This window comes from Cornus florida, unplaced genomic scaffold (assembly GCF_030987335.1).
Source record: "Cornus florida cultivar Cherokee Brave unplaced genomic scaffold, ASM3098733v1 CherokeeBrave_3.0.0_Hap2_Chr10, whole genome shotgun sequence".
Taxonomy (NCBI): Eukaryota; Viridiplantae; Streptophyta; class Magnoliopsida; order Cornales; family Cornaceae; genus Cornus; species Cornus florida.
The window spans coordinates 41720571-41781786 of record NW_026775580.1 but is presented as its reverse complement, the minus strand read 5'-3'; the positions used below and the strand labels follow the sequence as shown (position 1 = coordinate 41781786).

At 37.9% G+C, this 61216-nt stretch overlaps 2 protein-coding genes and 1 non-coding gene across 4 annotated transcripts; 2 read left to right on the top strand and 1 right to left on the bottom strand.

Annotated features, from left to right (window-relative positions):
* Positions 1 to 18632: 18632 nt before the first annotated feature.
* LOC132279242 (uncharacterized) lies at positions 18633 to 45081 on the bottom strand. Of its 2 annotated transcripts, none has more exons than XM_059781174.1 (2): positions 44740 to 45081; positions 18633 to 20327 (listed from the first exon to the last, which is right to left on the bottom strand). In XM_059781174.1, exons 1-2 carry the CDS (start codon positions 44767 to 44769, stop codon positions 19602 to 19604), a joined length of 756 nt encoding a protein of 251 aa, XP_059637157.1. In that variant the 5' UTR covers positions 44770 to 45081; the 3' UTR covers positions 18633 to 19601. The 2 variants fall into 2 exon arrangements, 1 of the variants encoding a protein (XP_059637157.1); XR_009471270.1 differs by lacking the exon at positions 18633 to 20327 and adding an exon at positions 35674 to 35957.
* On the top strand, positions 24533 to 24641 carry LOC132280445 (small nucleolar RNA R71). The gene has a single exon (XR_009471576.1). It is a non-coding gene; the product is annotated as a small nucleolar RNA R71 (small nucleolar RNA).
* Positions 36866 to 39493, top strand: LOC132279634 (protein NRT1/ PTR FAMILY 4.5-like). The gene is made up of 4 exons (XM_059781659.1): positions 36866 to 37081; positions 37877 to 38323; positions 38410 to 38534; positions 38617 to 39493. Exons 1-4 carry the CDS (start codon positions 36866 to 36868, stop codon positions 39491 to 39493), a joined length of 1665 nt encoding a protein of 554 aa, XP_059637642.1.
* Positions 45082 to 61216: the final 16135 nt, after the last annotated feature.

The following is a 61216-nucleotide window of genomic DNA, read 5'->3' as shown; positions in this document are numbered from 1 at the left end:
TGATTTATATAGTAAATGGAAACAAAGGTAGTGGGTTAGAACTCGTAGAGTAACTCCAACTGCTCTCTCTCTCTCTCTCTCTCTCTCTCTCTCTCTCTCTCTATATATATATATATATATATATATTTGTGTAAATCTGTGTTATGATAAATTTATAAAAACAAATTTGGATTATTTATTTTTAATTCCAACTATTATTTTATACTTTTTGTGTAAAAATATATCTTCCAATAAGAATTAATCACTCAACCCAACATAATTTTAACAAACCTATTTAATATTGGGTTGATTCGTTGATGAAATGAGAAAGAAGAATGAAAAATGAAATATGATGATGCCGCCGTATATAAAGGTTATGTAAAATACACAATAATTTTATATGATAGTGTATCTTAACAAAATGCTTAACATAAAAAAAATAATAATAATAAAAAAAAAATTATACATCATACGTGTATATTTTACGCAAAAGAGTGTTCTAACAACTACTGAGATGCTCTTAAATTTGAAAGTAAAATGATATTATTAACAACTTTAATAACTCGACAAAAATATGACGTGATTATTCAAAATTTTAACCTGAATAGGCATCATTACTATTCCGGTTTATTTTCATAAAATACTTTCTTTCCGTTTCCTTATCTTTTCCGTTTTCTATAGCCCATTTTCTTATCTTTTTAGTTTTACATAGCCATATCATATTATTATTATTATTTTTTTTCGCAGTAAGATTCATGGTACTCAAATTTAGTAATTTGATTTATACAAAATTTAGAGCAAAAATTGCAATGTTTTATAATTTTTCTATATTTTTGCAATTTTTTTTTTTAATTTATCTTATTGTCTTTGTTTTTGGGAGTTAGATAGATCTTTAACTTTGATTATTATAATAATTAAAAAATGCCTATTATATTATTAATGATCAAAAAGACAATTTGCAGTATCTCAATGGTCCTTACAGAGATGTAATTTAAAATATAAAATAAATATATAAATACATGGTGGTTAAAACTTTAATCGCCAATAAAAATACTAGATTAAGATAAATTTAGAAAAAATATTACAACTTTTTAAATAGTCAATTACCTTATGTTTTAAAATGAGACTCATTATATTTGATACATGGATAGCCACATAAACTTGAAAGAGTAGTAGGTTAAAGGAAAGAAAATTAGTGAGTTTGAACTTGAACAATCGGTACAAAGTATAGATAAATTATCTTGCCCCTCGATGAACAAGAAAATTTAATCCAAAGGTCACATTTCAAACCCAGTACATTTCTTTCCATTTACTAAAAGTCACACCCTCCCTATTTTAGTTTATATTTAAGATTATCATTGATACCCATTCTAACAAGGCAATTACCAAAGAATAAAAAATAATAATAATAATAAAATAAAATAAAACCTATTTTCCACCCTATTAGTCATCAGAGTTATGGCTAGCGACATAATGATTTGTTCACCATGTAGCGTTTCAAAAAGAATGTTATCTTTGTTTAGTCACACATTTCTAGTACTGAAGATGCAATTAAATTAACAATGTAAAGAGCAATGAGAAAAAAAGAAAAAAAGAAAAAAAAGATGAAGAACTAATTCGAGAATTGTAACGGACAAATTACATCTAATTGGCATCGGATAGTATGGGATCCAAAGCATCGAAGCGTAGATTCTTTGAGAGATTTATTTATTTATTTGGGTAAAATACAATGACACTACTGAGATTTGGGGGTAAAGATAGCCATATATAAGTTAGCATATTTTTGAATGATGACACTTTCTTAAGTTTGAAAAAATTAACAAAGACACCAGACAACAGTGAATTGACTTTATTACCCTTGGACACATTAAATTATTAATTTAAGCAATACAACCATTTTTTATTGACTAAAATACCCCTGAATCAAATAATTTTAAATGAGTTATCGGGAACGACCCATCTGAAAAACCCAAATTTTCTCTCTCATCACTCTCTTTTTCTTTTTCCCCTCTCAAACCCTAACCCAAACAAGCCACTACTTTACTAGTTAATCCATGGCCTCCCCCTCAAACCCACCACCAAATCCCTACACAGATGAACACTGTGGACATGAAATAGGCCACGTCACCAAAATTCAAATTAAGCTGACATCACCTTAGTGTCAACTTCAAAAGAATAAAAAAGAAAACAAAAATAACCAACACTTGGTTGATATAAGAGCTCCAGCAAAAACAACAGCCAGTCAATAAACCCATAAAGCATGGGATCTACAAACTGTCGATCGATGAGTCTTGAACCTCGATCCGACCAAAGCCATAATTGTCGATCGATGGGCTTTGAACCTCGATCTGACTAAAGTCACAACTGTCGATCGATGGGCCTAGAACCTCAATTCGACCAAAGCCATAATTGTCGATCGATGGGCCTAGACCCTCGATCTGACCAAACCAAAATGTTGATTTATGGGCCTAGAACCTCGACCCAACGAAACCACAACGGTCGATCGATGAGCCTTAAACCCTAACCCAACTAAGCCACAATCGATCAATGCGCCTTGAACCTCGATCCGATCAAGCCATAAACTGTCAGTTGATAGGCTTTGAACCTCGATCCGACCAAGTCACATCCTGTCAAAGAAAACAAACAACGAAGAGTAATGGTAGGACTCTTTGAGGCCAGTTGGAATGTAGAAGGGACTTTGGAATGGAGGATAGAAAACTAGCTAAGTCTTGTTAAGGCAGGACCCAATTTGAGGAAAAAAAGCGAAAGACAGGCTGGAGAAGCATATACACCTTTACATTTACCCTCTATTTTGGGTCATTTAAGTAAACATGCACACCTAGCAACAGAACCAAAAAAAAAAGGGATTAGAGCATTATGATCCATAAAGGAACTTAGACCCTGACTCACCTTATCCACAGGCCCAACAGATGCAACCTGAATGACCTTGGGTTATAAAAAGGTGGCAAAGGCAAAGGGATAAGGACACAAAGAATTCGGGCTCTGTCAACACTCCAGACTTCGTCTTTTATACCATCGTTTCAGTCCTCAAATTGGACTGGTTTTCTCTCCCTCAATCCACTCTTCTGTATTCCTCATATTGTTTTAGTGGTATTTCCCAGATATTTTCATTTTTAGCTTGACTCAAAAAACAAGTACATATATTTGGCGACTTCATTAGGAATATCTTAGTAAGAAGATGAATCCAGACGAGGTACACCTTCCACCAACACAGGCAGATGTATCTGCTGTTGGAGCTACCAGCGCCGGATCTCATTCATCGGCGAAGTCAAGGCATAGACCCGACACAGGTGCTATCTTAGAAGCAATGCAGAACATCAACACTCAGTTGCTGACTCGAATGAAGAGGTTTGAGGAGGCTCTCCATGCTCTTGACAAAAGAATCCCAGCTACACCGGCCACGGCTGAGCCAGAGCTTGCTCCGATCAACCAAATAGCACCTGCCGCTGTTGAGCTTTGGTGCTTCCTAAAATCCCTCCCAATAATTGGAAGTAAATTGAAAATATATGTCTGAATCAATAGTCACAGGAGCACCATGCAATCTCACAATCGCACTCACATACAACCGGCTAAGCGCCTCAACATTATCTGACACACTCATAGGTAAGAAATGAGCCAACTTGGTCAATCTGTCAACTACGACCCACACTACATCATTACCCCTCACTGACCTCGGAAGCCTCATCACAAAGTCCATGGTGACATGTTCCCACTTCTACTGTGTCACTTCTAAAGGCTAAAGTAAACCCACTGGCCTTTGGTACTCGGCCTTCACTTGCTGACAAGTAAGGCATCTAGCAACGAATTGTGCCATATCTCTCTTCATTCCTTTCCACCAATACTAACACTTCAAATTATTATACATTTTCATGCTGCCAAGATGCACACAAAACGAGAAGTACGGAACTCCCGTAAAATGTCCTCATGACAAGGCGTAAAAATAACCGTTAAGCCTTTAAACCACAAGGCTTTATCCAGACGTAAGGTCCAACCTTCGACTGTCTCACCACCCAAAATCTAAGAACAGATCACTTTTGAGTTCATCATCGTGCTTTTGTGCCTCAATGACCCGACTAACAAGTGTCGATTGGCCTAAAAGACTAAATAATGTAGCGGGCTTGTCGCTATCACTAAAATGAAACCCTATTGCTGCAATGCAATATCTTTCATCATCTTCCATCCCCGAATAATAAGGCAATCTATTTCACCACGGGACTTTCTACCTAAAGCATCTGCCACGACATTTGCCTTCCCAGGATGATATTGCAAGTCAAAATTGTAATCTTCAATAAACTTAACCCATCGCCTTTGTCTCAAATTCAAATCATTTAGCATAAAAAGGTACTTGAGATTCTTGTGATCCGAAAAAGACTTCGAATCTCTCACCATACAAGTAATGCCTCAAACTCTTCAAATCGAAAACAACTGCCACCAACTCTAAGTCATGAGTGAGGTAGCTATGCTTGTGAGTCTTCAACTGTCTAGACCTGTAAGCAACAACTCTCCCATCTTGCATCAAGACACATCCCAAACCATCGTGGGAAGTGTCACAATAAATGACATAACCCAAGCCACACTCGGGTATGATCAAAATCGGTGCCGTAGTCAATCTTGTCTTCAACTCTTAAAAAGAGGATTCACACGCTTCATTTCATATAAACTTTATACCATTTCAGGTAAGTCTCGTCATAGGTGCGGCTAGGCGAGAAAAATCCTGCACAAACCTTCGATAATATCCTACTAAGCCTAGAAAGCTCTGAATCTCGAACACATTCCTTAGACTCTCCCAATTCAAAACGGCCTCAATCTTGGAAGGATCAATTGAAACTCCTCCTCCGGAAACAACATGCCCCAAGAACTTTACTTCTGCCAACCAAATCTCGCATTTCTCATATTTAGCATACAACCGATACTCCCTCAAAATCTATAGTATTGTCCTTAAGTTCATCTCATGCTCCTCCTTTGACGGTGAATACACAAGTATGTCATCCACAAACACGATGACAAACCTATCAAGATAGGTATGGAAGGCATGATTCATTAAGTCCATAAACGTCGCCGGTGCATTTGTCAAACCAAATGGCATAACTAAGAACTCGTAAAGACTGTATCGTGTACAAAAAGTAATCCTCGAGATATCTTTTTCCTTTACCCTCAACTGGTAGTAACCGGATCTCAAATCGATCTTCGAGAAACAACAATCGCCTTTTAATTGATTGAACAAGGCATCAATCCTAGGCAATAGATACTTGTTCTTGAAGATGGCATGATTTAAATTCCTGTAATCGATGCATAACCTTAAAGAACCATCAATTCTTCTTTGCAAATAAGCTCGGTACTCCCCACGGCGAAGCACTAGGTCGAATATACCCTTTGATCTTCAAGCCATCCAACTATTTCTTTAACTCCTCCTACTTTGTCAGTGCCATACAATACGGTGCCACGGAAATGGGTATCGTACCGGGCATGAGATCAATGACAAACTTCACCTCCCTATGTGGAGGCAACTCTGTCAAGCCCTCCGGAAATACGTTCAGAAAATTGCACACAACTATCGGATACTCAACCCCGTAAAACCCATCGTTATCGGCTAAAAGATTAGCAAAAAAAAAAAATCCTGTCGATCCCGACCTCTAACACCATAATAACAGAATCGCACTGATCTCCCATAAAATAAAAACAGTCCCCGTTCGGAGTACAAACCGATACCCTACCCTTGAAGTAATCAATAAATGTCCTAAAAGATGACAACGAATCCATCCCAAGAATGACGTCAAAACACGTCATCTCGAGAAGAATAAGATCAAACTCAAGTACTCGTCCCGCGATCATAATGGTACAACCACGAAAAACTCTATCAAGAACAACTGAACCCCCAACTAGTGTATCTACATATAGTGGTTTATCCAACTGACTAACCTCTAATACCAATGCCCGTGCAAATGACAACGAAATTAAATAATACGAAGCACCAGAATCAAATAACACTTTAGCCCAGGAATAGGACACAAGAAACCTACCTTAACAATTGATAGATTGGATGATGGCTAGGCTGGGGTAGTAGCCGGAGTAATTGCATACACCCGACCCTCCCCTGGGTCCACTGACCTGAGAACCACCGGCGTGATAGCCTGACTATTGCGTAGGTGAACTAAATGAAGCTCCCTTAGCTGGTCGAGAGCCTTAAGATGCCATAGCTTGCTGTGGTGGTGGTGGTCGAAACCCTGACTGAACTGTGGCAGATTGTGTCGGCCTCTGTTGTGAACCTCCACCTCTACCAGTACCACTACCACGTCATGGACAATCTCTCTTTATATGGCCTTGCTGGCCACACCCAAAGCATCCTCCCTGAACTGACTAAGTCTATGGACACAGTGCCTTGTAGTGCCCGGGCTACTGACACTTGAAACATGTAATACCCCTAATTTTAAAAGGATAGTCTCGGCATGTTAATTTTTATTTTATTGCATTTTTATTTGTTTAATTGTTAATTTAATTTGTTTAATCGTTTATTTGCATTTATTATTTGATATTTGATTAATTTGAATTATTTAATTATTGTGTGTTATTTTCTTTAATTGTTTAGTTGTATTTTCTATTTGGAATTCTGTTTTAATGAGATTAAATTAGTTGTATTTTATGTTGGTTTTTCTATAATTAAATTAATTGTAATTGGTTAGTAACTTATATACAAGAATGGGTTTTCATTACGGTTTAGTTAATGTTTAAATTAGGTTTCAGTTTTCTTTTAGGATTCACGTGGAGGCTGACTAGAATTTAATTAGGGTTTTCAATCTCTAATTCTAAGTGGACTAGGGTTTAGAGACGTCTGTATATATATATACTATCATATGGGTTATGTCTAGGGTTTTACGACTAAAACCACGAACAGAGGATATTGAGAGGCAGAAAGGGATTTTGAGAGATAGATGGAGAGGTTCAAGGAGGATGGGACGAAGTGCTTTTGGGTTGAACCAAGAGCAACAGAGGAGTGAAGCGGCAAACTGGGAAGTGGTTAGAAATTACAGAGATGGAGGTTTAAGGTTTTGAACGAAAACCTAAAGGCAAGTTTTTATTCTATCTCTTTCCCTTAAACCTGTGTTCTGTGCATGCCTAGGTAGACTCCAGGGATTAAAATAATGCTAAAACGCATTTTTTATGCATGTTTAACAGTATGTAATTTCATTGAATTAATCTGGTTTGAGTTTACTTAAAGTTTTGAACTGAAATCCTGCTGCTGTTGTTTTATAATCTTGTGTTCAATTCATGTCATGGTTGTATAACAATGTTTTATGATTAATCTGGGACTAAGATGGAACCCCAAAACACGTAATAAAATTAGTACAAAGACTCCCAGTATTGCCGGAGGCGAGGAAGACAACAGAAAACACAGACGGGTTTCAGAGAGAGAGAGAGCAGGCTCCCAAAAGGAGGGAGCTAGCTCCCTTATCAATGGAGCCGGCTCCAAGGGACATGGAGCTAGCTCCATGCTGCAAAGACCAGGGTCCCTAAGTTAGGGAGCCAGCTCTCATGATAAAGGAGCAGGCTCCCAATTTGTGAGAGCCTGCTCTCGCCCAGTTTTGCGTACAGATGGTTTTAGGGTGTTGTTTGGATTGTGCAGGGTAATTCTAATTCATTTAAACTTCTTGGAATGTTGTTTATGACTGTTATAAACCTATAAACATATAGGGAAATAATAATTCATAAATGGATTAGGGAACGGACAGTGTGAAATTAGGGAAAAGTCCTACATATCGCACTTTGGTTGTTAAGCAACTTACATACTGAAACTTGGAGATTCTTATATATATGATTTTGTACTGTTTAATCATATTAAAACAGAGTTATAATTGCAGTGAACTACTTGAAATTTACTGTGCTTGGGTTGGATTAAATTGGGGTTTAATTTGTTATTAACCGCATTAAGTAATGAACTGTTTGGAGGATTTAGATGCCTAAATTTACTTTAGCCATTTAAATAGTTGGAACATGATTTTTAGGTACTATAATAAATGCCTAAGATCTTTATATATGTATTAACTTATATTAATGCATATTTTAGAGAATGGTTAATGAATATATAGTGTTATTTTATTAACTATGATATTTGGAGGATTGTATACACCGGTATGGGACGGTGGCATACTAGGGATGGATTAGTTCAAACACTAAGTCCTACCTATTCTGGATGAAAGTATGGATTAACCATAAAGGTTAAGTCTTACTCATGTTAGAGTCATGTCAATAAAATAATTGCATGACTTACTGGATGGATTGTTATACATATATCAAGCCAATATACCAGATGGATGATATTTTGTATTAGGAGTATATGGACTTTATATATATTTATGCTATGGTGCCATGGTATGAGCTTAAGTCCCAGGACCATGGTTAGGGTGCGTATATCGCCTAGAATGGATAACTGGACATAGGTGTTGTTCCTTGGTAGGTCTAGGTACACATGACTACATTATGTGCAATTTGCATGGTATCTCTACTCAGGCTGAGACAAACCTATTGGACTAGCGGGCGTCCTATAGTGTGCACTTATACATAAATGGACTACTCTAGATATTGTTGAGCTATTTAGGATGTATCTGCATATCGGGCCTCTGTATGGATCATAATAAAATAGGACTTGCATGTGGGCCTGACTCACTCTCTTATTTTTCAGGTGTTCGTCAGTTCTAGGGTTAGAGCTTGGTCGTGCAGAGTAGATACAGACATTCATTCCTCCTACTACGTAGGACTATTTCTTTATTTAGCTTTAGATTTTGATTACAGTTTTTCCTTTCCAATTTGGGATTTTATTAGGGGTCCACTTGAGGGATTCCCGAGTTGTCAAATTAATGGAGTTACTTTAGAGGTTTTGGATTAATGGATTATAATATTTTTATTTTGAGGATTTTTAATTAGAATTCTTTTCTGCTTTATTATTTATTTCTTATTAATTCGATTTGTATTCTGTGCTTAATTATGTATTAATTGTCTGATATCCTTCGGATTTGTGCTCGGACTTGATCACCCGTGGCTCTAGAATCTAGGGGTATCACAGTTGGTATCAGAGCACTTCAGGTTCAGTGTCTCTAGGATTCTATCGATTAAGACTTCCGCGTAGCATTTTCTCTTGATTAGTGCTTAAGTTTAGGATTCGTTGTATTCTTTTACGGTTCGGTTTATATGGTACTGATGTCTGTCTTTCTATGTTAACAGAATGGTTAACGCTAGAACTAGACAAAACAATCAGTGACGAAGGGAAGAGGCACGTAGGCAGTAAGATTTCCTATGGCGTCAGCGAATGGAGGAAGAGCAGCAAATGCCTGAGTTTCAGAATGATGATAGTCAGTTTTATGAAGAGAATGAGGGCGTTCAGCAGGCTCAGGATCAGGTCAGAGATTCAGAGTATCCTCCTCATCTCAATGACCTCATTGTTCGAGCTATAGATGCAGGAGTAATAGCTATACTTCGGAATCAACCACAGGTTCAATAGGCACCTATACCAGCACCAGTGGTTCAGACTGATAGTTGGGAAAAAGTTAGGAGTTCTTTCACAAAGGGGAGCCCACCTGAGTTCTCAGGCTCCACTGATGTGAAAGCAGCTCACCAGTGGAAATAGGGCATCGAGCGATATCTTCTCTTGCTTCAGTGCACGGAGGTTCAAAAGCAGATGCTTGCTACCTTCAAGCTAGTTAGAGTTGCACTACAGTGGTGAGAGCCAGTTACCACCGCAGAGGAGAGGATGTCATTGACTTATGAGCAGTTCAGTACTCACTTTGATGAGAAGTGTTTTCCTTACATAGTCAGGGCAGCTATGAAGACAGAGTTCCTCAGGCTGGACTAGGGAAACATGACAATGACAGAGTGTGAGCAGCAGTTCACGCGCTTATCTCTTTTTGCTCTGGAGGAGGTGGATACAGAGGAGAAGAAGCGCAATAGTTTCGTTAAGGGACTGATGTGGTTTATTAAGCGAGTTATTACAGGGAGTCCAGCCTACACTACCTATGCACAGGTGGTAGACGCCGCTTTGCAGCAGTATCAGTTGACAGTGGACTTTAGACAGGTTAAAGGTGAGAAGCAGGTGACAGAGACTCTGCTAATCAGTCAGCTGAGAAAAGGGAATGACAATGGACACCGACAGAATGACAAGGGCAAATTCCAGGGGCAGTAGCCTTGGAAGAAGCACAAGGGTGGTTTAGATGCTTACAGGAATGGGGCACCTATTCAGAGGCAGCAGACTAGGGGACCACAAGCAGGACAGGGTCAGCCACATGCTAACTGACAGAGGAGGCCATTGGTACTTTCCAGGGTAGTTGTTACACTTGTGGAGAGTATAGACATACTTCCAGGCAATATCCTAAAGCAAGATAGGGACAGGGACAACATGTGTAGCAGGGGTAGAGGGCGCCAGTACCTTTACCAGCTCCACAGGTTCCACGGATTCAGGAACAGGCATATCCAGCTTTACCAACACCGCCACAGCCTCAGGGACAGGCACCGTAGCAGCTACATTATGGCAGGGTGTACAACCCCATGCCACAGGATATGCAGGCACCTCAGGTTGTTGAGGGTAAGTTTCTTATTCATGGTTTGCATGGACGTGTTTTATTTGATATGGGTGCTACACACTCATTTGTAGCTAGATCTTTTGTTACTTTATCTGGGATGACCACGCGGATATGCGATAGACCTCGGGGGATTTCTACATCGTTAGGTAATACAACCATTCTACATGAGAATGATGGGCCTGTGACACTAGATATTGGTAGACTCAGATTTTTAGCCAATCTACTGGTCCTGGACATGCACACTTATGATGTGATACTTGGGATGGATTGGTTATCTCACTACTATGCCCAAGTTAATTGTTTTGATAGGTTCATGTGTTCACCATACCTGGTCAGGATATGTACGTCGTCGCTATGCCACATTCTAATGGGGGCAGTAGCACTTATTTGTTCCATATAGAGGAGGAAATGGAGAAGGAGGGTACTGTGTCATTGGATCGGATACCAATTGTACAGGACTTTCCGGATGTTTTTCAAGAGATTCCAGGGTTGCCACCTAGTCGTGAGATTGACTTTGTGATTGACTTAGCTCCAAGCACTACGCCTATTGCTAGAGCACTATATAGGATGGCACCAGTGGAGATGTAAGAGCTGAGGGATCAGATTCAGCAATTACTCAGCCAGGGTTTTATTCGTAGGAGTACTTCACCCTGGGGAGCACCAGTTCTGTTTGTGAAGAAGAAGGATGGCTCGCTTCGCCTGTGTATAGACTACAGGGAATTGAACAAGGTTACTGTTCGTAATAAGTACCCTTTACTCAGGATTGATGATCTTTTTGATCAGTTGAAGGGAGCTACGTACTTCTCTAAGATTGATCTGCGTTCAGGATATCATCAACTTCGGGTTAGGGAGCAAGATGTTTTTAAGACAGCGTTTCTCACTAGATATGGGTATTATGAGTTTCGTGTCATGCCGTTCGGACTGACTAATGCACCAACGGTTTTCATGGATTTGATGAATCAAGTTTTCAAGGCTTATTTAGATCAGTTTGTCATTGTCTTCATTGATGATATCTTGTTCTATTCTAGGTCGGAGGACGATCATGCTAGACATCTTCGGATAGTCTTGCCGACGCTTCGTGAGCACCAGTTATATGCCAAGTTCGAGAAGTGTGAATTTTGGTAGCGGAAGGTGAAGTTTCTGGGTCACGTAGTGTCAGAAAGGGGAATAGCGGTGGATCCAGCCAAGGTTTCAGTAGTGGTAAAGTGCGGAAAGCCTACTTCACCTACCGAAATTCGGAGTTTTCTAGGATTGGCAGGATATTATCGAAGGTTCATCCAGGGGTTCTCGAAGATAGCGGGACCACTCACTCATCTGACTAAGAAGGGTGTACGGTTTGTGTGGGATGAACACTGTCAGAAAGCTTTTGATAAGCTAAAGACCAAGTTGACTTCTGCACCAGTTCTGTCTACTCCACAGAGTGGAATAGAATATCTGGTATACACAGATGCTTCTTTGTAGGGTCTTGGATGTGTTTTGATGCAGGAGGAGCGACCGATTTTGTATGGATCTCGTAAGCTTAAGTCTCATGAGCTTAATTATCTAACACATGATTTGGAATTGGCAGCAATGGTTTTTGCCTTACGTATTTGGAGGCATTATCTGTTGGGTGAGTCCTTCAGATTATTTAGTGATCACAAGAGTCTGCAGTATCTGTTCACTCAGCGGGAGTAGAATATGAAACAGCGCAGATGGTTGAAGTTTGTAAAAGACTATCATTTCTCTATACAGTATCATCCAGGGAAAGCGAATGTGGTGGCAGATGCACTCAGTCGCCGACCCGATGCTAGTCTTTCTGTTTTATTCACTACTGAGTGGAATGCTTTGAAGACGGTGGATGAGTTAACGGATGCTTTCATGGCTTGCATGGTAGTTACACCTTTTATTATTCACCAGGTTTTCAAAGCACAACTTATGGATCAGCAGTACATTGATAAAATTACAAAGATAACTTCTAGAGAGGTCCCATTTTACTATGTTGAGACTGATGGAGGTTTGAGGTACAAATGACGGTTAGTGGTACCTTCTGCTGATGATTTGAGGAAGGATGTAATGACTGAGACTCACCACTCTGAGTTTTCTGTTCATCCAGGAGGAGACAAGATGTATCAGGATATGAAGCGGCAGTTTTGGTGGGCAGGTATGAAAAAGGACATTGCTATTTTTGTCTCTCGATGTAGTACTTGTCAGATGGTCAAGATTGATCATCAGAGGCCGCCATGAGCTCTACAACCGCTGCCAATATCGGAGTGGAAATGGGAGAGCATTTCTATGGATTTTGTGGAGGGATTGCCAAATTCTTTCAAGGATCACTATTCTATTTGGGTCATCATTGATCGATTGACTAAATCAGCCCATTTTTTGCCTATTCGCACTGACTTCACATCGGAGCAGTTGGCGCGACTTTACATTGCAGAGATTGTGAAGTTGCATGGGATTCTATTGTCAATTATATCGAACAGGGATTCAAGTTTTGTGTCAGGATTTTGGAAGAGTTTTTAGCAGGCTTTAGGTACTGAACTACATCTTAGTACTACTTATCATCCTCAGATAGATGGTCAGACCGAGAAGGTTAATCAGATCATGGAGGATATGTTGCGTTCGTGTGTCCTTGACTTCAAGGGCCACTGGGAGGATTATTTGCCACTTGTGGAGTTTGCATATAACAATAGTTTCTAAAAGACTATTGGGATGTCACCATTTGAGGCATTGTACGGTCGATCATGTCGATCGCCTGTTTGTTGGATGGAGGTTAGCGAGAGCAGATTTTTAGGTCTTGAGTTCATCAAGGATTCTTCTGAGAAGATTGTTCTTATTAGGGATCGCATGCGCACTGCCCAGAGTAGGCAGAACAGTTATGCGGATCGTCGTACTCGTGCGCTGGAGTTTCAGGTTGGGGATCAGGTTCTACTCAAGGTGTCTCCTATGAAGGGTGTAATGCGTTTTGGGAAGAAAGGGAAATTGTCTCTGCGATTTGTCGGTCCATTCATGATTACGGAACGAGTTGGAACTGTCGTTTATCGGTTGTCACTTTCGGATAATTTGGATCGCGTACACAACATGTTTCATGTTTCCATGTTGCGGAAATTTCTGCAAGATGAGGATCGGTATCAGCATATCGATGTTGGGGAGATTGAGTTGCAGCCGGATCCAACTTATTTGGAGCCACCGTGTCGTATTGTCGATTGTCGGGATCAAATCATTCGTAATAAGGTTATCCCTTTGGTGCGTGTTCAGTGGAGTCATCACAATGAGGCTAAGTCTACTTGGGAACGGGATGATGTCATTCGCTCGTAGTTTCCTGATATATTGGAAGAAGTTAAAAGCGAATTCCGAGGACAGAATTCCTTTTATTAGGGGTGAAGAATGTAATACCCCTAATTTTAAAAGGATAGTCTCGGCATGTTAATTTTTATTTTATTGCATTTTTATTTGTTTAATTGTTAATTTAATTTGTTTAATCGTTTATTTACATTTATTATTTGATATTTGATTTATTTAAATTATTTAATTATTGTGTGTTATTTTCTTTAATTGTTTACTTGTATTTTCTATTTGGAATTCACCTAGTTTAATGAGATTAAATTAGTTGTATTTTATGTTGGTTTTTCTATAATTGGTTAGTAACTTATATACGTGAATGGGTTTTCATTACGGTTTAGTTAATGTTTAAATTAGGTTTCAGTTTTCTTTTAGGATTCAAGTGGAGGCCGACTAGAATTTAATTAGGGTTTTCAATCTCTAATTCTAAGTGGACTAGGGTTTAGAGACGTCTGTATATATATACTATCATATGGGTTCTATCTAGGGTTTTACGACTAAAACCACGAAAAGAGGATATTGAGAGGCAGAGAGGGATTTTGAGAGATAGACGGAGAGGTTCAAGGAGGACGGGATGGAGTGCTTTTGGGTTGAATAAGAGCAACAGAGGAGTGAAACGACAAACTGGGAAGTGGTCGGAAATTACAGAGACGGAGGTTTAAAGTCTTGAACGGAAACCTAAAGGCAAGTCTCTATTCCATCTCTTTCCCTTAAACCTGTGTTCAGTGCATGCCTAGGTAGACTCCAAGGATTAAACTAATGCTAAAACACATCTTTTATGCATTTTTAACAGTATGTAATTTCATTGAATTAATCTGGTTTGAGTTTGCTTAAAGTTTTAAATTGAAATCCTGTCGCCGTTGTTTTAGAATCTTGTGTTCAATTCATGTCATGGTTGTATAACAATGTTTTATGATTAAACTGGGACTAAGATGGAACCCTAAAAAACATAATAAAATTAGTACAGAGACTCCCAGTATTGTCGGAGGCAAGGAAGACAACAGAAAACACAGACGGGCTTTAGAGAGAGAGAGAGCAGGTGTTGTTGGTTTCCTTGATGGAGTCGCCACAACCAACAAAGCTTGAGAGTTGTGTGTGTTTAGGAGGTGGCCAAGTTTTACATTTATAAAAAGCCACTACTACCTTTCTCTATATAAAATATAGATAGGGCGAGTAGGGATCGTCCCAAGGGATTTGATGGTGTATCGAATTGTGAACTATGGTAATTAGGGTTAGTAGGTCGAGTGATCACACAATTGGTTGGTTGGTTGATTAAGCTAAATTGAATTCAACTAAATAAAATAATATGAGGTAAACAAGAGAGAGAGAGGTCTTGGGGTGTAGAGATCACCACCAAGCAATACTTTTCTATACTACTAACAAGTGATCAATTGAGGGTAATGGATGTGTTGCAATATGATATGGGTGTGTGTGCATTAGGTTGATTCAATTGGCAAGGATGACAAATCAAGCAAGTATTGTCTAAACATCATGTGAAGAGCACAATATATCTAAGCAATAGAGCATATATTGTCTAGACAACATGGGGATAGCACAATAGATCAAAACAAGTCATTAATCATTCATTAAGCTCACAATCCACATGCAACACAATATTAGAGGAATATGCCATTTGGACTCACAAGCATGGAACATCAAACATCAAGAGTAGATTGTCCTCCCATCTAACATTATACTAACACTACACTAAATCTACACTACTAGCATGAAAATAAAGCTATCTAGACTAGGGGAGAGGCACAAACCATCAATAATAGGCATAAACCATCAAATGAACCAAAATAGCATTCATTAAGTACATCATCTTGATAATCTCTAGATCTATAGCATCAATACACATAGACATGCATCAAAAACACTAAATCTAGAGATAAGCACATGAATATCCTACTTTAGCATACATAGACATATAGGTAGCATAGAATAGTCAATTGGAAGCATTAAACCATACAAACCATGAAATAATTAAGATTTATATATACATGAATATCAAGATGTATCATACAACACTAATCTCTCAATAATACACAAGATTAGAGTATAGAAAGCATGCTTGGGGCTAACTCTAGCCCCAAGAAGATGTCTAGCCACTCATGGTAGTGATGATCCAACCCTCAAGGGCTAACTCCATGGCTGCTCCTTGTTGGTGAAGATCTCCTCCAATGGTTGCTCTAGCTTCCTCCCTTCTTCCTCTCCAAGAATAGCCTCCAAGATGATTTTCAATGTGTGACAAGAGACTCTAGACTCCTCTCCAAAAAGTGTATCATATTCCTTATATAGGTAGGTCAAATACACCCTATGATGAGCTGTGGTCGTGCAAGGCATATTCTCCAATGATTGGGTGAAGGACGGAATAAATGAGCTGGACTTTAACTTTTTCTCGCTGGAGGAAGTTTGATCGATCGAACCTTAACTTGGATCGATCGAAGATGGGTTCGATTGATCGAACTGCATCTTGGATCGATCGAAGTGGTCTGACTCCTCCGGATAAGGACAAGGCTGAGATATTTTGAAGATATTTATGGGGAAAAGGACAAAAGTGGTTGGTAGGCGTACAGCTGTAGATAAGATAAATCATTTGAATAGGACAAAATAGGGTTCGATCGATCGAAGGTGATGTTGGATCGATCGAACTTGGAATTTCAGCAAAGGCCAAGGTTGGATCTATCAAGAAGTACTGTGATCGATCATAGATGTTCGATCGATCGAACTCTAAGTTGGATCGATCGAACTTTTCAGCTGCACAACTTTGATTCCTTTTTGCTCCTTGCTTTCTCCACTTTGCTCCCTCCTTTGGTTTATCTCAGGATTGCTTCAATTAAGCTCTTATTTGGCTGAGTTAGCTCAATTTTGGGATTAGTGCCTGAAAATATAAATAACACGTAATAAGTCTAAAACGGTAAAGTAAGATAGATAAAGGTACTAAAATGCTTAAGCTTAACGGGTTTAAATGCGCACTTTTCAGTGCTCATCACACCCCCAAACTTAAATATTGCTAGTCCCTAGCAATGAACTAAGAAGTAAAGGAATGAAATGAACAACTAAACAAGTATAAACTGGAAAGCAAGTAAAATGATAACACCATTTTCGCAGGGAACACGATTGCATTTAGCATATGCAACAAGCCTTTTAAACTCCTAGGTTACCCCTAGTGGACGAGTAAAGTCTCGTGAGGGTTTCCAGAAATGGTACCCACAAACATTAAGCTCATTCTTTCAAAAGAGGCACCAATATTGCAAACAAGCATTGGGAGAAAACTACCTCAAGTATGCAATTTTTCAATCGTTTCTAAGCAATCTCCCAAAATTTCAATATCAAGCAAGCAAGCATGGTCCTCCACACATCAAGAAAATGATCATGAAAATCAAAACAAGTCTAGAATCCATGTGAGAGGTCCGGCATCAAGTGTGTTGCTATCTTAGCCAACTAGAGAAGTAATCACATCCTTACCCTCAAACTAGCACACAAATCTAGTACCGATCATCAAGATAAGAGAGTGGACCTTTTATTAAAGCTTTATTGTTCTAGGTGCGCTTATTCTTTTCACTCTATTTTTTTTATTTATTTTTTTATTTTTTTATTTTTTATTGAGGATCAAAGATGGAAGTATTGTGCAATGTGTTGATCTCTTAAGCTTTCTAGAAGATTCATGTAGCGAGCCTTAGGTCAATGACTCCCAAACCAGATGGCTTTAGGGCATTAGGTGTTAAGACACCCCTACGGACTTACAAACTCAAATCAACTAGGCTACAAATCAAGACAACAACCATCTAATCATTTCCTACTTCTCACCTTTTAGGAGAAGTCCTCACTTTTATTGCTTTTTGCAACTTCTTCTTCTTCTTCTTTTTTTTTTTTTTTTTTTTAATTCAATTATTAACCTAGAGTTTGGGCCCTCCACCTTTCGGCGCGAGAAGTTCACTGCTTAATGAGGCAAGAATCCCGGCTACTCAATGAAAAGGGGTTGTTATCCACCTTTATCAAGAATGAAAGCTTTCAATGCACTACTAGCCCAATTGGGATATAACCAATTCAATAATCAACAAAGCATGTACCCCACAATTGAATGCTAGCGTGCGCCGGTGCTAGTGTAGAATCCTAGAATGAATCTCAAAACAATCACAAAATCAGGATGATGTGGACCACAAATGCAAGCAAGATATCAATCTTTTAAAAAATTTACTCCTAAATAGCATCCTCAAGGCATACAAGGAGTATTGGACTCTCAAGTCAAGCAATTTTTAAATTTTAAGCAATATAGTCCTCAAAAGATCAAAATCATAGCTAGAAATGGACCAAGTATAGAAATATCCCTCAAATACACAAGACATGCTCAAAATTTAAATTTTAAAGTAACACTGAAATATACACCAATACCCCCAAACTTAAACTGCACATTGTCCTCAATGTGTGAAGAGAATAAAGGAAAGAGTATACCAGTGCTTTAGACATGAATGATCGGGATAGAAGTATCCAAAGTGGGTGGCATGGCCCCCCCAAACTTGGGATAAACTATGGTCCTGAAAAGTTTGCACTCGGATAAACTCATTAGATAACAAGATAGGATAATCAGTGCACAGTGGACATGCAAGTGTAAGATGGGATAAATAGAGAATAGAGAGAGAGGTGTAAGAGTGGTCCTGAAAAATTAGGCAGCACTCTCTCACTAAAGTCACTGTGGTGTACCTGATGGAGTCAAACATACAAATATGAGATACTAAGAGATATCCATAATCAAAAAGCAATATATAGAGAATATAAAGTGCAGGTACATCAATAAAATAATAAAGCCGACAGACCGACCGCAAAGTATAATACAGTAACAGTGACAGTATAATACAGATCCAGAATAAAAGAAATGAAAGCATAAAACAACTGGAAGTGGAGTCTCAGGAGGCCTGATCGTGAAGATCTATAGTGGCTGGAGGTGCAGGTGCAGGTGCGGATGCAGGTGTAGGGAGTCGGCTGGCAAGCCATGACATCCGCCCTGAAAGAGGTGAACTCAGCTCGGTGGGCAGTGATGTCTGCTCGCATGGCTGCTACGTCCTCCTCCAGTGTCTGCAAGCGTGCTCCGAATCCGGGAGTGGGAACTGGAGACTCAGGCAGAGATGCCTCTGAAGAAGACTCCCGAACTCGCTCCTGAGCAGCGGCTCGATCACTGGTATCATCGGCATCAGCATCATCTGCAGCATCGGCATACTCCTCCGCAGGTCGCTCCAGGTCAATGTCCATGCGATCGGTAGCCGGACCGACTGGTGCGTCATCCGCTGCTATATCTGCTGCTGCTGGAGGTGCCGGCTGTGCCTGGGCTGCCTCCTCCTCCTCTAGTTCAGCTGCTGCCTCTACAGCTGGCTCCTGAAGACTCCGAATAAGAGCATTGTAGCTCTTATTCCAGTCGCTCCTCCTATAGAAGCTGGACCGTGTGAGGGGCTCCTCATCTGGGGGCACTCTGTAGCGCTGGTCAAGAAGGATATGCGTGATGAGGTGTCCGAAGGGCAGGACCTTGGACCGCTTAGGGTCCTTCCTGGAAATGAAAGAATCATACAGTAACCTCATCACGCTCCAGATGAGGACTGGGATAGATACCCAGCAGCCCGTGTAAAAAGCGTAAAGAGCTGTCAAGTAGTCATGACGCCTCTGGATCTTGTGGCCCGCCATGTAAATGTTCTGGAAAAGAACTGTGTCAATGAATCAGAGGTCGTCAGGCAAGAAGGTCCTGGTGGCGAATGTCTGACCACCGGCATGATGGCCTGTCAAGGAGACAGCCATGTCAGAAAATGAAGGCCTATGCAGCCTCGGGTATGTCTCTGCAAGCTCAGGTGGACACCGGTGTGGGCACCGGCAAACACGGGCCAGAGTGTCAACTGTGATGACAATCTCGTGGCCGTCCAGTGTAGTGATCATCTCTGCGGTAGATCGTGGCGAGGGCCGGAGATGCTGAAAGAATAACCGCACCAGTCGCGGGTATACAAGGCCGGTGACTGGGGCAAAGATGGCTGAGAGGCCCCGCTGCATGATATCTTGATAGCCAGACCGGGTCAGGATAGACTCGGAGAAGTACTCAGTATCGAAGTATGACTCCTGAGCCACGGTCATAGCTGCATATCTCGGCAGCAACTGGTCACGGCGCTGAGCCAGTAGAGGTGGCTGCGGTGATGGCATGGCGGCTGCATCTGCCTGATGGCGCACAGGAGAAGGTGATGGTGTGAAGGCTGGAGGAGCCTGAGATGTAGATGGCATGTGGTCAGCTCCCTCTTCAGCCTCGTGGGATGGGAACTGAGGGGGAGTAGCCTGTGCGGGCTCCGCCTGAACATGAGATGGCTCGGCAACCATCTCTATCCTGGGCCGTATATGTCTGCGGGGTCGCTGTGGCCCCGAAGATCTCCTGGCTGTACTCTTGTACCGCGGAGGCATGATCTGCAAAACAAGAAAATTTCAATATAAGTCAGTGCCAGATATATAAGAATTTAAGTGCATAATAGAAACATGTATGTCAAATAAGATAGACAAAATACGGATGACATGAATCTATGATGATGATGATATGTGAATCATGCTAAGTAATATAGGTATGAAATGCATCCAATATGGAATATCACAGGCATTGTGCATATAAAGATAGCATGAAGACGACACAAGATGAATGGAGTGTGTATGTATAATCTGTGAAAGTTCGATTGATCGAACTTTAAGTTTGATCGATCACAGAAAATTTCGATCGATCGAAGTGAAAAATGTTCAAAAGTTGGATCGATCGAAGTGAATTGGATCAATCCAACACTTGGATCGATCGAAGTATGAAAGTGCACAAGATTGGATCGATCGAAGATAGTGAAATGAAGTTCACTACTTCGATCGATCGAAGAACAAGTTCGATCAATCGAACTGTGCGAATGCCGAATCTGAAAAGTCGTAGATCTGTGAGATCTAGAGCACGGGGCCCACATAAACGTGTTTGTGGGCCCATCTACACACCAAACATCCCATCCTCAACACCCAAACACTCCCCAAATGCCAAATCAAATAAAAAATCCCCAATTTGGTTCGGCCGAATGCATGTGTGAATATGTATACCATAATCATGAAATTGATGCTTCAAAATGGATGATTAATACACATACAACATAAATCAATATAGAAAATCATGAATCATGCATTGATTAAACTTTTAAATCAAGAAATGGCTCGTGATTTACCTCAAAACCGAGAGGGATGAGATGAGAGAGAGGGTGCGAAGCTGCGGTGAAAATAAGGCTCTACCTTGCCGGAATTGGCTCGCCGGAGATGGGGAAGATGATTGGAATGGAGGTTGGCCGGATTGAGATGAGATTGAGAGAAGAGGGAGACTAGGGTTTGGTTTCCTTTTGAAGTTGGATCGATCTAAAGTGATCGATCCAACTCGGTTATATTTTTAAAAACACGATATGCAGAGTTCGATCGATCGAAGATGGAGTTCGATCGATCGAACTTAGGTCTCCACTCTTAATGGCAATTTTTTTTTTTTTTTTTTTTTTTTAGAATAAATTTTGAAAAATCAAAGGGAATTAAATTAATGAGATGCAAATTTCGATCGATCGAAGAAAGATTTCGATCGATCGAAGAGGATAAAGAATGTACAAGTTTAAGGGTTCAAGAGTTGATATGTGTTGGAACCTTGGATCGATCGAACTTGGAATTCGATCGATCGAATCATGAAAAATTTTGAAAAGTCCCGAGAGCATGCATTTTGGAATTTGGATGCAGGTCCAAAATTTTTCTAAGTGTTGGGACTCATGATCGATCGAACCACATATTGGATCGATCGAAAGGTAGTTCGATCGATCGAAATGGTTTACCATCGATCGAACTTTTGAAAATTTGGAGATCCCGAGAGCATGCGTTTAGGAGTTTGGATGCAGGTCCAAAATTTTTCTAAGTGTTGGGACTCATGATCGATCGAACCACATGTTGGATCGATCGAAAGGTAGTTCGATCGATCGAAATGGTTTACGATCGATCGAACTTTTAAAAATTTGGAGATCCCGAGAGCATGCATTTTGGAGTTTGGATGCAGGTCCAAAATTTTTCTAAGTGTTGGGTGCAAAATGAGAGCTGGATCGATCGAGTCCATAGTTGGATCGATCGAACCAAAGTTCGATTGATCGAACCAAAACTTGCATCGATCGAAATTATGCCTAAATGCTCAAAATGACTTGAATGCTCATGCAATCCCTTACTCAGTTCCTTCCAATTTATATGAACCACAAAAACAGTATCTAGACTTCGCAAGAATCAAAATGCAAGATAGAAATGAGGGAGGAATAGGGTTTTGACATCCTACGAATTTCGGTGCTAGTCTTTAACGTCTCTAGCAAGACCTTGGGCTCTTTCAGCCCGGATCAAAGATCTTGCAATGCATCCCCTCCTTTTTGGGATGAGAGATGTTTCGAGTCACTCCCAACAAATGGTTCTTAGAAGAACTTGTTGGGGTAAACTCAAAAGACGTCTTGAGTTCTTTGTCAAAACCTTCCTTGGGCTTCCACGCCCTTTCACAACAAGAGTTCGAAATCACTTTTCTGGCATGCAATGCTGAAGATGAAGATGAAGGCTTTGAAACATTGTTCATGCACAAAAGCTCATTTCTTTCACAAGCAAGATCATGATATTCCTCTACCACATTAACCTCTTCTTCATATTTGTCAAATGGATTGGGTGTGGGGTTAAAGATGTTCAACTTCACTCTCATGTGCCCAAAAGAAATCTTCATTATCCCCGTCCTACAATTTATGTTGGCATTTGAGGTTGCCAAGAAAGGACGGCCAAGGATAACCGGAATTTGGTTCTTTGGATTGGGCACCGGTTCCGTGTCAATGATGACAAAGTCAACCGGGAAGAAGAACTTATCAATCTTAATCAATACATCCTCAATTATCCCCCTAGGCTTCTTAATGGATCGGTCGGCAAGTTGTAAAACCACCGACGTCGGTTTCAATTCACTTAGGCCCAATTTGACATAAACCGAATAGGGAAGAAGGTTAACACTAGCCCCTAAGTCAAGAAGTGCCCGGTTGATGACATGTTCACCAATGACACAAGATGTTGTAGGTGCACCGGGGTCCTTAAACTTTGGCAAAGTGTTGTGTTGTAGAATGGAACTCACTTGTTCGGTTAAGACCACCTTTTTTGATGTTTGGCTCTTGTTCTTCCGCTTTTGGGTGCATAAGTCTTTTAAGAATTTGGCATAAGCCGAAATTTGCTTAATTGCATCCAAAAGTGGAAGATTAACTGTGACTTGCCTAAACATATCCATTATCTCATTGTTCTTGGTCTTTTGCATTTCTTTTGAAATGGACCCTTTCAAGGCGTCCGGAAATGGAGCTTTTTCAAAAACTCTTTCAGCATTTTCTTTCAAAGTTTTTTCAGCATTGGACTTGTTCGATTCATTGGATTTCAAATCACTTTTCAAAGAAGAATCATGAATAACATTTTTCAAAGAACTTTTCTCAAACACATTTTTCAACACTATTTTCAATGAATCTCTTTGGAAATCATCTTTCAACTCACAATTTGAGGGCTTCTCATTCTCAAGATCATGCACATGCAATGAAGGAGGAATAGTGTGTGGAACGGGACGGGTGACAACTTGAGGTTGTACCGGTTCACTCTCTTCATTAGGCATTCTAACTTGATTGTCTACTACCCTACCACTTCTCAAGGTTGTTACCGCATTGACATGCTCAACATTATGCCCTTCCAATGAGGATTTGGTTTCTACAACACATTGTTGTTTGATTGGGGCATTCACGTGCATCTTTCCCTTCTCTCTAGCATTAAGTGTTTCAGCTATTTGCCCTACTTGGGTTTCTAGCTTGGCAATTGATTAAGAATGAGAATGCAATACTTGAGTATTTGCTTCTAGAGTGCCCAAAGCATTTAAAACCTTTTCCTCAAAAGCGGAACCTCTAGAATTTCCTTGAGAATATGATTGGTGAGGAAAATGAGAATTAACAAATTGATTTCCTTGTGAGTTATATGGTTTTGAACATTGGGATCCTTGGTTTTGAAGTGGAGGTGGAATGTATTTCTCTTGAAAACCGCCTTGGGAAGAATTTGAGACCTCCCCTTGGTTTTTCCAAGAAAAATTAGGATGATTCCTCCAACCGGGATTGTAATGGTTACCATAAGGATTGTTCCCTTGGTTCATAAATGTTGCATTAACTTGCTCAATGGGTTCATTTTGAATTTGTCCATGAGGACAACTAGAAATAGAATGAAGAACACTAGAACAAGTCATACATGATTCATTTTGAGCTCTAGGAGAATGATTAGGAAAGGAAGACACTTGATTCGCCAAGTTTTGATTGATCAATTGATCAAACTTTTGAGATAAAGACTTCATCTCGGCAGTTATATCATTTGAGTGGTCAACTTAATGTAAGCCAACACTCTTCCTACCTTGAGAATTTCTACCATTCCTAGATGACAATGTTCTATGCAAAGAGTTTTCACTCATGCTTTCATAAAGACGCCACACGTTTTCCTCTTGCCGGTCTATATAAGAACCTCCCATTGAAGCATCAACCATGCCTTTATAATTGTCTGATATGCTTTCAAAGAAGAATTGGACCAATTGCCATTTAGGCATGTAATGGTGAGGACATTTCCTAAGCAATTCATTGAAGCGTTCCCATGCCTCGTGGAAAGTTTCTCCCTCCCCATGTGTGAATTCCCTAATTGCGGTTCTCATAGCATTGGTCTTCGAAACCGGATAGTACTTTTTCAAAAATTCTTGTTGCATTTCTGCCCAAGAAGTTATAGAAAAAGGCCTAAGGTTGTTGAACCAATACTTCGCCTTATCTTTAAGGGTGAATGGAAAAAGTTTCAGCCTTAAAACTTCTTCCGGCATGTCCGTGTATCGAACGGTAGAACAAACTTCAAGAAACTCATCCAAATGCTTATAAGGTTCTTCACTAGGAAGTCCATGAAAGTTAGGTAGCATTTGGATAGTTTGTGCTTTAATCTCATAATGGTGTGCTCTAAATGGTGGCAATTGAATGCATGTGGGTGCATTATACTCATTAGGCACATAGTGATCTCTCAATGCGAGTGGTGGATTAGCAACTTGAGGTGCAACATGGACACCTTGGTTATATTGAGCTTGATTAATGATGGGGGGTTGTGGTGCATACATTGGCCTTGGAATTCCCATTGGAATTTGGCCTTGTTGTTATTGAGGTTGATGAATGTATGGCCTAGGCATGCCTAATAGAACTTGCATATTATCATTTTGCACATTAGGGTGAAGGATGCCTTGTTGGTCTATGTGACCAAGGTCTTCAACATGATCATCATTGAGAGCATCCATTGGTAGATTGGTTCTATGTGAACTTCCTCTTCCCCTTGGATTCCTAATAGTGGATTCTAAATGCAAATCAAGAGGGACAAGAGTAGGTCTCAATGAACGACGACCATGCATGCACAATGCAACACGAATAAGCAACTTTCTCAACAATGCAATTAAACTTCACAACCACAATTTTCAAATGCAATGTATGTCAAATAAATGCCTCCACGTGGGCCCCCGATTTAACTAAGGAGATTGAGTAAGAAGGTCTCACAATAGTCCTTTAGCACTTCAACTCCAAATTTAAAAGCTTAGCTTAGCAAAAAAATTTTTAGCAACTCTTCATTTTAAGCATTTTTCCTTTGCTTTGCTTTGCTCCTTAGCTTGGAAGTTCTTTGCTAGCTCCTTGCTCAATGCACCTTGTTAATGAAGAACAAACTTAATAAGTAATCAAAAACAGAAAATAAAAAGAAAGTAAAGACACGATTAAAAGAGTACTAATCCTAATTGAATTTCACAATTCGACGTTGCCAATTTAAAATCCCCGGCAATGGCGCCAAAAACTTGTTGTCGGTTTCCTTGATGGAGTCGCCACAACCAACAAAGCTTGAGAGTTGTGTGTGTTTAGGAGGTGGCCAAGTTTTACATTTATAAAAAGCCACTACTACCTTTCTCTATATAAAATATAGATAGGGCGAGTAGGGATCGTCCCAAGGGATTTGATGGTGTATCGAATTGTGAACTATGGTAATTAGGGTTAGTAGGTCGAGTGATCACACAATTGGTTGGTTGGTTGATTAAGCTAAATTGAATTCAACTAAATAAAATAATATAAGGTAAACAAGAGAGAGAGAGGTCTTGGGGTATAGAGATCACCACCAAGCAATACTTTTCTATACTACTAACAAGTGATCAATTGAGGGTAATGGATGTGTTGCAATATGATATGGGTGTGTGTGCATTAGGTTGATTCAATTGGCAAGGATGACAAATCAAGCAAGTATTGTCTAAACATCATGTGAAGAGCACAATATATCTAAGCAATAGAGCATATATTGTCTAGACAACATGGGGATAGCACAATAGATCAAAACAAGTCATTAATCCTTCATTAAGCTCATAATCCACATACAACACAATATTAGAGGAATATGCCATTTGGACTCACAAGCATGGAACATCAAACATCAAGAATAGATTGTCCTTCCATCTAACATTATACTACCACTACACTAAATCTACACTACTAGCATGAAAATAAAGCTATCTAGACTAGGGGAGAGGCACAAACCATCAATAATAGGCATAAACCATCAAATGAACCAAAATAGCATTCATTAAGCACATCATCTTGATAATCTCTAGATCTATAGCATCAATACACATAGACATGCATCAAAAACACTAAATCTAGAGATAAGCACATGAATATCCTACTTTAGCATACATAGACATATAGGTAGCATAGAATAGTCAATTGGAAGCATTAAACCATACAAACCATGAAATAATCAAGATTTATATATACATGAATATCAAGATGTATCATACAACACTAATCCCTCAATAATACACAAGATTAGAGTATAGAAAGCAGGCTTGGGGCTAACTCTAGCCCCAAGAAGATGTCTAGCCACTCATGGTAGTGATGATCCAACCCTCAAGGGCTAACTCCATGGCTGCTCCTTGTTGGTGAAGATCTCCTCCAATGGTTGCTCTAGCTTCCTCCCTTCTTCCTCTCCAAGAATAGCCTCCAAGATGATTTTCAATGTGTGACAAGAGACTCTAGACTCCTCTCCAAAAAGTGTATCATATTCCTTATATAGGTAGGTTAAATACACCCTATGATGAGCTGTGGTCGTGCAAGGCATATTCTCCAATGATTGGGTGAAGGACGGAATAAATGAGCTGGACTTTAACTTTTTCTCGCTGGAGGAAGTTCGATCGATCGAACCTTAACTTGGATCGATCGAAGATGGGTTCGATCGATCAAACTACATCTTGGATCGATCGAAGTGGTCTGACTCCTCCGAATAAGGACAAGGCTGAGATATTTCGAAGATATTTATGGGGAAAAGGACAAAAGTGGTTGGTAGGCGTACAGCTGTGGATAAGATCAATCATTTGAATAGGACAAAATAGGGTTCGATCGATCGAAGGTGATGTTGGATCGATCGAACTTGGAATTTCAGCAAAGGCCAAGGTTGGATCTATCAAGAAGTACTGTGATCGATCATAGATGTTCGATCGATCGAACTCTAAGTTGGATCGATCGAACTTTTCAGCTGCACAACTTTGATTCCTTTTTGTTCATTGCTTTCTCCATTTTGCTCCCTCCTTTGGTTTATCTCAGGATTGCTTCAATTAAGCTTTTATTTGGCTGAGTTAGCTCAATTTTGGGATTAGTGCCTGAAAATATAAATAACACGTAATAAGTCTAAAACGGCAAAGTAAGATAGATAATGGTACTAGAATGCTTAAGCTTAACGGGTTTAAATGCGCACTTTTCAAAGCTCATCAGTAGGCTCCCAAAATGAGGGAGCCAACTCCCTCATCAATGGAGCCTGCTCCAAGGGGCATGGAGCCGGCTCCATGCTGCAAAGAGCAGGCTCCCTAAGTTTAGGAGCTGGCTCTCATGATAAAGGAGCAAGCTCTCAATTTGTGAGAGCCTGCTCTCGCCCAGTTTTGCATACAGATGGTTTTAGGGTGTTGTTTGGACTGTGCAGGGTAATTCTAATTCGTTTAAACTGCTTGGAATGTTGTTTATGATTGTTATAAACCTGTAAACATATAGGGAAATAATAATTCATAAATGGATTAGGGAACGGACAATGTGAAATTAGGGAAAAGTCCTACATGTCGCACTTTGGTTGTTAAACAACTTACATATTGGAGCTTGGAGATTATTATATATATGATTTTGTATTGTTTAATCGTATTAAAACAGAGTTATAATTACAGTGAACTACTTGAAATTTATTGTGCTTTGGTTGGATTAAAATTGGGTTTAATTTGTTATTAACCGCATTAAGTAATGAACTGTTTGGAGGATTTAGATGCCTAAATTTACTTTAGCCATTTAAATAGTTGGAACATGATTTTTAGGTACTATAATGAATGCGTAAGATCTTTATACATGTATTAACTTATATTAATGCATATTTTGGAGAATGGTTGATGAATATATAGTGTTGTTTTATTAACTATGCTATTTGGAGGATTGTATGCACCGGTATGGGATGGTGGCATACTAGGGATGGATTAGTTCAAACACTAAGTCTTACCTATTCTGGATGGAAGTAAGGATTAACCATAAAGGTTAAGTCCTACTCACGTTAGAGTCATGTCAATAAAATAATTGCCTGACCTACTGGATGGATTGTTATACATATATCAAGCTAATATACCAGATTGATGATATTTTGTATTAGGAATATATGGACTTTATATATATTTATGCTATGGTGTCATGGTATGAGCTTGAGTCTCAAGACCATGGTTAGTGTGCGTATATCGTCTAGGATGTATAACTGGACATAGGTGTTGTTCCCTGGTAGGTCTAGGTACACATGACCACATTATGTGCAATTTGCATGGTATCTCTACTCAAGCTGAGACAGACCTATTGGACTAGCGAGCGTCCTATAGTGTGTACTTATACATATATGGATTACTCTAGATATTGTTGAGCTATCTAGGATGTATCTGCGTATCGGGTTTCTGTATGGATCGTAGTAGAATAGGACTTGCATGTGGGCCTGACCCACTCTATATTTCAGGTGCTCGTCAGTTTCAGGGTTAGAGCTTGGTCGTGCAGAGCAGATACAGACATTCATTACGTAGGACTACTTCTTTATTTAGCTTTGGATTTTGATTACAGTTTTTCCTTTCTAGTTTGGGATTTTATTAGGGGTCCACTTGAGGGATTCCCGAGTTGTTAAATTAATGGAGTTACTTTGGAGGTGTTGGATTAATGGATTATAACATTTTTATTTTGTGGATTTTTAATTAGAATTTTTTCTGCTTTATTATTTATTTCTTATTAATTCGATTTGTATTCTGTGCTTAATTATATATTAATTGTTTGATGTCCTTCAGATCTGTGCTTGGACTTGATCACCCGTGGCTCTAGAATCGAGGGGTATCACAAAACATATGGCCTCCAGTCTAGAAAACCCTATAGAAGTTATAGCTACCGTTGTAGATCTAGCAACCTGCTGTCCCTAAAACCCTGATGGCTTGTTCTTGTGCTTCTTCGTTTACTAATTTTCAGAAGTAGCACCCATACTTCTGCCATGTCTATAAGACTCCCGTATGGCCCATTTGTCCTTGCTCTTTGCCTCAACCACTAAGGCCTTCCTCACTGCCCTTGCATACTCTATCAACTTTGCAGTGGCCACTGCTGGCCTAATGGTAAAGTCAAGACAACCCACAAATTTCAAAGCCTTCTCTTCTTCATCATTAGTTATTCCCGGTGCAAAAGTTGAAAGAGATGTGAATTTGTTCACGTATTCTGTAACTGTCATGTTCCCTTACTTAAGGTTAACAAACTCTGTCCTCAACTCCCTTTTCTTTGGTGTTGGAAAGTATTTCTCATAGTAGAGCTTCAAAAACACGTCATAAGTCATGGTGTTCACATCATGCGTGTGAGAAAAGGTTTTCCACCAAATCTTCGCATTTCCCGTGAAATTGTAAGTTGCCAACACAATCTTCAACCTATCCGACGATAGCTCCATAGCATTGAGATGTTTTTCCACCTTATCAACGATGTTATCCGCCACGAGCGGATTCGGACCGCCCTTAAACAAATTTGGCATCAACTTTACGAACCTATAAATGAAATCAAGAGTCTTCTTCGACTCACTCTTTTTTGGTGGTGGTGCCGGTTGCGGAACAACTTATGAAGAAGACACCACTGTAGCTCGAAGAACCTCATGTATGGCCGTAGTTAGGGTTTTCCTAACTTGGTCCTCGCCTACTTGAATAGGCGGTTCAATATTCCTCCTAGCTTGTCCCCCTTTAGGTGGGACCAAATCATACAAGAACATATCTTCCTCAACTTGCTCCATCGGATTGGAGCTAGAACTTTCTCCGGTATCCCTCCGCGATGGCATAACGCTATAAGAATAAGAAAATGACTCAAATACAGCAACAATATATAATCCACCCGAAACGACTTCCTCACGCGCTCACTCGACAATAATGATAACACTTAAACATTTAACATGCATAATACGACTCCCAACATTGAATCATTTAGTATACATGCTTAAATCACATAAACTTTCATATACATGACCATGTAATCAACATACATCAACAAATTAACACATAGCAAGTTAGCATACTTCTCACACCGTAAAACATATAGTCAATGCAAGTCAACCATTTACCCCATCTAGGTAAGTCACTACTTATCATCTTAAGGGTTTTCGAACCTTCGCTCTGATACCAAATCTATAACAACTCAAACCCGAATATCCAAATCACTATCTGGGTCCCTACCCAAACCCGAGGGCACACAAGGGCAAAACGATGATTTCAAGGCAAATATAGGGAAGAGTTGACTATAGGTATTTAAATGAGGCTTTTTAACATTACATTGGCCAATTAAGTCCATTCCATAAGTTCCCAATGGCCATAGGTATAGTCTTCCACACTTTCTCACTCTCGATTTGAAGGATTCTTCGACACCTCTTCACTAAAATATATATAACTCTCAGTGTGATTGTAATTTAAGGATTAGATTGACATCATTGGAAATTTGACTTCGATCCGGTTAGTTTAGACTCAAGAACGACCTAATTTGGGTTTGAAATGAGGGAGTTATGGCCGTTCGAAGTTTGGGTTAACAACCAGTGAATAGGTAAGGGTGCTCGATGGATTGAGCCTAAATCGATTGATCGAGCTCAAGCTCAAACGATGGGGCAAAGAGCATGAAATTTGAGTTTTCTCAAATTTTTTTAAGTATATGAGGCTCGATCGATTGAGTGTGGACTCGATTGATCGAGTTGAACCCTAAAAATGGTCATTGACCTCCAAAAAAGCCTTAATTGTTCCTACATTGAAATTATGGCAATTAATACCTTCATATAACTTAAAATATGTCCCAAAGCAACTATAAAAGCATGGATCCACTCCCAAAATAACATTCATACACTATAATGATTCAAAATACATCATTAAAGTTCATATCATCTTAAAACTTCAAAGTATGAATATAGTTATCATCTTCATGACTTTCATGCCCAAATTATACAAATAATATTCAAAAAGAACAAGTTACAAGTTTAGACCCTTAAGGTCTTTATTACAACGCTTAACAAAAGAATAGTTATAACTAAGCATTGGTTACAAAAATACTACAAAAAGTGATTTTATCAGCGTCATTTACCCTTGGGAAGTTCCTTTGTCAACCACATCCTTGTCGTGACCTCAAAAGTGTTCATGGAAGGAGTGAGCACGGAGCCTCAATAGAAGTCACCTAAGGCGTTAACTTTGGACTCCCTTGAGCCACATAACACATAATAGGGATAAAAGAGGACTGGGATCTTACATTGGGGTTTCATCATATTTACATCACGAATATCATTCTCATCAATGGCATTAATACATTTTAATACAAATGCGTATAGAATGCAATGTAATGCACAATGCTCCCAAACTTGGTCTCTACCGACCCTGACTCATACCGAAAACAGCTAACCGACTTTACCAAGGCGAGATTGATTAGCTATCCCTGGCTTCTAAACCGACGACCATTTGGAGCCTGGTAATAAACTTTATGCGTCCTAAATCGGCACACACTCCCTCTAGGTCAAGATTAGTACCGGACTCGCGAAATCCAGTTCTTTTTATGAAAATTTCATTTCATAACCTTTCTCATTTCTCTTTCCCGCCATGTCATGTACATGCATCAATCCCATTAATTAAACCACATTATCATCTATATAGTAATAATGCCATAAACATTGCATCTTTTAGAAATTGAATATAATCATAGCATTTTCCGCCATACAATTACATGCAAGGTATGATATAGCAAACCAACTAAAAACATGGTATTACCCTATAATGTAAACACAAACATGCTCCTCATATAACTCACTTCATCACAATTCATGCTAGCATTTAGGATTGAGCATAAAATGGCACCATATTCATCATATATAAGCATGCTTAATTCATGTCACTACACCATTGTCATCCAACTAACAATACAATCATAGTATATAATTCATCATGAACTTAGTGGAAGAATAAGGCAATTTAACTCAAAGAAAGGCAAAGTTCAAGACATTAGGAAATCCCTACCTCAAATTGTGCTAGACAAACAAGCCCTTAGCAACCCTAATTTTCGAAATCCCTCTAGCCTTTGCAATGGTGTCAAATGGTAGCCCTCTCCAAGCTCTTCCACTTTGCCTTCTATGGCTCCATCAAAATCTCACTCTAACCTCCTCAAATCCAAGCTTGAAACCATAAAGGAATAGATGTGTATAGTTCTAGAGATATAGAGAGAGAAAAGAGAAAAGATAGAGAGAGATAATGGGTTGGCTGAATGGAAGGAAAAAGGAGGGCTTTGGCAATTGTCTTGCAATGCACACTTAGCCTATAATATGGCACTTGTCATGTTTTGGTCAATTCCCACTTTAAGTTAAGTTACCCAAATGTCCTTGCCCTTTTATTGCAATGTCATACTTATCCCCAAAATATCTTCCTAATGTATATGCATATTCATGAGAAATGTCTATAATGCCTTTCAATGCAAATGAAAAAAGCGGGAGGAGTTCCCGAGTCCAAAAATTGTCCCAACTTTAGAAAAATTCTAAAAAAAAAAAAATCCCGTCACTTCTAAGTGAATTAAAATAATTAAAAATACATTACTAAAACTCTCGACTCAAAAAAATGACTTAATCGACCCTCGAGGCCCGCATGGCACGCAAAATGAGGCACGAAATAAAAATAATAGAAAAATTCAGAAAAATCCTGGACATTACAGGTTGTTTAAGTTCCATATTCCTTTAGTTTTGTAATTAGTGCCATATTTTTTCCCTTGAATAGCATGCTAATTTGATGTTAATTATAAAAATTGATTTTAGGGTTTGGTGTATGCTTGAGTTCTTGCTTAATTGGTGGATTTTATTTGACTATATGCTCACTTTGTGTATAAATTGTTGACATTATATCAATTTGCTATGTATTGAATCCCACGACTAATTGATGCCAAATTGGTGATGATATTATTATGCTAACATGCCAATTGTTTATAGTATTGCCTACATGATGTTGCACCCACAAATTTATGGTTATTGTAAACTCACTTTGCCTTATAAGTTGTGAAATTATGATGATATGTAGAATTGTTCATGTATAGCACATCCATTCTCATGTCATTATTGGCATTCCATGGATATTATGGTGTGGGTGCGTAGGGACATGTGTGTGGAAATCTGAAGAGGTGAAAATGTGAATTTGAAAAGTTTTAAGGAAAGGTTTTCTCAAACCTGGCCTTGGGGAGGTACCCTTTTGTCGATGGTGCTAGCTAGTTAATAGGGACACGAGAGGTACCCGTGAGTAATTTTAGCGACTCGAACCCCAAATGATGGTTGGGAGATACCCTTCCGTTAGGGACGATAGCAAATTCTCCCTAAGGACCGAGGGAAGTACCCATGATCTGGCTAGTTAGTACATTTTTGGTGTGGGTGTATCGATATGTGAGGGGGTGTGTGTGGTTTGTGAGTTGCATAGTGCATCTCATGCATTGCATACTCTAGTTAATAATGGTGACCAATTAATGATTAAATGATGTTGCACACCCTTAGCATGATCCTATTATCTCATCTCTATTTTTTGTTACGTAAATCATGTCATTGCTTACTTTACTTGAGGAAATGCCACTTAAGCAATCTCTACTGAGTCGTTGTGCTCATTCCTCTATTTAATATTTTCAGGACATGGGAAAGAGATAGTATAGGAAGCCCTTCCCCAAGCATAATGTCGGACTCGTGGATTTTTGAACTGTCTTGTAATGACTCTATATAATTTTGTAAAGTTTGACGATAGACTTGTAAACATTTTGTAGCCTACTACGAAGGCGTTGTAATCTTATTATTTTGGTTATCTTACTACCTTTTTGGGCATGTACATTCTAAGCTCGTTATTGTTTTTGTACACGAACAAATGTGACTAGTTATGAAAGAAGTATATTTTTCAAAGAATTAGTAGGTTATAAGACTTCAAATGTTGAGTTTATGTAGATTTATTTACGTACGTGGTCATATGCTGCTATACTTCATCCATGAGCATTTCGAAGTAGGTTTATGACCAATTGGGGGACAGGGGGGGTTCGGGAACCATTTAATGGCCTCTGGTGCTTAAGACATTGAAATTTTTGAGATTGTGCTCGAGCATAGATGATCAGCGTTCGAGCACCATAAAACAGTGCTCAAGCAATGTACTATTCGTTACCCTCATTTTTACCCAAACTTCAGAAGATCTTAACTTCTTCGTTTTTAACCCAAACTGGGTCATTCTTGAGTCCAAATTGCACGTTTTTGTATCATCTTTCTAATGATACAGCTCACATTCCATATTTAATGACTTAAAATGACTATTTTACCCTTATCAACCTTATGGTCTCTGAATGAAACCAACTTTGTTGTAATCCCTCTTCCATGAACCGGTGTGGTTAGAAGTGGCTAGTATGACCTCATTTTGACTTCTAGACTCCTAGTACATAGTAAGATTTATAGTGACCATTTCGCCCTTGGTTGTTCTCAGGTTCGAGTATAGACCCGGGTAATGGTTCGGACCTCCGGGTTCGTGTTGGTACAACAAATCTTCAATTAAACGGTGCAATTCTGAGAGTAGGAAAAATTATGATTTAGGGTCTTTTGACCTCACGAATGCAATGGCGAAGTCGATTTTGCGATCTGATGGTTGGATAGTGAGAAATAGCAAAATCATGAGTTTTTACCAATTTTTGTGGTTTTGGTGACTAGAGGCCCAAAGTCGCTCTACGGTTGCCTTTCTAAGTGGATCCCTAAGGTTTCACGGTACTTTAGACATACTGGCAAAGTTCGATTGGATATCAAATGACTGGATTTTACTAGGTGACATTTAGTGGTGTTAGGCTGTTAGCCCATATTGGCTTAATTCGAATGTAGACGATAACACCTTTTTTTCCCCCAATTTGAATGCTTTCGCATCATTATGGTGTGAAAAGAAGTGACCGGTATGCTTGCTTAGCATCGTGAAAACCATTTTTTACATCGTGAATGATGTAGGAAAACGAAAAGTGCCTATTGGCCTAAATGTAACCTTTCTTGCATTTGGTGGTGCGAAAAGTTGATGAGGGAATGCCCTCAAGTGGGTGCTAGTGTGTTTCGACACTGAATGACATGAGTACGTAATGAGTGGGAGAATGCCTTCGAAGTGGTTCAAGGGTACCTTTCGGCTTTTCATATCTTGAATGAATTCCTAAGGAAATAGAGATGCATTCTAACTTATGTAACTTTACCATAGAATTTTTAAACAGATATACAAATAAAAATTTATATTGATATTAACCGTGTTCATGCGATATCCGTGTCCTACTATTATAAAATTTGAAATGTCAATGTGTCATATTGTCCGGTGTTCGCATTGGTGCTTCTTATCGTCCCAATTTAGTATCAATTAAACAACTGCTGGCCTGCTAGTGCTAGTTCCAATGTATCACAAACCTGCAAACCAAATGATGTCATTTTATATACAACCGACGGTTTCCAACTCCATCTGCTCGATATTATAATTAAGTCAGCTAATAAAGTCAAAACACAGCCGTCGAATATGTGTCTGTTGTATACGAATATGAGAGATAGAGAGATGTTTGAATCATGATTAAGAAACAAAGAGAGAGAGACGTGTTTCAATCATATAAGAAACAAAAAGAACCTACTAACCCACAATGTTTTTCCAAACATATAAATGTCATTTGATTCCTTCGACTATTCTTTGGCTGTTTATATATGTGGGAAATTATATCATCAGTTGCTATATAAACTAACACATAGAATTCTAATCCCCACATTGTGTCATTAACTTCATATCATCGTTCCATTTCTCCTCTTGGGTCACAGAAGAAATTAAGTTTTCCAAACAAAAATGGTACCATGCAAATCATGTACACACACACACACATATATATATCACATAAAAATTTGCATACACTGATACACATGGCCTAAGTTCAGTCATCAATTCCACCTTTCTTCAGTATATATATATATATATCACTCTATATATGATACATTTGATGCTTTATATTACTCTTTTAATTTCTTGGAAGTACTTTAACATTACCATTATCATTACCATATTTGGCTAACTAGTTTCTTGTGTGACTATGTAATAACCAGGGCATTTGCAGAGATGTTGAAATGCAACCTAAGCAACCACCAAAGCTAGGAGGAACTAGAGCTTCTCTCTTTGTCTATGGTAAGTATATATTCTACTAAATTCTAAACTAAAACTATATAGGTTTCTAATGAATGACCAGTCTTATGTGTGTTACATTTACAATAAATGTACATTGATCTAATGAGGTAATTGGTTTCTGATGGTTGTTGGTGTTGCTCATTCATATGCAGCAATGGAGGGACTTGAGAACATGGCGTTTATCGCCATGATGGTGAGCCTTGTCACTTACTTTTCTGGGTACATGAATTTCAGCTTGACAAAATCGGCCACCACGCTCACAAATTTATTGGGCACTGCATTTTTACTACCATTGTTCGGAGGATTCATCTCCGATACGTACCTGTCCAGATTCAAGACTTGTATTCTGTTTGGAAGCATAGAAGTGGTGGTATGTTAATTATAATTCATTTATGGTCTTCCACTTTTCTTCACACTGTACTCTGTCTGTGTGTCTCTGTGTGAAAACAACTGCACTGTCATTCTAAGAAATAATTAACCAAATACCTGGAAAAGGCTTGGTTGAGTAATTTAGTTGCCTTAATGTGAGTTCAGGTACGACCCCACCACCCCCCCCCCCCCCCCCCCCCCCCCCCAAAAAAAAAAAAAAAAATACTAAAGTGATTGTCAACTTGGAGAAAGTTTTCATAGAAGATGGAGAGAGGTGGCCTACAACTATTGCAATTGAAAAACATAACTCATTGACTTAGAGAGATGCAAATTTATTAAGACATCAATTATTTCATTAATAAATTAATCACAAAGTATAAGACTGTCTGATCATGAACATATTCAAGAATTATAATATGCCATTTACACCTACCATGCAGATCCGTTAGGCTTTTGTTAGTCTAATAAACCTCCAAAGTTCAATGCACCTAAGAATTACTAATCAAATAGATAATAGTAGTTTGGCAATAAAGAAGAAAGAAAAAAAACACACATTATAAATAAATTAAAAGCAAAAACATTATAAGTAAATTAGAGTAAAAATACAAAAGTACCACAAATTAGGATATTTGTAATGGACAGGACTTGAATGACAATGTACTTTGTTTAACACTAATATGTTCAACACAAAAAGGAAAATAAAAAAAAATAAAAAAATAAAAAAACAAAACAAAACGACACTTGTGATTTCTCAGTAGATGTGATCTAAGAACTTTTTCTATCAATGGATTTTCAGGGATATGCAATCCTAACAATACAAGCACACTTCCGGGAGCTTAGGCCCATTCCTTGCAAGGGTGTTGCTCCAAGCAAAATGAATCAATGTGAAGCTGCAGATAGCAGCCAAGTTGCAATCCTCTTCACTGGTCTGTATCTAGTTGCATTCGGGACTAGTGGGATTAAAGCGGCTTTGCCATCCTTGGGAGCTGACCAATTCGACCAGAGGGACCCGAAGGAGGCAACTATGCTTTCGAGCTTCTTCAACTGGTTGATGCTTAGCATCACCCTTGGAGCTATATTTGGTGTGACTTTCGTAGTCTGGATAAGCGATAACCAGGGCTGGGATTGGGGGTTTGGTCTTTGTACCATAGCTGTCCTACTGGCAATCCTGTTCTTATACATGGGGAAATCACTTTACCGCAATAATGTGCCTAAAGGAAGCCCAATAGTTCGTACTCTACAGGTATAAAAAGCATAAACAAGTCCATTTTAAAATGAGAAACTGATTGTATCAAAGCACTCAAAACTTTTGTGCTCTCCTAAATTCAGGTATTTGTGGCTGCCATTAGAAACCGAAATCTTTCAGTACCGGAGATGGCAGAAGAATTACATGAGATTCATGACAAAGAAGCCGGGATGGGAACTGAGATTCTTCAAAGAACTGATCAATTCAGGTACTAATTCTATCTAAAAGCTCTCAGGTTCAACTATAAATGAATATGTAATATATAACCACTCATGAATTTACTTTGCCAGATTTTTGGATCGCGCAGCAATAGTTAGGAGCGAACATGATGCATCCACGTCGAATACTACTGGACAATGGAACTTGTGTACAGTGACACAGATTGAAGAAACAAAAATTTTAGTTCGCATGCTCCCAATAATATTGAGCACTGTCTTCATGAACACATGTTTGGCTCAACTCCAAACCTTCACTATCCAACAAAGCACCACCATGGACAGAAACATCCTCGGTTTTCTAGTGCCCGGCGCCTCCATTCCAGTAATTCCCCTAGTATTCATGTTCATTCTGATCCCAATATACGACCGCCTTTTTGTCCCCCTAGCAAGGAAAATTACAGGAATTCCAACTGGGATTCGGTACCTCCAGCGAATTGGGGTGGGACTGGTGCTCTCAGTGATTTCCATGGCAGTGGGCGGAATTATAGAAACTCACCGTAAATCTGTAGCTATTCGACACAACATGGTCGACTCTGCTGATCCTTTGCCCATAAGTGTGCTCTGGCTAGGCTTCCAATATGCCATATTTGGAATGGCAGATATGTTCACATTGGTTGGGCTGCTAGAATTTTTCTATGCAGAGAGCTCATCAGGCATGAAGTCACTGAGCACAGCCATTTCATGGTGCTCTTTGGCTTTGGGATACTTCACAAGCTCTGTGATGGTGGAGGTGGTGAACAGAGTGAGCGGTGGGTGGTTGGCTAACAATAATTTGAACAGAGATAAGTTGAACTATTTCTATTGGTTGTTAGCAGGTTTAAGTACAATGAACTTTGGTGTTTATTTGGTGTGTGCATCTTGGTATAGATATAAAAAAGTGGAAATGAAACAAGTAGATTCAGGCAGCAGTGGTGATTTTGAGGGACAAGTTGAAATGGGGAAAGTTTAGGCCTAACTGATTCGTTCCTAGGGTGGTTTTCATATTGTTGAGTGCACACTATGTATTGTTGTAATAGGGAATACTATGTAGTCCTCACTTATTTTAATTTCATTAAAAGAAAAGGTTACATTATGAAAATTGCCTCGAGTTTCTCATTTTTCCTAATATTTTATCTTCTGACATACAACTTACGAATTTCTTCTAGCTATAGTGTATTGGACAGATTGGTGCATTAAGAAGGGTAGAGATCACCTACGAGAAGTGGAATCCACTTTGTTTGAGATGTTCTCTACCCTCTTTTAGTGCATTGGACCATCCCGTACATAGGAGGAGATCTTTTGTGATTCTTCTAATCAAGTAAACACATATACTTAAGCATATTGAGTAGGGGTGTTTTCAGAAATTTTCAAAAATTATAGATACTAAATGAAAATAAAAAAATCAGGGGGGCGGCTGCCCACACTGCACACCACATAGGTCGTGTCGGTGTCTGCTACTGTTGAATTAAAATACCACCACTCTTCAACAAAAATATTCAATAAAGGCAGTACTTAAGTCATCTCTCCTCTAGCATCTCAAGTGGAAGGTCAAATGTTCAATTCAGGAAAAAAGTACTCAATTTTCTCATCGGAGGTGTATATACATATTTTTGCTATTTTGGATATTTTGTGGCTTCATAAGTAATTGGAACAAGAAATTCACTATTGGTGGATGGGGAAAATGGATTCGAGCTCAACTAACGTGCCAATTTAGTACTATAAATTAAGCAACTACGTACTAGCCTGCTACCTAGTTCCTATGTATCACAACTTGCAAAACATAGTTACATCAAAATCATTGTACGGACAAACCAACTCATGAAATCTTAGCTGCCAAAGCAGCAGTTCTAACTGCAACTTCGTTTCTCTAATGACACCCACCACCGCCACCTAAAGCAACCCCACCCGATCACACCCACCACCGCCACCTCCCCTCCATCTCACCCCCCCACCCCGATGACACCCACCACCACCACCTCCCCTCCATCTCCAGCATCAGCCAACCCACCACGGCCATTGCAGTCAACCTCTCTCTCTCTCTCTAAAACAAGCTACACCGCCAGTCTCTCTCTCTCTCTCTAAAACAAGTTCCACCGCCACCTCCCCCACCCCTATGACACCCACCACCGCCACCTAAAGCAACCCCATTCCTCCGACCCCGATCACACCCAGCACCGCCACCTCCCCTCCATCTCAATCCCACCCACCACAACCACACCCACCAGCCCCACGTATCTAACACCACATCATCTCTTGTCATGTAACAACATAGCAGAGTATGCTTGTCATTGAGTACTTGCTCAACATGAAGAAACCTCTCTACAAACCCAAAGCCCGCAATCCACTGAAACCTCCATCAACATCAAATCCCATTGCCAATCACCTTAAACCACCATTCGTCCAAGTGAATCATCATCCATCTACCCCAAACCACATGAAAAGCTCAACAAACAATCACTCCCCCCATCACAAACAATTAAACACGCACCAGCAGAAGCCTTACAACAAATCAAAAACCCCAGCACCAAAGACTCTCTTAAAGAAACCACAGAATACATCTACACACACACATCCCCAACAACAGACCACACCAGTTACCTCTCACCTACCAAGGAATTTCAACCCTCTTTTATACGGCTCCCCAGCCCATCAAATAGACAGACTCCAAGAGCAGCTGGAGTGGAAGGATGAGAATCTTGGAAGAGCTTTGGAAATGCACAACAGGCTCAAGAAGATCATCTCAGACCTCAGAATTGAGCTTGCTGAATCCAAGCTACAAAATCAACTTCATGCTCCACTGCAGCCACCACCAACCACCACAGCCGCCACCTCCCTCGGCAAAGTCAGCAAATCTAGTACAAGAAGTCCAGGTTTGAATTCAAATTTGAACTCTCCTTCAAACACTTTAGTCACATCCCCTCTGTAGGAGAGCCACTTTATGCAGATCAAGCAACTGAAGGAAGGACCAAGCTGAAATTTGCGAGGTTGTGTATCAACCTTGACCTCACCAAACCTCTCAAAACTGAGGTAGACCTGAAAATGGAGGATGGCAGCATTGAACAAATCAGAATTGAGTATCAATGGCTCCCAAAATTTTGCATCAAATGCAACCATCTCAACCACACTGAAGCTCATTGCCCACTCAACTACATCAAAGTCCCACAGCAAAAACTAAGGTATTGTGACTTCTGATAGCAGTTACACTTTACAGAAAGATGATAGCCCTGCAAACTACCCACCAAGCACTGAATGGGTCACAATCCGGAAAAAAAAAAAGAAGAAATTTCAGGTATTACCACAGCTTGAACAACCACCACAACCATCACAAACAGCCTCCCCACAACTTGGGAAACCACCTGAACCAACTACCAATCAAATAACTAACCAATTCTCTATACTATCCAACCTACCACATGATAATAACCCAATCGATCCCATTACTTCCACTGCTTCAACATCATCCACAAATCATAACAGCAATACCACACCCACCACAATAGTCCCCAATACCTTTGTGACCTCCTCTAACCCATCCCCTGCAGGCTCACCTGCTTTACATACCCCACACTCACCCCTTTGCTCTAAGAAACTTAACTTCAACCACACCAACCCCTCCCCTCCAAAACAAACACATGATTCACCTTCTCCCTTGGTGGGAAACCACTGCCACAACATTGTATCTCCAACAACATTCCCACAATGCAGAAAACAAAAACTGGAATACCCTAAAAACCTGAATTCTGTCTACAACTCCTCTCTCAGTGAAGCTGATTGCTCCACTAATCCTGCAATGACAAATCAAAACATGATGACAGCAAGAACCATGAAAAAAATGGCTAGAAGGAAGTCCGGCAGCAATACAGATTTGAAGTCAACTGGTCTACCACTAGACCACAGACATCGTGGAGGTTCATCTCTCCACACCCCTCAATGATTTCCTTTCTAACTTGAAACATTAGAGAGTTAAATCAACCCTCTAAGCAGTCAGAAATCAAGAGGCTAATTTCTGACAAGAAGCTGGACCTAGTCTCAATTGTGGAAACAAATGTATCTCCCTCAAACATTGATTCAATCCATAACATTGTTCACAACTACATTTTCTCACAGTTGGGCAGAATCTGGATTATGTGGAATCCAAATGTAATTGACCTCACAGTCCTAAATTCAGATAGACAAGCTATACACTGCACTATCTCAATTATAGGACACAGCATCTCATTCTTTTCTACTTTCATTTATGCTGCTAACAATGTAATTAAGAGACAGTCACTATGGGAGAGCATAGTTCATCATGCAGGTATCTTCTCTCACGCACCTTGGCTCCTGATGGGAGATTTCAATGCCATCCCTCATGCTAATGAAAGACATGGTGGCTCAATGAGGTGGTGCCCTGCAATGACTGATTTTAAAGAATGTCTTCAACAAGCTGAGTTGGAAGACCTGAAATACAATGGAATTCTCTTCTCTTGGTGTAATAGAAGCGTGGGACCAGCATGCATTGCCAAGAAACTGGACAGAGCTTTGGTGAATCAAGTATGGAACACATCATTTCCTATCTCTGAGTGTAGCTTCTTGCCTCCAGGGATCTCAGATCACAGCCCCATCCTTGTAACCATGGAACTTAATATCCCAAAAATATGCATTCCATTCAGGTTCTTTAATGCCTGGACTTCACACCCCAAATTCATTTCTTCAGTCCATGAAGTATGGTCTACCTACAACCATGGAACCTCTATGTACCAAGTAGTCCAGAAACTCAAGCTATTGAAGAGAGTCCTCAAATCAAACTGCAAGAAGGAATACACTGATATTGATTCAAAAGTGCAAGCAGTGAAAATGGAGCTTGATTCATGCCAACTTGACCTGGACAACACTCCCACAGATTCAAACCTAAAAGAGATGGAAAGATCTCTTACCACTGAATACATCAGGCTTGCCAACTCACAAGAAGACATGTTGAGGCAAAAGTCAAGAATGACTTGGTTAAAACTTGGTGACTGTAACTCATCATTCTTCCACAAATCATTCTCCTCCAGAAAAAACAAGAAGAAAATTATTACTCTCACCACCGACTCTGGCCAAGTGTTAAGTGATATGGACTCCATCAAATTTGAAGTGGTAAATCACTTCCAAAATCTTCTTAGTACCTTTCCCCCAACCACACACACCCTCTCAGGGCTTCAAGAATCATATGCAGGTAGACTCCAACTTATAAAGACTGTCCTAGTGTCAACCCAAATCTATTGGTCAAGTATTTTCATTCTTCCAAAGGTAGTCATCAATGTTATAAACCAAATCTTTAGAGCTTTCCTTTGGTCTGGACCAGAATTGAAGACTATTTGCTCCAAAATAGTTTGGGGAAATGTTTGCAGACCTAAAACTGAAGGGGGGCTTGGTATAACTAACTTGGAGCTTTCTAACAAAGCTGGTATTCTTAAATTCATTTGGGACCTTCACAATGTTCACGATGGAAGGCTTTGGATTGCTTGGTGTAAAGCACATCTCATTAAATCAAGGAATTTTTGGACACTGAAGATCCCACACACATGCTCTTGGAGCTGGAGAAAGATTTTACAGCTTAGACATCCTGCAAGGCAGCTCCTAAGACACACAATTGGTAATGGCGAGGACACCTACTTTTGGTGGGACAATTGGGCCCCAAGTGGTCCACTTTGTTTAAGATTTCGTATTAACTTTCTCATTCAAGCTGGTATCAACACTAACTCCAGAGTGAGCTTCTTCATTTTGGGATCATCTTGGTCATTCCCTAACCATATCCTCCATGAAATCCCAGAACTGGCTCTTCTTTCACCTTCAATCCTATCCAGAAATGACAAAATGGTTTGGACAGCTTCTCCAAATGGAATCTACAGCCTCAAACACACGACATCCTACCTTTCTCAGCATTCTCCCCCAGTGGCATGGCACAACCTGGTATGGCACTCTCCCACCATTCCAAGGATGAAATTCAATTTATGGCTTGCAGTACAATCTAGACTTACACTGGACTGCAAATCAATGGCTCAGCACCACAATATATGCTCACTTTGTCACTCATCCACTGAATCACACAGCCACCTATTTTTCAATTGCTGCTTCATCTCTCCAATTTGGAGATTTTTCAAAGGGAAATGCAAAATTTACACACAATTGACAAATTGGGAGGAACTAATTCAATGGGCAAGCATTCAATGGAAAAGAAATACAGCCACTAACCTGGTTCGGAAGATCTGCCTCTCTACACATGGGAAGAACGGAATGAAAGAATCTTTAAAAGGAAGGAAAACACTCAAAGATCTGTCCTGGCTAAGATCAAATACTCAATCTCCTCGATTCTGAAATTGGGATTTCTCCATGACAGTCACTTCTCCAGAAGCATCCTCATGGATTGGAATCTTTCGCCCTCCTCCTGTCGTCTTCCTCCAAGGCCGCCGGACTGAACTACTTCCGGCAGTTCTCATTTAGGGCAGCCACCGAAATGTTTGCTAAATTCCTCCATTAACGGCTAAATGGTCGTTAAATGTAGTTTTTAGCTGGCAGTTTTAGCTTTGGACTATTCCTTGGCATGGGCCTAATTTTATTGGGCTGTTTTGTTGCCTTCAATGGGCTGTACTTGGCCAAATGGCCTACACTGTAATTGCCTATAATTTATTCAGTAGCTTAATTTTTGGAAAAAAAAAAATGTCATTTTATTTACAACCGACAGTTTCCAACTCTGCTCCATCTTATAATTAAATCATCTATATACACACTTATGAGTGTGTGTGTGTGTGTGTGTGTGTGTGTGTGTGTGAGAGAGAGAGAGAGAGAGAGAGAGGTTTCTGTTGAGATTTTATCTCTTATAGTATAGTTGTAGGATTGAATTATTTACTCCTTTATTTAGGGCTAATTAGTAGGTAATTTGTTACCTATTTTATAAATTGAATGTAATACCCATCAATGAATTATTGAATTGAGTTTTTATTCTCATATTCTTTCTCTGAATTTCAATATGGTATCAAAGCCATCTTGAACCGTACATTTGAATCTCTTTGAATTTATTTTTTATTTTGTTTATTTTATTCATTGAACCATACACAAACCCATACACATACACATACAATAGACACATACCCATTCCCATACCCATACCCATCGCCGAATCTGAATCTGCCGTGCACCGCTGCCCGCCGGCGACTCTTCAAACGACGACGATGTTGCCAAACTGAACCGCTGCTTGCCGGCAATGAACCGTTGCACCTCGACTGCCAAATCGCCGAATCATAGCTGTCGCCGGATCTTTTCCACATTTGTAACCTCATTTGAAAACTAGTTCTGTGATAAACTAGTTAAAAAAATAAAAATAAAAAAAAATGAGTGAAATAAATATTGAATCATATGGAGCAGACAAGCCTACCTACAAATGCACTCATTGCAACCAAACTGGTCATACCAAAAGTTGCTGTTTTAAACTTATGGGATATCCGAAATGGTGGGATCATCGTCATTGGACGAAGAATTCAACAAAGACCTCCACTGCAGCAGTTGTTAAGACAAAAGATACTGGTGGTAAGAATTTCAATATTTCTACACATGTTGCTAATAGTGCATGGATAATTGATTCTGGTGCCACAGATCATATGACATTTGATTCTAGACATGTCTCACATCTTAATTCATCCTCACACAAAGTTGTTTCTACTGTCAATGGGACTTCGACCCCAGTTATTAGGGAAGGATCTTTGACACTCACTGATAATCTGCATTTAGATTCTGTTTTAGTTGTTCCATCGTTAGATTCTAATCTTTTGTCAGCTTCCCAAATAACCAAAGCTTTATCTTGTGTTGTCAATTTTTGGTGTGTTTTTCGTGTGTTTAAGGACATCCAAACAAAGCAGACGATTGGTTGTGGTATTAGGCGAAGGAAACTGTATTACTTGGACTTGATGTCCAAAAGTTCCGACAAGCTACAACAAGCATTGACAGTGGATGGTTCTGAGGGGGAGAGAAAAAAATCTGAAATCTGGCTGTGGCATCGATGTCTAGGGCATGCTTCCTTTGGTTATGTGAAAAAATTATTTCCTAGTTTGTTTGCAAAATGTGATGTTTCTAGTTTCCGTTGTGATGTTTGTGAACTAGCAAAGAGCCATCGTGTTTCGTATCCATTATGCTTGCATAAAAGTCCACTTCTTTTTATGACTATACATTCTGATATTTGGGGTTCGTCCAAAGTCACCACTTTAGGTGGATCCCGTTGGTTTGTTACTTTTATTGATGACTGTACTAAGATGACCTAGTTGTGCTTGATGAAGTCCAAAGGTGAAGTGAACTTATTGTTTCAAAAGTTTCATAAAATGGTTGAAACACAATACAATGCACATGTTCAGGTTCTCCGTAGTGACAATGGTGGAGAATATCAGAGTTTTGACCTTCAGCAGTATTTGGAAGCACATGAAACTATTCATTAAACCAATCGCCTGCTGAGGATGTTCTTGATTTAGTGCTAGAGCCACTCAAAAACCAATTACCACTGCGTCACACTAGAGGTGTTCCTAAACCCACATATGAACCCGAACTTTCTAGTAAAGTTAAGTATCCCATGAGCAATTATGTGTCTAACCATCGATTGTCAGAATCAAATTTGTCATTTGTAAATCAATTATCTACTGTATCTATTCCTAACAATGTGCAAGCCTTCGCTGACCCTAGGTGGAAAGCAGCTATGAACGAGGAGATGAAATCCCTCCAGAAAAATGAAACTTAGGAACTCATTGATCCTCCACCAGGAAAGAAACCAGTTAGATGTCGATGGATTTACACTGTGAAGTATAACGTAGATGGTACAGTTGAACGCTTTAAAGCAAGATTAGTGGCAAAAGGTTACACCCAAACCTATGAAATCGATTACATAGAGACGTTCGCACCTATAGCCAAAATCAACACAGTTCAGATCTTGTTGTCTTTAGCTGCGAACTTGGATTGGCCATTGCAACAATTCGATGTGAAGAATGCTTTTCTGCATGGTGAATTATCTGAAGAAGTCTATATGGATCTTCCACCAGGATGCATGATACCCGAAAAGTATACTCGGAAGGTCTGCAGGTTAAAGAAATCATTATATGGGTTGTAACAATCTCCGAGAGCATGGTTTGGATGATTCACAAAGTCAATGATAGCCTTTGGCTACCGTCAAAGCAATTTAGACCACACATTATTCCTAAAGAAACAACAGGGTAAGATCACCGCACTCATTGTATATGTAGATGACATGGTGGTTACAGGGAATGATCCTGAAGAAATGAAGGCTCTCAAGAAGTTCTTGTCCAAAGAATTCGAAATAAAAGATCTAGGTCCTTTGAGATATTTTCTTGGGATCGAAGTATCTCAATCTAATAAAGGAATCTTTATATCTCAAAGAAAGTATGCCTTAGATCTGTTACAAGAGACTGGCATGACAGCATGTCAACCAGCTAAGACACCAATGGAAGAAGGACTGAAGTTATGTGTTGAGTCCAACCAAGTACATGCTAATAAAGAAAGATACCAAAGACTTGTAGGGAGATTGATGTACTTAGCACACACGAGACCGGATCTGTCTTATGCATTAAGCATTGTTAGCCAGTTTATGTATGCACATTTTGAAGTATCTGAAATCTGCTCTTGGAAAAGGAATTTTATACACTAAGAATGCTGGTTGTCAAAACATAGATGCATATACTAATGCTGATTAGGCTGGAGCTATAGATGATAGGCAATCTACTTCTAGTTACTTCACTTTTGTAGGAGGTAATCTTGTTACATGGAGAAGCAAGAAACAAAATGTTGTTACTCGCTCGAGTGCAGAAGCTGACTTAAGAGGTATGGCGCTTGGACTTTGTGAAACTTTGTGGTTAAGACTTCTCTTGCGGGATTTGGTCATCTACCTGGAAAACCGATTCGACTATATTATGACAATAAAGCAGCATATGATATTGTCCATAATCCAGTTCAACATGATCGTAGGAAGCATGTTGAAATAGATAGATTCTTTATTAAGGGGAAGTTAGATGGGATAATTATGGAGTTCCAAATATTCGATCTGAGGATCAACTAGCCGACATTCTTACCAAAGCAGTCTCAAATAAAGTGTTTTAAAAATTTTTAGACAAGCTGGGCATGTGTGACATCTATGCACCAACTTGAGAGGAGTGTTGAGATTTTATCTCTTATAGTATAGCTGTAGGATTGAATTATTTACTCCTTTATTTAGGGTTAATTGGTAGGTAATTTGTTACCTATTTTAGCTCATCCTATTTTATAAATTGAATGTAATACTCATCAATGAATTATTGAATTGAGTTTTTATTCTCATATTCTTTCCCTGAATTTTAATAGTTTCAACCTTAAGAAACAAAAAGAAACTCACTAACCTACATAAGATGCCATTTGATTCCTTTGAGTATATTATTGCTGTGTTTATGGGAAAATTATATCAGTTGCTATATAAACTAACACATTACATTTCTAATCCCCACATTGTTTCATTGACTTCTTAGCATCATTCAGTTTCGCCTCTTGGTTCACAGAAGAAAGCTCTCTCAGGAAAAAAAATGGTAATCACTTTGTTACAAATTTTTATGTGGCCTTAAGATTGCAGAAGAAAGGTGGTAACGATTGGAATGGAAGTATCTTAACCTAAAAGGATAACCCATTAGGTAGAGTTACCTTACCCCCATATATGTCTCAGGTTTCCTTCTTCACCAACCAATGTAGAACTCACCAAAACTACTGGTAGCACGTAGTAGTGATGTTTTTAAGGGAAAAGATGAAATGGGAATAGTTTAGGGGTGTTATTGTTAGTATTATTGTTATTTTAAATGCCCTCCCTATTTTTAATGTGAAATAACATTATTGTCTTTAATTCAATTCATGATAATCGAATGTAAGAAGTATTTACGTGTCATTTAATTTAAGAAAAAACAAATAAATAAGTGCATTTATAAATAAGTAGAGTGCCTTTATCATTTCTCAAAAGAAAATATTATGTTATGAAACTGTATCCAAAAGTTTCTCATTATTGACCTCTTTCAATTGTCAAATGAGAAGAACTATGGGCTCGTTTGGCATAACTTTTGCTTCTGCTTTTACAAAGAAGAGAAAGAGAATTAGAAGCAATCACTTTTATTTGACTTATGTGTTAGTGTTTAAGAACTATATTTTAAAAGAGCTTTTAATGTTGGAAGAGTTTTTTTTTGCATGTTTTGCAAAACATTTGTTAAAGTTTTTTACTATCTAAATAACTATTCTACCCTAAGATGGGGTGAATATATATTTAAAAAAAACTATTTAGCAGCATAAAGTAGTTACATTATTTTACACAACACTATTTCCTAAACACCCTAATAACCCATTCAACATAATTTAACTATCAGAAATGCCTTATATAAGAACAATAACTTGCTTTAAAAAAGTCAGATATTAATTTCATCTCATAGCTAATACAACAAAATGGAATTTGAATAAAGTATTTACCTAAGTTCCATATCAATTTTATTCTGAATAGCTTTCATTTATCTCATTTTCAATTTTACTATCATTATCTAACACAATTAAAGAAATATATAAAGAAGAGTTGGTATAGAAAAAACAAAAATAAGAATTGGGATATAAAAATTGTAATACCCCTAATTTTAAAAGGATAGTTTCGGTATTTATTTATTTGTTTTAATTGTATTTTTAATTATTTAATTAATTATTTGACTAATTACTTATATGTTTAATTGAATTAGGTATTACTTGATTATTTGATTATGTGTCTATGTATTATTTTTATTTGTCTATGTGTTAATTGTTTAATTAGATTATGTGCTTACATGGTATTTTGATTAATTGTAAATTAAATGTTTTCTTTTCTTTTATTATTTTATTTTATTTTTCTTTTATGGTTATGGTTAGTAGTAATGGGCCAACCAATTGGATCCCATGGACTACTTGGATAGGAGGTTGGATGTGTATGGATTATTACCCATGGATAGTGTATGTATATATATAGATATATATTATATACATATATAAAAAGGAAAGTAATTTATTAATTACTTTTATGGTAACTTGGGTAGTAATATTTAATCTGATATATATGTTTTATATTTAAATAATAAAAATATACATAGATTTGATACGTGTTATGTTTTAAGTTACTTTATAATATTATGGTAACTTAAATATTATTGGATAATCCATTAATAAATAATGGAATGTGTATAATTTATTTATTTAATAAACATATACATAAATTATATACGTAACATATTTTTTTTTACCTTTTTAATACTTTTTTTTTATTTTTTATTTTAGTTGGCTTGGATTGGGAAAAGGGTTAGGGTTATTTTATTTAACCTATAAATATATAGCTATAGGTTATAAAAGGGGGTTAGAAATATTCACGTGATATATTCTAGAAAGATAGTGTTAGAGAGGGAAGGAGGAAAATGAAGGAATGAGGAGAAAAATCCTGTAGAGAGAAAATCAAAGAAGAAGAAGTTTAACTTTCGATCCGAAAGTTTAAGGCAAGTTCTTCTTCTATCTCTTTCCCTTTGATTCGTGTTTCTATGCATGCCTAGGAAATTTCAGAATTTATTAAACACATAAAATTAAATAATTATGCATGTTTAATTGGATTAGAACATAGGTTTTATGAAATTGGTTCATATCTGCTCTTGTGTTATGAATTGATAAATGCATGATTTTGATTTGATTTCCGGTGTGAATTTTTATATGTTTACATTATGTATTTTTTCATGTCTATGGAATGATGGAACGTAGAAACATGCCTAGGATTCCTGAACATTAAATAGGAACTAGGTTTGGGTTTAAATAAATTTAAATAGACTCAATCATAATGATGCTTGCTATTTGAATGTTTCAAACAAACGAATGAATTTAATCTTTTAATATGTTTAAGCAATTGAGATTAAATGTGTAGGATGAATTGGATACGGAGAATGCTTATTTGACGGTATAATAAAATATCATTATGTATAAGATTCAGTTTGTGTAGGACATATGATATAGGAAGCTTAAATAAATAATAAGTCATTCCTATTTTGTGATAACTTGATATCATATTATCATAGTTATTTCTGGATTATTTGATGTATTTCCTTAATCGTTACATCAATTGTTATATTATGTGGTTTAATGAACCGGTATGGGACGGTGGCATTTTAGGGACGGATTAACTTATCAGTTAAGTCCTACCTATTTTATATAAGGGAATGGATTAAATAAAATGTTAAGTCCTACTTATATTCAAGTCAGGTCAGCTGAACAAGTTGAATGACTTATGGAGGATTAATTTATTATATAAGGGAATGGATTAACTAAAATATTAAGTCCTACTTATATTCAAGTCAGGTCAGCTAAACAAGTTGAATGACTTATGGAGGATTAATTTATACTGGATAGGATGGTTACTAAATTATATATATATGAGTATGGTGCCATGATATGAGCTTGAGTCTCAGGATCAGTGGTTAGGGTGCGTATATTGCCAGGGATGTGTAGCTAGATATAGTGTAGTTGTGTACCCTGGTAGGTCTAGGTACTCATGCCCACTATATGTGCATTTTGCGTGTTGCCTACTATTCAGGTTGAGACAACCCTATAGTCTAGTGAAGTTCCTTTAGTGTGTGTATATATATATATATATACGGACTACTAGTTACTGTTGGATTGACTAGGATGTATACGTGTATCGGATCTCTGCTTGGACTGTAGTAGAGTAGAACTTGTTTGTGGGCCTGACCCACCATTATTTTTCAGGTGTTCGTCAGGAGTAGAGGTTATTCGTGCTGAGCGAGGATCAATCTACTTCATTCTTCCAATGCTACATAGGAGTTCCTTTATGATTCAGTTTCCTGATTTAGACAGTTATTGCTGTCATTTGTTTAGTTTGGATTTTCTAGGGGTCCACACAGTATGGATTCCTGAGTTGTATTTTGGAGGATCAGTTGGTATCAGAGCACTCCAGGTTCAAGTGTCCTTAGGAGTGTCTTTCTTTATGTGACTTCCGCGTTATGTCTCTTAAAACTTAGAGGCCGTATTAGGATTCATTGTACTCTATTTACGGTTTGTTAGGAGGAGCTGATGTCAATTATATTCTATAGTCATAGAATGGTTGGTACTAGGAAAAGGATGAGTTCAAGGCGAAAGCGATAAAGACCCAAAGGAGTAAAGGAGTACGTTATCGATTTCGTTGCCAGAAGGCAGAGTTAATGATCGATGTTTAGGTTCGTTTGGCGTTACTTTAAAAGTATAAGTCAAGGAAGGATTTAGGTGTACGTGATAAGTCACCGCATATCGGGGCCAACTTGACTTCAGTTGATCTCAAAAAGGAGACAAGCTAGGAGTAGGAGCTGAAGAGGATCCTAATGGAGGAGATTTATGTGCATCCAATACAGAGGGTACTAAATCTTGAAGATGGATGATCGCGCGAGGTGATCTGAATTGCTAGTAGTATAGCGAATGTTATTAGTAGAATTGGAATTGATCAATTTACAAATAATTAAGCTTTCTTACCATCTCTAAAAGAGGTATATAAGAAGTATTGTTCAGGAGTTTGGGGATCGGATGTGTTCTTATCAAAATGAAATACATAATTTTTAAATCACATACAAGAGGGCATTGGTATTATGTTTTGACGTTCTAATTCACTTTAAAAAGCCAAGTTAGACAGTTTACATTCCACATATAAGAAGGATGAGGGTTAAGTCCTTGGTATTTGCTTAGGCAAACATTTGTATTTTTAAGCTATGTTTTAAAGGATATGTTTCGAGGTTGGATGATTATTTACGAAACTATAAAAGGAAATTTTAAAACAATCTAGTAAGGTTGATTTCAAATGAGACTTTCTTTTCTAGAAAGAACGATGTCCTAAGTAGGAGTATATTTTGTTTTATTGTGTTTATCATATGTGTTTTATTGTTATTTTTGTTAATTACTCGGGTTTTGGTATGTGGTTTAGTTAGGGACATAAGTGTGTGATCAATCAATTATTGTTTTAATAACATGGTGTAATAGCGCTATTTACGCTAGATTTGTAAGCATACGGTCGTAGGATTTGGTAGATACTCATAAATCTAGCCAATCTATTGGACCTGGACATGTGTCATTATGGTGTGTTTTAGGATGGGATAATTAAACCATCACTACGAGTCAAACAATCTAGAACGATTAGTTTGATATACTTTACACTAGGTATGGATTCGTATCATATTACAACGCCATGATATTGGTGATTGTTAATGTTTCGGTATGCATGAGGTAGTGGTAAATAAAGATCACTATAACGCCATGATGATATATCAGAGATGCTAGATTTGCTGAACATCTTCTTAAAAATTTCAGAAGTTGTTACCAAGTCGGAAGGAGGATTTAGTATTGGATTAAGTACTTATTGGAATGACACCGAGTGAGGATAAAAGACTGAATAAATATTCATCAGTAAATTCTTAATCAAGAATTTATTCACGATGGTATGTCATTAGGAGGAATTTGCCAGTGTTGTACATGGAGGAGGAAACTAAGTCTCTTCATTTCCATAAATAATATGAAATTATTTTTTTAGTCACAATTTGCAACAATTAGCTCTTGCTAGGAAATTGATGACTTATGTGGAGGATGGAAAGATTTCATATTCTTTTGAAGTTAACAAAGAAGTCAGATTGACACTAACTTGTCTTAAAGAAGCAGGGTGTGTCAAAGACAAGATGGTGAGACCAAACACCTATATAAAGATGAGGTGCATGGTATGTATGGAAAGGTTGTAGTTTGTTGACTTTTGTTGAGTTAAAGTCATAGTTGACTATTGATAAATGGAATTACTGATTAACTTTCAATATCAATAAGTTTATCACAGATCAGTGGTGGATAGATTTAGTTGCAGAATTCGTTTTTGAAGATGCTCAAATTTAAATAACGAGTACAGATGAAAGCTGGTGGTACTGGATTAACGGTATTTTCTGCAGACAAATTGGATAGAGGATGCAAGGACTGAGTTTCATAACACTTAGTTCTTTATTTATCCTAGTGGAAACATGATATTTCATGTTATGAAGCAGAAGTTTGGAGGACAGGCAGGAGAGGGGACATAGTTATTTTGTCTCCCAGTGTAATATTTATTAGATAGTCGAGATCGACCATTAAAGATCACTAGATTATTTGCAGCAATTCCCTATATTAAAGTGGAAATGAGGCATTTTCTACGGATTTAGTTGAGGGATTGCTGACTTTGCACAAGGGTCATGATGGGATATTGGTTGACTGATAAGTTAGGTCAGCTTAGTTTTTGTATATTTCGAACTAGTAAGACTTCAGTTCATACGAATATAATGGATCACGAGATAGTTTAGATGCATAGAAGTGGTGATTCATACTTTATATCAAGTTCCGTCTAGTAGAAACAATTATGGAAGTGGATGCTCTCAACAACCGATAAGATATTTAAATCTTTCGATTAGTAGATGAGTTATCAGTTGAATTTATAACATGTGTAATAATAACACTTGTTATTACCAATATAATTTAGGAGGTCAACTTTGAATATCGGAGCTGACCCTGGAGAAGGTGTTACCTTACTCAGATGGAGTTTAAGGTACTGGAGAATGATTTAATAGTTTCTGTAAATAGTGTTATGATAGTCAGGCGACTGAGATGGAAAGTTTATAATTTTTCTCGGTGTGCTCAGACGGTTAGAAGGTACATCATGACATCAAATGTCGGTTTTGGTGAACAGATACGGATAAGGATGCATATATAATTGCCCTAAGTGTAAAACCTGCTACAAAGGTGGAAAGTTGATCATCAGATATCGTAGGAATCTTTAGCCACTTCCTATAACAAATATGGAAGTTGAACTAAACAGGAGTGACAGTCGGTGGGAAGGATCGACATTGATTTGGAATTTCAATTTTCCATATGGAATCCGAGTGGTGGATTGAGAAAGATCGCTTGAGGACATAAATTTGAGTGATGCATATTTTAGAACTTCATAGTAGTTCTATAATTCAATGATAGTGGTGTTATAGCATGTGGATATCCATATTAGTAGATGTAAAGTGCTATTTCGAATGAGCTTTATGAAGATTTTAGAGCAGCAGCTCTACTTCATATCTATAGATGGAGGAATTAATCGAGAGATTAAATTAGACCACAAAGGATATGTTTGAGGCGTATATCCTAGATTTTCATGGACAGTTGGAAGTGTTTACTTCACTTGTCAGAATTTTGTCTGTGATATTGTTGGCACAAGGAGGTTAGTGTGACAACTTTGGAGGTTTTGTATCTTTCACAATGCATACCTCTCATTTGTTGGTTGGAAATGGAAGTAAGTGTTGTACAATCAGACCTCGACTTCATTTAAAAATATGTCGGAAAGAGATACTTCCCTTTGTAATGGACTGCGCACAATTTGGAGGCAGCAGTGGGATGTTGTAAATAGTCAACCTCATATACTAGATTTTCTATCAGGGAGTAGTTTACTCGTTATGTCTTCCACGTAAGAAGAAAAGCGAATTTTGGAGAAAGGTCAATTTTTCTTATTATATTGACTTTTAGATGATTGTGTTTCACAATTGAAGCAGTCACCTCTGGATTAACATTACCAAATTATTAGTGATGGGTGTATAGGAGTTTGTGCGTATATTCTATGGCACTTGGAGGTATATAGATCATTCCCTTATTGACATGGAAGGATTACGTTTTTATTTAATACAACCTATGCATCGTATGATTATTGTGTTTCTTAAAATGTAGGAACCCTTTATACCATTTGGTATATTGGAGTTAAGTGGAGCCCTTATAGTGAGGTTGCGTCTACTTGGGAATAGGAAGATGTTTTTCGCTCACAATTTCCAAGCATAATGAAAGAAGTAAGGGCGAATTCCGAGGACGGAATTCCTTTTGTTAAGGGGGAAGAATGTAATACCCCTAATTTTAAAAGGATAGTTTCGGTATTTATTTATTTGTTTTAATTGTATTTTTAATTATTTAATTAATTATTTGACTAATTACTTACGTGTTTAATTGAATTAGGTATTACTTGATTATTTGATTATGTGTCTATGTATTATTTGTATTTGTCTATGTGTTAATTATTTAATTAGATTATGTGCTTACATGGTATTTTGATTAATTGTAAATTAAATGTTTTCTTTTCTTTTATTATTTTATTTTATTTTTCTTTTATGGTTATGGTTAGTAGTAATGAGCCAACCAATTGGGTCCCATGGACTACTTGGATAGGAGGTTGGATGTGTATGGATTATTACCCATGGATAGTGTATGTATATATATAGATATATATTATATACATATATAAAAAGGAAAGTAATTTATTAATTACTTTTATGGTAAATTGGGTAGTAATATTTAATCTGATATATATGTTTTATATTTAAATAATAAAAATATACATAGATTTGATACGTGTTATGTTTTAAGTTACTTTATAATATTATGGTAACTTAAATATTATTGGATAATCCATTAATAAATAATGGAATATGTATAATTTATTTATTTAATAAACATATACATAAATTATATACGTAACATATTTTGTTTACCTTTTTAATACTTTTTTTTTTGGTTGGCTTGGATTGGGAAAAGGGTTAGGGTTATTTTATTTAACCTATAAATATATAGCTATAGGTTGTAAAAGGGGGTTAGAAATATTCACGTAATATATTCTAAAGAAATAGTGTTAGAGAGGGAAGGAGGAAAAGGAAGGAATGAGGAGAAAAATCCTGTAGAGAGAAGATCAAAGAAGAAGAAATTTAACTTTCGATCCGAAAGTTTAAGGTAAATTCTTCTTCTATCTCTTTCCCTTTGATTCGTGTTTCTATGCATGCCTAGGAAATTTCAGGATTTATTAAACATATAAAATTAAATAATTATACATGTTTAATTGGATTAGAACATAAGTTTTATGAAATTGGTTCATATCTGCTCTTGTGTTATGAATTGATAAATGCATAATTTTGATTTGATTTCCGGTGTGAATTTTTATATGTTTACATTATGTATTTTTTCATGTCCCTGGAATGATGGAACGTAGAAACATGCCTAGGATTCCTGAACATTAAATAGGAACTAGGTTTGGGTTTAAATAAATTTAAATAGACTCAATCATAATGATGCTTGCTATTTGAATGTTTTAAACAAACGAATGAATTTAATCTTTTAATATGTTTAAGCAATTGAGATTAAATGTGTAGGATGAATTGGATACGGAGAATGCTTATTTGACGGTATAATAAAATATCATCATGTATAAGATTCAGTTTGTGTAGGACATATGATATAGGAAGCTTAAATAAATAATAAGTCATTCCTATTTTGTGATAACTTGATATCATATTATCATAGTTATTTATGGATTATTTGATGTATTTCCTTAATCGTTACATCAATTGTTATATTATGTGGTTTAATGCACCGGTATGGGACGGTGGCATTTTAGGGACGGATTAACTTATCAGTTAAGTCCTACCTATTTTATATAAGGGAATGGATTAAATAAAATGTTAAGTCCTACTTATATTCAAGTCAGGTCAGCTGAACAAGTTGAATGACTTATGGAGGATTAATTTATTATATAAGGGAATGGATTAACTAAAATGTTAAGTCCTATTTATATTCAAGTCAGGTCAGCTGAACAAGTTGAATGACTTATGGAGGATTAATTTATACTGGATATGATGGTTACTAAATTATATATATATATGAGTATGGTGCCATGATATGAGCTTGAGTCTCTGGATCAGTGGTTAAGGTGCGTATATTTCCATGGATGTGTAGCTAGATATAGTGTAGTTGTATACCCTGGTAGGTCTAGGTACTCATGCCCACTATATGTGCGTTTTGCGTGTTGCCTACTATTCAGGTTGAGACAACCCTATAGTCTAGTGAGGTTCCTTTAGTGTGTGTATATATATATATATATATATATATATATATACGGACTACTAGTTACTGTTGGATTGACTAGGATGTATACGTGTATCGGATCTCTGCTTGGACTGTAGTAGAGTAGAACTTGTTTGTGGGCCTGACCCACCATTATTTTTCAGGTGTTCGTCAGGAGTAGAGGTTATTCGTGCTGAGCGAGGATCAATCTACTTCATTCTTCCGATGCTACATAGGAGTTCCTTTAGAATTAAGTTTCCTGATTTAGACAGTTATTGCTGTCATTTGTTTAGTTTGGATTTTCTAGGGGTCCACACAGTATGGATTCCCGAGTTGTATTTTGGAGGATCAGTTGTATCAGAAGAGTTTATTAACTAATGGAAATATATTCTGAGGTTTATTATTAGATTATCATTTTAGTTTCTTATCAGCATTTTATTTATTCTTCTTTATTCTTTTGTACTTTGTGTTCGTTTTTCATCAATTTGTTTTGATATCCTTGGGTATTCGGGCGTGGGCCTGGCCAACCCGCATTCGGAAATCCGAGGGTATCACAAAAATGAAATACACATTTAATGAAAAATTAAGTAGCACAATAAAAAAAATAAAAAATAAAAATATATAAAAAAAAAAAAAAAAAAAATTGAGTTGCAGAACAACCAAGTGCATTGTGATGTCATTATTCTATTTGGTGTATTTTACATATCAATTATTTTTATTTCTTTTTATTATTTCATTTTATTTTTGTATTTTCTTTAAATCCCAATTTCGTTTTTGTTTATGAACACGCTGATTGAATCCATTCTTGTCTTCATATAGGAGGGAAAAAAAAAAAAAGTGGTAATTTACACATACCTCCCCTGTGGTTTGCCCTAATTACAGGAAGCACCCTTCATATTTCAGAAATTACGCGAACCTCCCATACTTTTAAAAATATCCTACACAGACCTCCCGTCCGTTACGGTCAACATCAGTCAACGACGAAAATTAATGACGTCATCTACTATTTTTTCTAAAATTCCTAAAACACCCTTGTCTATATAATTACATATTATATGTAATATATATATATATATATATATATATATATATATATATATATATATATAACCGTTCAAGTCCCTCAACGGTGGTGAGCTCCGGCGACTTCTTCAGTCCACGGCGAAGTCTTGGTCCTTCCCTAGTATGATCTCTGGTGCCACGTAGTCCTCTGTGGCATTTTTGCAAGACGCCGGTGATGGCTGTGCATTTTTGTAGGATGCCGGAGTGACGGCAGCTATCGATGGCGTTACCAACTGCAAATTCACCTGGAAGAGATGCAGCACTTTATGGGTTGTTGGGCTCACATTGTAAAGAATTTTTTTCTGCATTATAAAACCTCATAACTAATAAAAGATCCCATGACGACTCTACAAGATAATGCGAGCGACTGGGATTCTCATGAGATGTAAAAAAGTCATTTGTCTTCTCCAGGTCCCTACGCGAGGAAGAAAATTTGATAATTTCACATTTTGGATAAGAAGGATCACTGAGATCCCAAGCACTTTAATTTTGTTTTTCTATTTTTTTAGATGGCCTTTACTGTCTCTCTCCTCTAAGCCTTTACTCTCTCTCCTCTCTTTCTCTCTCTAAACTAACCTTTTCTCTTCATTACCGTTGCCCATAAACACCACCTCTTCTGTAAAATTCATCCAAAAATACCCATCATGAATCAATCTACTGCGAATCAGATGGCAATGGAAGCAAATAATTTGATCATGAATCAAGTGGCTATGGATCAAATGGTAATGCCGTCGTCCAGTTTATTGGCTTCTGATCAAAATTATCAAAATTTTCCGTTGGAAGGCACTGGTTTTGGTGATGATTTTGATTTTGATTTTGGTAATTATGATTTTGGTAACTTTGATTTGGATTATTAATTTCTAGTTTCTTGGATTTGTGATTTTGATTTTGGTAATTGTGATTTTGGTAACTTTGATTTAATTATTAGAATTTTTCGTTGGAAGGCACTGATTTTGGTGATGATTTTGATTTTAGAAATTGTGATTTTGGTAACTTTGATTTGGATTATTAATTTCTAGTTTCTTGGATTTATATATAAACCCTAACTTTGATAAGGGTCTGCTAGTGCCGCGCTTTTGGAGAAGACAAGCTAATGTCATGTTTACTCAATAACTTATGGGTAGTTTAGTAATTTCATATGTCAAGGATAGGGTATTTCAGTAATTTTGACTGGTCCGTAAGTGTATTTAACGGTCCGTCACACATAAGGGAGGTTCGTGTAGGATATTTTCAAAAGTAGGGGAGGTCCGCGTAATTTCTGAAACAGGAGGGGTGCTCCCTGTAATTAGGGCAAACCATAGGGGAGGTCTGTGTAAATTACCAAAAAAAAAAAAAAAAAAAACACAATTCTTATTTATCTACTTCAGCGTGGAAAAACGAATATAAAGAAGAAAAGAAGATTGGGCTGAGATATAACGAGGTTAGATGATGGTGGATCTCATGTAACCATGTTAAGAAGCTTCCTGAATTCTCAAGTTTCAACCAACACAGACTAATCTTGAGGATGAGAAAAAGGAGAGGAGAACCTGTTGTAAAGGGAAGTGACCCATTTGTAAAGCAGCTTTTTATCATTTTATTTTTACATTGTAATTTATTTTTCTCTCTCTAGCAAAGTTAGAGATTAGGGTTAGAAGAAAAGATGGAAGTGGAGGCACATCTCAAGATCCATCTCTAGACCACTCTCTCTTTCCATCTCTAGAGCTTC

Coding starts and splice junctions, on each gene's coding strand:
- LOC132279634 (XM_059781659.1), top strand. CDS start 36,866: ATGGAGGGACTTGAGAACATGGCGTTTATCGCCATGATGGTGAGCCTT. Junction 38,324..38,409: donor CAATAGTTCGTACTCTACAG/GTATAAAAAGCA, acceptor TCCTAAATTCAG/GTATTTGTGGCTGCCATTAG. Junction 38,535..38,616: donor CAAAGAACTGATCAATTCAG/GTACTAATTCTA, acceptor TTACTTTGCCAG/ATTTTTGGATCGCGCAGCAA.
- LOC132279242 (XM_059781174.1), bottom strand. CDS start 44,769: ATGTGTAGAGAGGCAGATCTTCCGAACCAG. Junction 20,328..44,739: donor AGGCAGATCTTCCGAACCAG/GTTAGTGGCTGT, acceptor CTTGTTTTGCAG/ATCATGCCTCCGCGGTACAA.